At 56.8% G+C, this 70,304-nt stretch overlaps 1 protein-coding gene across 2 annotated transcripts; it reads left to right on the top strand.

Annotated features, from left to right (window-relative positions):
• The first annotated feature begins 32,980 nt into the window (after positions 1-32,980).
• On the top strand, positions 32,981-54,356 carry LOC132814493 (mitochondrial import receptor subunit TOM40B-like). Of its 2 annotated transcripts, XM_060823499.1 has the most exons (10): positions 32,981-33,248; positions 34,062-34,129; positions 37,498-37,587; positions 39,133-39,234; positions 41,305-41,410; positions 41,541-41,663; positions 44,662-44,738; positions 46,919-47,021; positions 48,790-48,965; positions 51,780-54,356. In XM_060823499.1, the coding sequence occupies exons 1-9, from the start codon at positions 33,167-33,169 to the stop codon at positions 48,927-48,929; spliced, it is 891 nt and encodes a 296-aa protein (XP_060679482.1). In that variant the 5' UTR covers positions 32,981-33,166; the 3' UTR covers positions 48,930-48,965; positions 51,780-54,356. The 2 variants fall into 2 exon arrangements, with proteins under 2 accessions (XP_060679482.1, XP_060679483.1); XM_060823500.1 differs by lacking the exons at positions 32,981-33,248; positions 34,062-34,129 and adding an exon at positions 36,310-36,670.
• The last annotated feature ends 15,948 nt before the right edge of the window (positions 54,357-70,304 follow it).

Here is a 70,304-nt window from a genome sequence, read left to right as displayed (position 1 = left end):
GACAAGCAGAGAGAGGGAGGCTGAGAGAAACACAGCGAGAGAGAGAGAGAGAGAGAGGAGGAGACCGAGAGCGCGGGGAGGAGGAATTGACAAGCACAGGGAGAGATGGCTGAGAGAGAGGGACAGAGAGGGAGAGCAGAGAGAGAGAGAGCGAGAGGGGAGAGCAGAGAGAGAGGGAAACAGAGAGAGAGGGGGACAGAGAGGGGAGAGCAGAGAGAGAGAGAGCGAGAGGGGAGAGCAGAGAGAGAGGGAAACAGAGAGAGAGGGGGACAGAGAGGGGAGAGCAGAGAGAGAGAGAGACAGAGAGGGGAGAGCAGAGAGAGAGGGGAGGAAACAGAGAGAGAGAGAGGGGGACAGAGAGGGGAGAGCAGAGAGAGAGGGGAGGAAACAGAGAGAGAGAGAGGGGGACAGAGAGGGGGAAACAGAGAGAGAGGGATAGAGAGGGGAAAGTAGAGAGAGAGACAGACAGACAGAGAGGGGAGTGCAGAGAGAGAGGGGGACAGAGAGGGGAGAGCAGAGAGAGAGAGAGAGGGACAGAGAGGGGAGAGCAGAGAGAGAGGGGAGGAAACAGAGAGAGAGAGAGGGGGACAGAGAGGGGGAAACAGAGAGAGAGGGACAGAGAGGGGAAAGTAGAGAGAGAGACAGACAGACAGAGAGGGGAGAGCAGAGAGAGACAGAGAGGGGAGAGCAGAGAGAGAGGGAAACAGAGAGAGAGGGGGACAGAGAGGGGAGAGCAGAGAGAGAGAGAGGGACAGAGAGGGGAGAGCAGAGAGAGAGGGAAACAGAGAGAGGGGGACAGAGAGGGGAGAGCAGAGAGAGAGAGGGGGACAGAGAGGGGAGAGCAGAGAGAGAGGGGGACAGAGAGGGGAGAGCAGAGAGAGAGAGAGGGACAGAGAGGGGAGAGCAGAGAGAGAGGGGAGGAAACAGAGAGAGAGGGGGGGACAGAGAGGGGGAAACAGAGAGAGAGGGATAGAAATGGGAAAGTAGAGAGAGAGACAGACAGACAGAGAGGGGAGAGCAGAGAGAGAGGGACAGAGAGGGGGAAACAAAGAGAGAGAGAGAGAGAGGGACAGAAAGGGGAAAGCAGAGAGAGAGAGAGAGGGGGAAAACAGAGAGCGCGGTGGAGACAGAGAGGAGGGAGGGAGGGAGAGGGAAAAACAGAGAGAGGGGACAGAGAAGGGGAAACAGAGAGAGAGAGAGACAGAGGGACAGATAGGGGGGAACAGAGAGAGAGGGGAAAACAGAGAGAGGGGAACAGAGAGAGAGAGAGAGGGGGAAGGATAAACAGAGAGAGAGAGGGACATAGAGGGGAAAACAGAGAGAGAGAGGGGTGGAGGAGAAACAGAGAGAGAGGGACAGAGAGAGAAGGGTGAGCAGAGAGGGGAAACGAGAGAGGGACAGAAAGGGGAAAGCAGAGAGAGCAGTGGAGACAGAGAGGGGGAAACAGAGAGAGAGAGAGGGACAGTGAGGGGGAAACAGAGAGAGAGGGGATAGAGAGCGGAAAACATAGAGAGAGAGACAGAGAAGGGAAACAGGGAGAAAGAGACAGAGAGGGGAAAACAGAGAGAGGAAACAGAGAGAGAGGGTGGGAGAGGGGAAAACAGCGAGAGAGAGGGGGGAAGGAGAAACCGAGAGAGAGAGGGACAGAGAGGGGGCAACAGAGAGATAGAGACACACAGGGGGAAACAGAGAGAAAGGGACAGAGAGGGGGAAACAGAGAGAGAGAGAGGGACAGAGAGGGGAGAGCAGAGAGAGAGAGGGGGGCAGAGAGGGGAAACAGAAAGAGAGAGGGGGGAAAACAGAGAGAGTGTGGTGGAGACAGAGAGGGGGAACAGAGAGAGAAAGAGGTACAGAGAGGGGGAACAGAGAGAGAGAGGGACAGAGAGGGGAAAACAGAGAGAGAGAGAGAGAGAGAGAGGGACAGAGAGGGAAAACAGAGAGAGAGAGAGAGAGAGAGAGACAGAGAGGGAAAACAGAGAGAGAGAGGGACAGAGAGGGAAAACAGAGAGAGAGGGGGACAGAGAGGGGAAAACAGAGAGAGAGAGAGAGAGGGACAGAGAGGGAAAACAGAGAGAGAGAGGGAAAACAGAGAGAGAGAGGGACAGAGAGGGAAAACAGAGAGAGAGGGGGACAGAGAGAGAGAGAGAGAGAGGGGGGGACAGAGAGCGGAAAACAGAGAGAGAGACAGAGAAGGGAAAACAGCCAGAGGGACAGATAGGGGGAAACAGAGAGGGGGGGGGACAGAGAGCAGGAAACAGAGAGAGAGAAACAGAGAAGGGAAACAGAGAGAAAGAGAGAGAGAGGGGGACAGAGAGAGGAAACAGATTCAGAGAGCGCGGGAGGGAGAGAGAGGGGAAAACAGAGAGGGGGGGAAGGAGAAACAGAGAGAGAGGGACAGAGAGGGGGAACAGAGAGACAGAGACAGACAGGGGGAAACAGAGAGAGAGAGGGACAAACAAGGGATAACAGAGAGAGGGACAGAGAGGGGGAAAACAGAGAGACACAGAGGGGTGGAAACAGAGAGAGAGAGAGAGATAGGGGAAAACAGAGAGCGAGGGGGACAGAGAGGGGAAACAGAGAGACAGAGACAGACGGGGGGGGGGGAACAGAGAGAGAGGCACAGAGAGGGGGAAACAAAGAGAGAGAGATAGAGGGGACAACAGAGAGAGAGAGACAGAGAGGGGAAAATAGAGAAAGAGACAGAGAGGGGGAAACAGAGAGAGAGGGTGGGAGAGGGGAAAACAGCGAGAGAGAGGGGGGAAGGAGAAACCGAGAGAGAGAGGGACAGAGAGGGGGCAACAGAGAGACAGAGACACACAGGGGGAAACAGAGAGAGAGGGGGGCAGAGAGGGGGAAACAGAGAGAGTGTGGTGGAGACAGAGAGAGGGAACAGAGAGAGAAAGAGGTACAGAGAGGGGGAACAGAGAGAGAGGGACAGAGAGCGGGAAACAGAGAGGGGCAGAGAGAGAAAACAGAGAGAGAGAGGGGGGAAAACAGAGAGAGTGTGGTGGAGACAGAGAGGGGGAACAGAGAGAGAGAGGGACAGAGAGCAGGAAACAGAGTGAGAAAGAGGGACAGAGAGGGGAAAACAGAGAGAGAGAGGGACAGATAGACAGAGAGGGAAAACAGAGGGGGGGGACAGAGAGGGGGAACAGAGAGAGAGAGAGGGACAGAGAGCGGAAAACAGAGAGAGAGACAGAGAAGGGAAACAGAGAGAGAGAGAGAGGGACAGAGAGCGGAAAACAGAGAGAGAGACAGAGAAGGGAAACAGAGAAAGAGACAGAGAGGGGAAACGTGGGGGGGGGGGGACAGAGAGAGGAAACAGAGACAGAGAGAGAGAGAGAGACAGAGGGACAGATAGGGGGAAACAGAGAGAGAGAGGGACAGATGGGGGAACAGAGAGAGAGAGAGAGAGACAGTGAGGGTGAAACAGAGAGAGAGGGATAGAGAAGGGGAAAACAGAGAGACAGATGGGGGGAAACAGAAAGAGAGAGGGACAGAGAGGGGGAAACAAAGAGAGGGAGATAGAGGGGAAAATAGAGAGAGAGAGACAGAGAGGGGAAAATAGAGAGAGAGGGACAAACAGGGAGAGAGAACGAGGGGAAAGCAGAGAGAGAGGGAGGGGAAAACAGAGAGAGAGAGAGAGACAGAGGGGGAGAAACAGAGAGAGAGAGATAGGGGAAACCAGAGAGAGAGAGAGAGGGACAGAGAGGGGGAAACAGAGAGAGAGGGACAGAGTGGGGAGAGCAGAGAGAGAGAGAGGGACAGAGAGGGGAGAGCAGAGAGAGAGAGGGACAGAGAGAGAAAAACAGAGAGAGAGAGGACAGAAAGGTGGAAACAGAGAGAGAGGGGACAACAGAGAGAGAGAGTCAGAGAGGGGAACAAAGGGAGACAGATAGAGAGAGTCAGAGAGGGGGAAACAGAGAGAGAGGGACAGAGAGGGGGAAACAGAGATAGAGACAGAGAGGGGGAAACAGATAGAGACAGAGAGGGGGAAACAGAGAGAGAGGAACAGACAGGGCGAAACAGAGAGGGGACAACAGAGAGAGAGAGAAGGACGGAGAGGGGAAAACAGAGAGGGGGGGACAGAGAGCGGAAAACAGAGAGAGAGAGAGCGCGGGAGGGAGAGAGAGGGGAAAACAGAGAGGGGGGGAAGGAGAAACAGAGAGAGAGGGACAGAGAGGGGAAAACAGAGAGGGGGAACAGAGAGACAGAGACAGACAGGGGGAAACAGAGAGAGAGAGGGACAAACAAGGGATAACAGAGAGAGGGACAGAGAGGGGGAAAACAGAGAGACACAGAGGGGTGGAAACAGAGAGAGAGAGAGAGATAGGGGAAAACAGAGAGCGAGGGGGACAGAGAGGGGGAAACAGAGAGATAGAGACAGATGGGGGGAAAACAGAGAGAGAGGCACAGAGAGGGGGAACAGAGAGAGACAGAGACAGACAGGGGGAAACAGAGAGAGGGAGAAACAGAGAGAGAGAGAGAAAAAGGGGGGGGGAACAGAGAGAGAGAGAGATGGACAGAGCGGGGGAAAACAGAGAGAGAGAGAGAAAAAGGGGGGGGAACAGAGAGAGAGAGAGGGACAGAGCGGGGGAAAACAGAGAGAGAGAGAGAGAGACAGAGATGGGAAACAGAGAGACAGAGAGAGGGACAGAGAGGGGAAAACAGAAAGAGAGAGGGACAGAGAGGGGGAATAGAGAGAGAGAGGGACAGAGAGAGAGAGAGACAGAGGGGGAAAACAGAGAGAGAGAGAGAGACATAGAGGGGAAAATAGAGAGAGAGAGACAGACGGGGGAAACAGAGAGAGAGGGACAAACAGGGGATAACAGAGAGAGGGGAAAACAGAAAGAGAGGGAGAAACAGAGAGAGAGAGAGGGGAACAGAGAGTGAGAGAGATGGACAGAGAGGGGGAAACAGAGAGAGAGGGACAGAATGTGGAGAGCAGAGAGAGAGAGAGGGACAGAGAGGGGAGAGCAGAGAGAGAGAGGGACAGAGAGGGGACAACAGAGAGAGAGAGGACAGAGAGGAGAAAATAGAGAGAGAGAGAGAGACAGAGAGGGGGAAACAGAGAGAGAGGAACAGACAGGGCGAAACAGAGAGGGGACAACAGAGAGAGAGAGAAGGACGGAGAGGGGAAAACAGAGAGGGGGGGGAACAGAGAGAGCAGGACAAAGAGGAGAGAACAGAGAGAGAGAGAGAAAGGGAGTAAGGAGAAACAGAGACAGACATAGAGGGGAAAATAGAGAGAGAGAGACAGAGAGGGGGAACAGAGAGACAGAGACAGACAGGGGGAAACAGAGAGTGAGGGACAAACAAGGGATAACAGAGAGAGGGGAAAACAGAAAGAGAGGGAGAAACAGAGAGAGAGGGACAGAGAGGGGAAAACAGAGAGAGACAGACAGAGAGGGGAAACAGAGAGAGAGAGGGACAGAGAGGGGAGAGCAGAGAGAGAGGGACAGAGAGGGAAAAACAGAGAGAGAGAGGATAGAGAGGGGACAACAGAGAGAGAGATAGAGATGGGAAAACAGAGAGGGGGGAACAGAGCGGGGAAACAGAGAGAGAGAGGGACAGAGAGGGGAGAGCAGAGAGAGAGGGACAGAGAGGGAAAAACAGAGAGAGAGAGGATAGAGAGGGGACAACAGAGAGAGAGATAGAGATGGGAAAACAGAGAGGGGGGGAACAGAGCGGGGAAACAGAGAAAGAGAGGGACAGAGAGGGGAGAACAGAGAGAGAGAGAGGTGGGGGGAAGGAGAAAGAGAGAGAGAGAGACAGAGAGGGAGAAACAGAGAGAGGGACAAACAGGGGATAACAGAGAGAGGGACAGAGAGGGGAAAACAGAGAGAGAGGGAGAAACGGGGATAACAGAGAGAGGGACAGAGAGGGGAAAACAGAGAGAGAGGGAGAAACAGAGGGGGGGGGGAAACAGAGTGAGAGAGAGGGACAGAGAGGGGGAAAACAGAGAGAGAGGGACAGGGAGGGGGAAAACAGAGAGAGAGGGACAGGGAGGGGGAAAACAGAAAGAGACAGATGGGGTGGGGAACAGAGAGAAAGAGAGAGGGACAGAGAGGGGGAAACAGAGAGAGAGAGACAGAGAGTGGAAAATAGAGAGCGAGAGAGAGACAGACAGACAGACAGACAGAGAGGGGGAAACACAGAGAGAGAGGGACAGAGAGTGGAAAATAGAGAGCGAGAGAGAGAGACAGACAGACAGACAGACAGAGAGGGGGAAACAGAGAGAGAGAGGGACAGAGATGGGAAAACAGAGAGAGAGAGAGGGGGAAACAGAGAGAGAGAGGGACAGAGAGGGGAAAACAGAGAGAGAGAGAGAGACAGAAAGGGGAAAGGAGAGGGGGGGAAAGAGAGAGAGAGGTGGAGACAGAGACGGGGAACAGAGGGAGAGAAAGAGACAGAGGCGAAAAGAGAGAGGGGGGGGACAGAGAGGGGAAGGAGAGAGAGGGACGGAGAGGGGAAAACAGAGGGGGGGGGAAGGAGAAACAGAGAGAGACATAGTGAGGAAAACAGAGAGAGACAGAGAGGGGGAAACAGAGAGAGAGGGACAAACAGAGAGGGGGGAACAGAGTGAGAGAGACAAACAGAGAGAGGGGAACAGAGTGAGAGAGAGAGAGAGGGACAGAGAGGGGGAAACAAAGAGAGAGAGATGGAGAGGGGACAACAGAGAGAGAGAGAGACAGACAGACAGAGAGGGGGAACAGAGGAGAGGGACAGAGAGGGGAAAACAAAGAGAGAGAGAGACAGAGAGGGGAAAATAGAGAGAGAGACAGACAGACAGAGAGGGGGAACAGAGGAGAGGGACAGAGAGGGGAAAACAAAGAGAGAGAGAGACAGAGAGGGGGAAACAGAGAGAGAGGGGAAAGCAGGGAGAGAGAGAGGGAGGGGAAAGCAGAGGGAGAGATAGAGAGGGGAAAACAGGGAGAGATAGAGAGGGGAAAACAGGGAGAGATAGAGAGGGGAAAGCAGAGAGAGAGAGAGGGGGGGGAAAGCAGAGAGAGAGATAGAGAGGGGAAAACAGGGAGAGATAGAGAGGGGAAAGCAGAGAGAGAGAGAGGGGGCGGAAAGCAGAGAGAGAGATAGAGAGGGGAAAACAGGGAGAGATAGAGAGGGGAAAGCAGAGAGAGAGAGAGAGGGGGGAAAGCAGAGAGAGAGATAGAGAGGGGAAAGTGGAGAGAGAGAGAGAGAGAGTGAGGGGAGGAAGCAGAGAGAGAGAGAGAGGAAAGCAGGAGAGGGACAGAGAGGGGAAAGCAGAGAGTGAGAGAGAGAGGGAGATAGCAACAGAAATCAAGAAATGGTGAGACTGAAGGAGACAGAGGGAGGAAGAGAGAGAGAGAGTGAGACTGACAGAGACAAAAGGAGACAGAGAGGGAGAGGCATGCAGGAGAGAGACAGAAGCAGTCAGCAAGAGGGAGAGGGAGAGACAGTGCAGAGCAGAGAATGAGTGAGAATTAGAGAGCATGGAAAAAAGGAGGAGGGAGACAGGGAGGATCCGAAAAGAGACTCCGAGAGATAGAGACAAGCAGAATGCAGAAGAGTGAAACAGCCAGGGTGACAAGGAGGGAAGGGTACACACAAGGAGATGGAGAGAGAGAGAGAAACCAAAGGACAACTACAGAGAGAGGCACCGAGAGAGGGAGAGACAGGGAGATGGAGAGAGAGAGAGAGAGAGAGAGAGACAGGGAGATGGAGAGAGAGAGAGAGAGAGAGAGAGAGAGAGACAGGGAGATGGAGAGAGAGAGAGAGAGAGAGAGACAGGGAGATGGAGAGAGACAGGGAGATGGAGAGAGACAGGGAGATGGAGAGAGAGAGAGAGAGAGAGAGACAGGGAGATGGAGAGAGACAGGGAGATGGAGAGAGAGAGAGAGAGAGAGAGACAGGGAGATGGAGAGAGAGAGAGAGAGAGAGAGAGAGAGAGAGACAGGGAGATGGAGAGAGAGAGAGAGAGAGAGAGACAGGGAGATGGAGAGAGACAGGGAGATGGAGAGAGAGAGAGAGAGAGAGAGACAGGGAGATGGAGAGAGAGAGAGAGAGAGAGAGAGAGAGAGACAGGGAGATGGAGAGAGACAGGGAGATGGAGAGAGAGAGAGAGAGAGAGACAGGGAGATGGAGAGAGAGAGAGAGAGAGAGAGAGAGAGACAGGGAGATGGAGAGAGAGAGAGACAGGGAGATGGAGAGAGAGAGAGAGAGAGAGAGAGAGAGAGACAGGGAGATGGAGAGAGAGAGAGAGAGAGAGAGAGAGAGACAGGGAGATGGAGAGAGAGAGAGAGAGAGAGACAGGGAGATGGAGAGAGAGAGAGAGAGAGAGACAGGGAGATGGAGAGAGAGAGAGAGAGAGAGAGAGAGAGACAGGGAGATGGAGAGAGAGAGAGAGAGAGAGAGACAGGGAGATGGAGAGAGAGAGAGAGAGAGAGAGAGAGAGAGAGAGAGAGAGAGAGAGAGACAGGGAGATGGAGAGAGAGAGAGAGAGAGAGAGAGAGAGAGAGAGAGAGACAGGGAGATGGAGAGAGAGAGAGAGAGAGAGAGAGAGAGACAGGGAGATGGAGAGAGAGAGAGAGAGAGAGACAGGGAGATGGAGAGAGAGAGAGAGAGAGAGACAGGGAGATGGAGAGAGAGAGAGAGAGAGAGAGAGAGAGACAGGGAGATGGAGAGAAAAATAGAGGACGACAGACAGAGAGAGGGAGAGAGACAGAGAGATAGAAAGACGGAGAGAGGGAGAGAGGGAGGGAAAGAGATAGGGAGACAGAGAGAGAGAGAGACGGAGCAAGGGACAGAGACAGGGTGATGGAGAGAGGGAGAGAGACAGAGAGAGGGAGAGAGGGAGAGAGAGGGAGAGAGGGAGAGAGGGAGAGAGAGAGAGAGAGAGAGGGAGAGAGAGAGAGGGAGAGAGACAGGAGACAGAGAAAAGGAGAGAGATGGAGAGAGGGAGAGAGACAACGTGACAGAAAGAAGGAGAGAAGGAGAGATACTGGTAGAGGGAGAGAGAGAGACATAGGAAGATGAAGAGAGAGAGAGAGTGAGACAGAGAGACGGAGGGGGGGAAGACAGGGAGAGGGGAGTGACAGAGAGGGAGAGAGATCGGAAGATGGAGAGGGAGAGACTCAGGGAGAGGAAGAGGGATGGAGACTGGGAGATGGAGAGAGGGAGGGAAGGAGAGAGGTGGAGAGGGAGAGAGACATTTGTACAGAATGACAGTGACGACGGGAGGATGCCCCATGGCACACTTTAACAAGTTGTCACAGGAGCAGACGTGCCAAGTACACAGAGCACAGCAAGATCCCAGAAACACCCAGGAGATGGCCGACAGCACTCACCGGTTCACTCACATCTGGGCACTTCCAGCTCAACACGCAGAGTTCAGGATCACAGCCCAATACACACAGCAGGGAAATACTGTACTCCCCTGGGCCAGGTCAGACAGCAGGAACCCCACCGGGAAGGTCAACCACGAGACAGGGTTATACAGCCAAATGGCTAACACCATTCCCACACTGCGGCCCTCCCTCAGTACTGACCCTCCGACAGTGCGGCCCTCCCTCAGTACTGACCCTCCGACAGTGCGGCCCTCCCTCAGTACTGACCCTCCGACAGTGCGGCCCTCCCTCAGTACTGACCCTCCGACAGTGGGGCACTCCCTCAGGACTGACCCCCCGACAGTGCGGCACTCCCTCAGTACTGACCCTCCGACAGTGCGGCCCTCCCTCAGTACTGACCCTCCGACAGTGCGGGGCTCCCTCAGTACTGACCCTCCCACAGTGCAGCACTCCCTCAGCACTGTCCCTCCCACATTGCGGCCCTCCCTCAGTACTGACCCTCCGACAGTGCAGCTCTCCCTCAGTACTGACCCTCCGACAGTGCAGCTCTCCCTCAGTACTGACCCTCCCACACTGCGGCTCTCCCTCAGTACTGACCCTCCGACAGTGCAGCTCTCCCTCAGTACTGACCCTCCCACACTGCGGCTCTCCCTCAGTACTGACCCTCCGACAGTGCGGCCCTCCCTCAGTCCTGACCCTCCCACAGTGTGGCCCTCCCTCAGTACTGACCCTCCGACAGTGTGGCGCTCCCTCAGTACTGACCCCCCGACAGTGCGGCCCTCCCTCAGTACTGACCCTCCGACAGTGCGGAGCTCCCTCAGTACTGACCCTCCGACAGTGCGGCGCTCCCTCAGTACTGACGCTCCGACAGTGCGTCCCTCCCTCAGTACTGACCCTCCGAGAGTGCGGCACTCCCTCAGTACTGACCCCCCGACAGTGCGGCCCTCCCTCAGTACTGACCCTCCGACAGTGCGGCACTCCCTCAGTACTGACCCTCTGACAGTGCGGCACTCCCTCAGTACTGACCCTCCAACAGTGCGGCCCTCCCTCAGTACTGACCCTCCAACAGTGCGGCTCTCCCTCAGTACTGACCCTCCGACAGTGCGGCCCTCCCTCAGTACTGACCCTCCGACAGTGCGGCCCTCCCTCAGTACTGACCCTCCGACAGTGCGGCTCTCCCTCCGTACTGACCCTCCGACAGTGCGGCGCTCCCTCAGTACTGACCCTCAGACAGTGCGGTATTCCCTCAGAACTGACCCTCCGACAGTGCGGCCCTCCCTCAGTACTGACCCTCTGACAGTGCGGTATTCCCTCAGAACTGACCCTCCAACAGTGCGGTATTCCCTCAGTACTGACCCTCCCACACTGCGGCTCTCCCACAGTACTGACCCTCCGACAGTGCGGCGCTCCCTCAGTACTGACCCTCCGACACTGCGGCGCTCCCTCAGTACTGACCCTCCGACAGTGCGGCTCTCCCTCAGTACTGACCCTCCGACAGTGCTGCGCTCCCTCAGCACTGACCCTCCGACAGTGCGGCACTCCCTCAGCACTGACCCTCCGACAGTGCGGCACTCCCTCAGCACTGACCCTCCGACAGTGCGGCCCTCCCTCAGTACTGACCCTCCGACAGTGCGGTGCTCCCTCAGTACTGACCCTCCGACAGTGCGGGGCTCCCTCAGCACTGACCCTCCGACAGTGTGGTACTCCCTCAGTACTGACCCTCCCACAGTGCGGCCCTCCCTCAGTACTGACCCTCCCACAGTGCGGCTCTCCCTCAGTACTGACCCTCCGACAGTGCGGCCCTCCCTCAGTACTGACCCTCCGACAGTGCGGGGCTCCCTCAGTACTGACCCTCCCACACTGCGGCCCTCCCTCAGTACTGACCCTCCGACAGTGCGGCGCTCCCTCAGTACTGACCCTCCGACAGTGCGGCGCTCCCTCAGTACTGACCCTCCGACAGTGCGGGGCTCCCTCAGTACTGACCCTCCGACAGTGCGGCCCTCCCTCAGGACTGACCCCCCGACAGTGCGGCACTCCCTCAGTACTGACCCTCCAACAGTGCGGCTCTCCCTCAGGACTGACCCCCCGACAGTGCGGCACTCCCTCAGTACTGACCCTCCGACAGTGCGGGGCTCCCTCAGTACTGACCCTCCCACAGTGCAGCACTCCCTCAGCACTGTCCCTCCCACATTGCGGCCCTCCCTCAGTACTGACCCTCCGACAGTGCAGCTCTCCCTCAGTACTGACCCTCCCACACTGCGGCTCTCCCTCAGTACTGACCCTCCGACAGTGCGGCCCTCCCTCAGTCCTGACCCTCCCACAGTGTGGCCCTCCCTCAGTACTGACCCTCCGACAGTGTGGCGCTCCCTCAGTACTGACCCCCCGACAGTGCGGCCCTCCCTCAGTACTGACCCTCCGACAGTGCGGAGCTCCCTCAGTACTGACCCTCCGACAGTGCGGCGCTCCCTCAGTACTGACGCTCCGACAGTGCGTCCCTCCCTCAGTACTGACCCTCCGAGAGTGCGGCTCTCCCTCAGTACTGACCCCCCGACAGTGCGGCACTCCCTCAGTGCTGACCCTCCGACAGTTCAGCGCTCCCTCAGTACTGACACTCCCACAGGGCGGCCCTCCCTCAGTACTGACCCTCCGACAGTGCGGCGCTCCCTCAGTACTGACCCTCCGACAGTGCGGCGCTCCCTCAGAATTGACCCACCGACAGTGCGGCATTCCCTCAGTACTGACCCTCCGACAGTGCGGCACTCCCTCAGTACTGACCCTCCGACAGTGCAGGGCTCCCTCAGTACTGACCCTCCGACAGTGCGGCCCTCCCTCAGTACTGACCCTTCCACAGGGCGGCCCTCCCTCAGTACTGACCCTCCGACAGTGCGGCGCTCCCTCAGTACTGACCCTCCGACAGTGCGGCACTCCCTCAGCACATACCCTCCGACAGTGCGGCATTCCCTCAGTACTGACCCTCCGACAGTGCGGCACTCCCTCAGTACTGACCCTCCGACAGTGCGGCGCTCACTCAGTACTGACCCTCCAACAATGCGGCGCTCCCTCAGCACTGACCCTCGACAGTGCTGCGCTCCCTCAGTACTGACCCTCGACAGTGCGGGTCTCCCTCAGTACTGACCCTCCGACAGTGCGGCCCTCCCTCAGCACTGACCCTCCGACAGTGCGGCACTCCCTCTGTACTGACGCACCGACAGTGCGGCCCTCCCTCAGCACTGACCCTCCGACAGTGCGGGGCTCCCTCAGTACTGACCCTCCGACAGTGCTGCGCTCCCTCAGCACTGACCCTCCGACAGTGCGGCACTCCCTCAGTACTGACCCTCCGACACTGCACTCTCCCTCAGCACTGACCCTCGACAGTGCTGCGCTCCCTCAGTACTGACCCTCCACAGTGCGGCCCTCCCTCAGCACTGACCCTCCGACAGTGCGGCACTCCCTCAGTACTGACCCTCCGACAGTGCGGCCCTCCCTCAGTACTGACCCTCCGACAGTGCGGCTCTCCCTCAGTACTGACCCTCTGACAGTGCTGCGCTCCCTCAGCACTGACCCTCCGACAGTGCGGCACTCCCTCAGTACTGACCCTCCGACACTGCGGCTCTCCCTCAGCACTGACCCTCCCACACTGCGGTCCTCCCTCAGCACTGACCCTCCGACAGTGCGGCCCTCCCTCAGTACTGACCCTCCGACAGTGCGGGTCTCCCTCAGTACTGACCCTTCCACAGGGCAGCCCTCCCTCAGTACTGACCCTCCGACAGTGCGGCCCTCCCTCAGTACTGACCCTCCGACAGTGCGGCCCTCCCTCAGTACTGACCCTCCGACAGTGTGGGGCTCCCTCAGTGCCGACCCTCTGACAGTGCGGCGCTCCCTCAGTACTGACCCTCCGACAGTGCGGCCATCCCTCAGCACATACCCTCCGACAGTGCGGCATTCCCTCAGTACTGACCCTCCGACAGTGCGGCACTCCCTCAGTACTGACCCTCCGACAGTGCGGCGCTCACTCAGTACTGACCCTCCGACAGTGCGGCCCTCCCTCAGTACTGACCCTCCGACAGTGCGGCTCTCCCTCAGCACTGACCCTCGACAGTGCTGCGCTCCCTCAGTACTGACCCTCAACAGTGCGGCGCTCCCTCAGTACTGACCCTCCGACAGTGCGGCCCTCCCTCAGCACTGACCCTCCGACAGTGCGGCACTCCCTCTGTACTGACGCACCGACAGTGCGGCCCTCCCTCAGTACTGACCCTCCGACAGTGCGGGGCTCCCTCAGTACTGATCCTCCGACAGTGCTGCGCTCCCTCAGCACTGACCCTCCGACAGTGCGGCACTCCCTCAGTACTGACCCTCCGACACTGCGGCTCTCCCTCAGCACTGACCCTCGACAGTGCTGCGCTCCCTCAGTACTGACCCTCCACAGTGTGGCCCTCCCTCAGCACTGACCCTCCGACAGTGCGGCACTCCCTCAGTACTGACCCTCCGACAGTGCGGCCCTCCCTCAGTACTGACCCTCCGACAGTGCGGCTCTCCCTCAGTACTGACCCTCTGACAGTGCTGCGCTCCCTCAACACTGACCCTCCGACAGTGCGGCGCTCCCTCAGTACTGACCATCCGACAGTGCGGCCCTCCCTCAGTACTGACCCTCCGACAGTGCGGCTCTCCCTCAGCACTGACCCTCGACAGTGCTGCGCTCCCTCAGTACTGACCCTCGACAGTGCGGCGCTCCCTCAGTACTGACCCTCCGACAGTGCGGGGCTCCCTCAGCACTGACCCTCCGACAGTGCGGCACTCCCTCTGTACTGACGCACCGACAGTGCGGCCCTCCCTCAGTACTGACCCTCCGACAGTGTGGGGCTCCCTCAGTACTGATCCTCCGACAGTGCGGCCCTCCCTCAGTACTGACCCTCCGACAGTGCGGCCCTCCCTCAGTACTGACCCTCCGACAGTGCTGCGCTCCCTCAGCACTGACCCTCCGACAGTGCGGCACTCCCTCAGTACTGACCCTCCGACACTGCGGCTCTCCCTCAGCACTGACCCTCCGACAGTGCGGCACTCCCTCAGTACTGACCCTCCGACAGTGCGGCCCTCCCTCAGTACTGACCCTCCGACAGTGCGGCTCTCCCTCAGTACTGACCCTCTGACAGTGCTGCGCTCCCTCAGCACTGACCCTCCGACAGTGCGGCACTCCCTCAGTACTGACCCTCCGACACTGCGGCTCTCCCTCAGCACTGACCCTCCCACACTGCGGTCCTCCCTCAGCACTGACCCTCCGACAGTGCGGCCCTCCCTCAGTACTGACCCTCCGACAGTGCGGTGCTCCCTCAGTACTGACCCTCCGACAGTGCGGGGCTCCCTCAGCACTGACCCTCCGACAGTGCGGCCCTCCCTCAGTACTGACCCTCCGACAGTGCGATGCTCCCTCAGTACTGACCCTCCGACAGTGCGGGACTCCCTCAGCACTGACCCTCCGACAGTGTGGTACTCCCTCAGTACTGACCCTCCCACAGTGCGGCCCTCCCTCAGTACTGACCCTCCCACAGTGCGGCTCTCCCTCAGTACTGACCCTCCGACAGTGCGGCGCTCCCTCAGTACTGACCCTCCGACAGTGCGGGGCTCCCTCAGTACTGACCCTCCCACACTGCGGCCCTCCCTCAGTACTGACCCTCCGACAGCGCGGCACTCCCTCAGTACTGACCCTCCGACAGTGCGGCACTCCCTCAGCACTGACCCTCCGACAGTGCGGCACTCCCTCAGCACTGACCCTCCGACACTGCGGCTCTCCCTCAGCACTGACCCTCGACAGTGCTGCGCTCCCTCAGTACTGACCCTCCACAGTGTGGCCCTCCCTCAGCACTGACCCTCCGACAGTGCGGCACTCCCTCAGTACTGACCCTCCGACAGTGCGGCCCTCCCTCAGTACTGACCCTCCGACAGTGCGGCTCTCCCTCAGTACTGACCCTCTGACAGTGCTGCGCTCCCTCAACACTGACCCTCCGACAGTGCGGCGCTCCCTCAGTACTGACCATCCCACAGTGCGGCCCTCCCTCAGTACTGACCCTCCGACAGTGCGGCTCTCCCTCAGCACTGACCCTCGACAGTGCTGCGCTCCCTCAGTACTGACCCTCGACAGTGCGGCGCTCCCTCAGTACTGACCCTCCGACAGTGCGGGGCTCCCTCAGCACTGACCCTCCGACAGTGCGGCACTCCCTCTGTACTGACGCACCGACAGTGCGGCCCTCCCTCAGTACTGACCCTCCGACAGTGTGGGGCTCCCTCAGTACTGATCCTCCGACAGTGCGGCCCTCCCTCAGTACTGACCCTCCGACAGTGCGGCCCTCCCTCAGTACTGACCCTCCGACAGTGCTGCGCTCCCTCAGCACTGACCCTCCGACAGTGCGGCATCCCTCAGTACTGACCCTCCGACACTGCGGCTCTCCCTCAGCACTGACCCTCCGACAGTGCGGCACTCCCTCAGTACTGACCCTCCGACAGTGCGGCCCTCCCTCAGTACTGACCCTCCGACAGTGCGGCTCTCCCTCAGTACTGACCCTCTGACAGTGCTGCGCTCCCTCAGCACTGACCCTCCGACAGTGCGGCACTCCCTCAGTACTGACCCTCCGACACTGCGGCTCTCCCTCAGCACTGACCCTCCCACACTGCGGTCCTCCCTCAGCACTGACCCTCCGACAGTGCGGCCCTCCCTCAGTACTGACCCTCCGACAGTGCGGTGCTCCCTCAGTACTGACCCTCCGACAGTGCGGGGCTCCCTCAGCACTGACCCTCCGACAGTGCGGCCCTCCCTCAGTACTGACCCTCCGACAGTGCGATGCTCCCTCAGTACTGACCCTCCGACAGTGCGGGGCTCCCTCAGCACTGACCCTCCGACAGTGTGGTACTCCCTCAGTACTGACCCTCCCACAGTGCGGCCCTCCCTCAGTACTGACCCTCCCACAGTGCGGCTCTCCCTCAGTACTGACCCTCCGACAGTGCGGCGCTCCCTCAGTACTGACCCTCCGACAGTGCGGGGCTCCCTCAGTACTGACCCTCCCACACTGCGGCCCTCCCTCAGTACTGACCCTCCGACAGCGCGGCACTCCCTCAGTACTGACCCTCCGAAAGTGCGGCGCTCCCTCAGTACTGACCCTCCGACAGTGCGGGGCTCCCTCAGTACTGACCCTCCGACAGTGCGGCCCTCCCTCAGTACTGACCCCCCGACAGTGCGGCACTCCCTCAGTACTGACCCTCCCACAGTGCGGCACTCCCTCAGTACTGACCCTCCGACAGTGCGGCGCTCCCTCAGGACTGACCCCCCGACAGTGCGGCACTCCCTCAGTACTGACCCTCCGACAGTGCGGGGCTCCCTCAGTACTGACCCTCCCACAGTGCAGCACTCCCTCAGCACTGTCCATCCCACACTGCGGCCCTCCCTCAGTACTGACCCTCCGACAGTGCGGCGCTCCCTCAGTACTGACCCTCCGACAGTGCAGCTCTCCCTCAGTACTGACCCTCCCACACTGCGGCTCTCCCTCAGTACTGACCCTCCGACAGTGCGGCCCTCCCTCAGTCCTGACCCTCCCACAGTGTGGCCCTCCCTCAGTACTGACCCTCCGACAGTGTGGCGCTCCCTCAGTACTGACCCCCCGACAGTGCGGCCCTCCCTCAGGACTGACCCTCCGACAGTGCGGAGCTCCCTCAGTACTGACCCTCCGACAGTGCGGCGCTCCCTCAGTACTGACGCTCCGACAGTGCGTCCCTCCCTGAGTACTGAGCCTCCGACAGTGCGGCACTCCCTCAGTACTGACCCTCCGACAGTGCAGCGCTCCCTCAGTACTGACACTCCCACAGTGCGGCCCTCCCTCAGTACTGACCCTCCGACAGTGCGGCACTCCCTCAGCACTGACCCTCCGACAGTGCGGCACTCCCTCAGCACTGACCCTCCGACAGTGCGGCTCTCCCTCAGTACTGACCCTCCGACAGTGCGGCGCTCCCTCAGTACTGACCCTCTGACAGTGCGGTATTCCCTCAGTACTGACCCTCCCACAGTGCGGCTCTCCCACAGTACTGACCCTCCGACAGTGCGGCGCTCCCTCAGTACTGACCCTCCGACAGTGCGGCGCTCCCTCAGTACTGACCCTCCGACAGTGCGGCTCTCCCTCAGTACTGACCCTCCGACAGTGCTGCGCTCCCTCAGCACTGACCCTCCGACAGTGCGGCCCTCCCTCAGCACTGACCCTACCACACTGCGGTCCTCCCTCAGCACTGACCCTCCGACAGTGCGGCCCTCCCTCAGTACTGACCCTCCGACAGTGCGGCACTCCCTCAGCACTGACCCTCCGACAGTGCGGCCCTCCCTCAGCACTGACCCTACCACACTGCGGTCCTCCCTCAGTACTGACCCTCCGACAGTGCGGCCCTCCCTCAGTACTGACCCTCCGACAGTGCGGTGCTCCCTCAGCACTGACCCTCCGACAGTGCGGGGCTCCCTCAGCACTGACCCTCCGACAGTGCGGCCCTCCCTCAGCACTGACCCTCCGACAGTGCGGCCCACCCTCAGTACTGACCCTCCGACAGTGCGGTGCTCCCTCAGTACTGACCCTCCGACAGTGCGGGGCTCCCTCAGCACTGACCCTCCGACAGTGTGGTACTCCCTCAGTACTGACCCTCCCACAGTGCGGCCCTCCCTCAGTACTGACCCTCCCACAGTGCGGCTCTCCCTCAGTACTGACCCTCCGACAGTGCGGCGCTCCCTCAGTACTGACCCTCCGACAGTGCGGGGCTCCCTCAGTACTGACCCTCCCACACTGCGGCCCTCCCTCAGTACTGACCCTCCGACAGTGCGGCACTCCCTCAGTACTGACCCTCCGACAGTGCGGCGCTCCCTCAGTACTGACCCTCCGACAGTGCGGGGCTCCCTCAGTACTGACCCTCCGACAGTGCGGCCCTCCCTCAGGACTGACCCCCCGACAGTGCGGCACTCCCTCAGTACTGACCCTCCAACAGTGCGGCTCTCCCTCAGGACTGACCCCCCGACAGTGCGGCACTCCCTCAGTACTGACCCTCCGACAGTGCGGGGCTCCCTCAGTACTGACCCTCCCACAGTGCAGCACTCCCTCAGCACTGTCCCTCCCACATTGCGGCCCTCCCTCAGTACTGACCCTCCGACAGTGCGGCGCTCCCTCAGTACTGACCCTCCCACACTGCGACGCTCCCTCAGTACTGACCCTCCGACAGTGCAGCTCTCCCTCAGTACTGACCCTCCCACACTGCGGCTCTCCCTCAGTACTGACCCTCCGACAGTGCGGCCCTCCCTCAGTCCTGACCCTCCCACAGTGTGGCCCTCCCTCAGTACTGACCCTCCGACAGTGTGGCGCTCCCTCAGTACTGACCCCCCGACAGTGCGGCCCTCCCTCAGTACTGACCCTCCGACAGTGCGGAGCTCCCTCAGTACTGACCCTCCGACAGTGCGGCGCTCCCTCAGTACTGACGCTCCGACAGTGCGTCCCTCCCTCAGTACTGACATTCCGAGAGTACGGCATTCCCTCAGTACTGACCCCCCGACAGTGCGGCACTCCCTCAGTGCTGACCCTCCGACAGTTCAGCGCTCCCTCAGTACTGACACTCCCACAGGGCGGCCCTCCCTCAGTACTGACCCTCCGACAGTGCGGCGCTCCCTCAGTACTGACCCTCCGACAGTGCGGCGCTCCCTCAGAATTGACCCACCGACAGTGCGGCATTCCCTCCGACAGTGCGGCATTCCCTCAGTACTGACCCTCCGACAGTGCGGCACTCCCTCAGTACTGACCCTCCGATAGTGCGGGTCTCCCTCAGTACTGACCCTCCGACAGTGCGGCGCTCCCTCAGTACTGACCCTCCAACAGTGCGGCCCTCCCTCAGTACTGACCCTCCGACAGTGCGGCTCTCCCTCAGTACTGACCCTCTGACAGTGCGGCACTCCCTCAGTACTGACCCTCCGACAGTGCGGCACTCCCTCAGTACTGACCCTCCGACAGTGCAGGGCTCCCTCAGTACTGACCCTCCGACAGTGCGGCCCTCCCTCAGTACTGACCCTTCCACAGGGCGGCCCTCCCTCAGTACTGACCCTCCGACAGTGCGGCGCTCCCTCAGTACTGACCCTCCGACAGTGCGGCACTCCCTCAGCACATACCCTCCGACAGTGCGGCATTCCCTCAGTACTGACCCTCCGACAGTGCGGCACTCCCTCAGTACTGACCCTCCGACAGTGCGGCGCTCACTCAGTACTGACCCTCCAACAGTGCGGCGCTCCCTCAGCACTGACCCTCGACAGTGCTGCGCTCCCTCAGTACTGACCCTCGACAGTGCGGGTCTCCCTCAGTACTGACCCTCCGACAGTGCGGCCCTCCCTCAGCACTGACCCTCCGACACTGCGGCTCTCCCTCAGCACTGACCCTCGACAGTGCTGCGCTCCCTCAGTACTGACCCTCCACAGTGCGGCCCTCCCTCAGCACTGACCCTCCGACAGTGCGGCACTCCCTCAGTACTGACCCTCCGACAGTGCGGCCCTCCCTCAGTACTGACCCTCCGACAGTGCGGCTCTCCCTCAGTACTGACCCTCTGACAGTGCTGCGCTCCCTCAGCACTGACCCTCCGACAGTGCGGCACTCCCTCAGTACTGACCCTCCGACACTGCGGCTCTCCCTCAGCACTGACCCTCCCACACTGCGGTCCTCCCTCAGCACTGACCCTCCGACAGTGCGGCCCTCCCTCAGTACTGACCCTCCGACAGTGCGGGTCTCCCTCAGTACTGACCCTTCCACAGGGCGGCCCTCCCTCAGTACTGACCCTCCGACAGTGCGGCCCTCCCTCAGTACTGACCCTCCGACAGTGCGGCCCTCCCTCAGTACTGACCCTCCGACAGTCTGGGGCTCCCTCAGTGCCGACCCTCTGACAGTGCGGCCCTCCCTCAGCACATACCCTCCGACAGTGCGGCATTCCCTCAGTACTGACCCTCCGACAGTGCGGCACTCCCTCAGTACTGACCCTCCGACAGTGCGGCACTCCCTCAGTACTGACCCTCCAACAGTGCGGCCCTCCCTCAGTACTGACCCTCCCACAGTGCGGCTCTCCCTCAGTACTGACCCTCCGACAGTGCGGCCCTCCCTCAGTACTGACCCTCCGACAGTGCGGCCCTCCCTCAGTACTGACCCTCCGACAGTGCGGCTCTCCCTCAGTACTGACCCTCCGACAGTGCGGCGCTCCCTCAGTACTGACCCTCAGACAGTGCGGTATTCCCTCAGAACTGACCCTCCGACAGTGCGGCCCTCCCTCAGTACTGACCCTCTGACAGTGCGGTATTCCCTCAGAACTGACCCTCCAACAGTGCGGTATTCCCTCAGTACTGACCCTCCACAGTGCGGCCCTCCTTCAGCACTGACCCTCCGACAGTGCGGCACTCCCTCAGTACTGACCCTCCGACAGTGCGGCCCTCCCTCAGTACTGACCCTCCGACAGTGCGGCTCTCCCTCAGTACTGACCCTCTGACAGTGCTGCGCTCCCTCAGCACTGACCCTCCGACAGTGCGGCACTCCCTCAGTACTGACCCTCCGACACTGCGGCTCTCCCTCAGCACTGACCCTCCCACACTGCGGTCCTCCCTCAGCACTGACCCTCCGACAGTGCGGCCCTCCCTCAGTACTGACCCTCCGACAGTGCGGGTCTCCCTCAGTACTGACCCTTCCACAGGGCGGCCCTCCCTCAGTACTGACCCTCCGACAGTGCGGCCCTCCCTCAGTACTGACCCTCCGACAGTGCGGCCCTCCCTCAGTACTGACCCTCCGACAGTGTGGGGCTCCCTCAGTGCCGACCCTCTGACAGTGCGGCGCTCCCTCAGTACTGACCCTCCGACAGTGCGGCCATCCCTCAGCACATACCCTCCGACAGTGCGGCATTCCCTCAGTACTGACCCTCCGACAGTGCGGCACTCCCTCAGTACTGACCCTCCGACAGTGCGGCACTCCCTCAGTACTGACCCTCCAACAGTGCGGCCCTCCCTCAGTACTGACCCTCCCACAGTGCGGCTCTCCCTCAGTACTGACCCTCCGACAGTGCGGCCCTCCCTCAGTACAGACCCTCCGACAGTGCGGCCCTCCCTCAGTACTGACCCTCCGACAGTGCGGCTCTCCCTCAGTACTGACCCTCCGACAGTGCGGCGCTCCCTCAGTACTGACCCTCAGACATTGCGGTATTCCCTCAGAACTGACCCTCCGACAGTGCGGCCCTCCCTCAGTACTGACCTTCTGACAGTGCGGTATTCCCTCAGAACTGACCCTCCAACAGTGCGGTATTCCCTCAGTACTGACCCTCCCACACTGCGGCTCTCCCACAGTACTGACCCTCCGACAGTGCGGCGCTCCCTCAGTACTGACCCTCCGACACTGCGGCGCTCCCTCAGTACTGACCCTCCGACAGTGCGGCTCTCCCTCAGTACTGACCCTCCGACAGTGCTGCGCTCCCTCAGCACTGACCCTCCGACAGTGCGGCACTCCCTCAGCACTGACCCTCCGACAGTGCGGCACTCCCTCAGCACTGACCCTCCGACAGTGCGGCCCTCCCTCAGTACTGACCCTCCGACAGTGCGGTGCTCCCTCAGTACTGACCCTCCGACAGTGCGGGGCTCCCTCAGCACTGACCCTCCGACAGTGTGGTACTCCCTCAGTACTGACCCTCCCACAGTGCGGCCCTCCCTCAGTACTGACCCTCCCACAGTGCGGCTCTCCCTCAGTACTGACCCTCCGACAGTGCGGCCCTCCCTCAGTACTGACCCTCCGACAGTGCGGGGCTCCCTCAGTACTGACCCTCCCACACTGCGGCCCTCCCTCAGTACTGACCCTCCGACAGTGCGGCACTCCCTCAGTACTGACCCTCCGACAGTGCGGCGCTCCCTCAGTACTGACCCTCCGACAGTGCGGGGCTCCCTCAGTACTGACCCTCCGACAGTGCGGGGCTCCCTCAGTATTGACCCTCCGACAGTGTGGGGCTCCCTCAGTGCCGACCCTCTGACAGTGCGGCGCTCCCTCAGTACTGACCCTCCGACAGTGCGGCCATCCCTCAGCACATACCCTCCGACAGTGCGGCATTCCCTCAGTACTGACCCTCCGACAGTGCGGCACTCCCTCAGTACTGACCCTCCGACAGTGCGGCGCTCACTCAGTACTGACCCTCCGACAGTGCGGCCCTCCCTCAGTACTGACCCTCCGACAGTGCGGCTCTCCCTCAGCACTGACCCTCGACAGTGCTGCGCTCCCTCAGTACTGACCCTCGACAGTGCGGCGCTCCCTCAGTACTGACCCTCCGACAGTGCGGCCCTCCCTCAGCACTGACCCTCCGACAGTGCTGCGCTCCCTCAGCACTGACCCTCCGACAGTGCGGCACTCCCTCAGTACTGACCCTCCACAGTGTGGCCCTCCCTCAGCACTGACCCTCCGACAGTGCGGCACTCCCTCAGTACTGACCCTCTGACAGTGCGGCCCTCCCTCAGTACTGACCCTCCGACAGTGCGGCTCTCCCTCAGTACTGACCCTCTGACAGTGCTGCGCTCCCTCAACACTGACCCTCCGACAGTGCGGCGCTCCCTCAGTACTGACCATCCGACAGTGCGGCCCTCCCTCAGTACTGACCCTCCGACAGTGCGGCTCTCCCTCAGCACTGACCCTCGACAGTGCTGCGCTCCCTCAGTACTGACCCTCGACAGTGCGGCGCTCCCTCAGTACTGACCCTCCGACAGTGCGGGGCTCCCTCAGCACTGACCCTCCGACAGTGCGGCACTCCCTCTGTACTGACGCACCGACAGTGCGGCCCTCCCTCAGTACTGACCCTCCGACAGTGTGGGGTTCCCTCAGTACTGATCCTCCGACAGTGCGGCCCTCCCTCAGTACTGACCCTCCGACAGTGCGGCCCTCCCTCAGTACTGACCCTCCGACAGTGCTGCGCTCCCTCAGCACTGACCCTCCGACAGTGCGGCACTCCCTCAGTACTGACCCTCCGACACTGCGGCTCTCCCTCAGCACTGACCCTCCGACAGTGCGGCACTCCCTCAGTACTGACCCTCCGACAGTGCGGCCCTCCCTCAGTACTGACCCTCCCACACTGCGGCTCTCCCTCAGCACTGACCCTCCCACACTGCGGTCCTCCCTCAGCACTGACCCTCCGACAGTGCGGCCCTCCCTCAGTACTGACCCTCCGACAGTGCGGTGCTCCCTCAGTACTGACCCTCCGACAGTGCGGGGCTCCCTCAGCACTGACCCTCCGACAGTGCGGCCCTCCCTCAGTACTGACCCTCCGACAGTGCGATGCTCCCTCAGTACTGACCCTCCGACAGTGCGGGACTCCCTCAGCACTGACCCTCCGACAGTGTGGTACTCCCTCAGTACTGACCCTCCCACAGTGCGGCCCTCCCTCAGTACTGACCCTCCCACAGTGCGGCTCTCCCTCAGTACTGACCCTCCGACAGTGCGGCGCTCCCTCAGTACTGACCCTCCGACAGTGCGGGGCTCCCTCAGTACTGACCCTCCCACACTGCGGCCCTCCCTCAGTACTGACCCTCCGACAGCGCGGCACTCCCTCAGTACTGACCCTCCGAAAGTGCGGCGCTCCCTCAGTACTGACCCTCCGACAGTGCGGGGCTCCCTCAGTACTGACCCTCCGACAGTGCGGCCCTCCCTCAGTACTGACCCCCCGACAGTGCGGCACTCCCTCAGTACTGACCCTCCCACAGTGCGGCACTCCCTCAGTACTGACCCTCCGACAGTGCGGCGCTCCCTCAGGACTGACCCCCCGACAGTGCGGCACTCCCTCAGTACTGACCCTCCGACAGTGCGGCCCTCCCTCAGTACTGACCCTCCCACAGTGCAGCACTCCCTCAGCACTGACCATCCCACACTGCGGCCCTCCCTCAGTACTGACCCTCCGACAGTGCGGCGCTCCCTCAGTACTGACCCTCCGACAGTGCAGCTCTCCCTCAGTACTGACCCTCCCACACTGCGGCTCTCCCTCAGTACTGACCCTCCGACAGTGCGGCCCTCCCTCAGTCCTGACCCTCCCACAGTGTGGCCCTCCCTCAGTACTGACCCTCCGACAGTGTGGCGCTCCCTCAGTACTGACCCCCCGACAGTGCGGCCCTCCCTCAGTACTGACCCTCCGACAGTGCGGAGCTCCCTCAGTACTGACCCTCCGACAGTGCGGCGCTCCCTCAGTACTGACGCTCCGACAGTGCGTCCCTCCCTGAGTACTGAGCCTCCGACAGTGCGGCACTCCCTCAGTACTGACCCTCCGACAGTGCAGCGCTCCCTCAGTACTGACACTCCCACAGTGCGGCCCTCCCTCAGTACTGACCCTCCGACAGTGCGGCACTCCCTCAGCACTGACCCTCCGACAGTGCGGCACTCCCTCAGCACTGACCCTCCCACAGTGCGGCGCTCCCTCAGTACTGACCCTCCGACAGTGCGGCCCTCCCTCAGTACTGACCCTCCCACAGTGCGCCCTCCCTCAGCACTGACCCTCCCACAGTGCGGCACTCCCTCAGTACTGACCCTCCCACAGTGCGCCCTCCCTCAGTACTGACCCTCCCACAGTGCGCCCTCCCTCAGTACTGACCCTCCCACAGTGCGGCGCTCCCTCAGCACTGACCCTCCCACAGTGCGGCCCTCCCTCAGTACTGACCCTCCCACAGTGCGGCGCTCCCTCAGCACTGACCCTCCGACAGTGCGGCGCTCCCTCAGTACTGACCCTCCGACAGTGCGGCACTCCCTCAGCACTGACCCTCCCACAGTGCGGCCCTCCCTCAGTACTGACCCTCCCACAGTGCGGCACTCCCTCAGCACTGACCCTCCCACAGTGCGGCGCTCCCTCAGTACTGACCCTCCGACAGTGCGGCCCTACCTCAGTACTGACCCTCCCACAGTGCGCCCTCCCTCAGCACTGACCCTCCCACAGTGCGGCACTCCCTCAGTACTGACCCTCCCACAGTGCGGCCCTCCCTCAGTACTGACCCTCCGACAGTGCGGCCCTCCCTCAGTACTGACCCTCCCACAGTGCGCCCTCCCTCAGCACTGACCCTCCGACAGTGCGGCACTCCCTCAGTACTGACCCTCCCACAGTGCGCCCTCCCTCAGTACTGACCCTCCCACAGTGCGCCCTCCCTCAGTACTGACCCTCCGACAGTGCGGCCCTCCCTCAGTACTGACCCTCCGACAGTGCGGCACTCCCTCAGTACTGACCCTCCGACAGTGCGACAATCCCTCAGCACTGACCCTCCCACAGTGCGCCCTCCCTCAGTACTGACCCTCCGACAGTGCGGCCCTCCCTCAGTACTGACCCTCCGACAGTGCGGCACTCCCTCAGTACTGACCCTCCGACAGTGCGACAATCCCTCAGCACTGACCCTCCCACAGTGCGGCGCTCCCTCAGTACTGACCCTCCGACAGTGCGGCCCTCCCTCAGTACTGACCCTCCGACAGTGCGGCCCTCCCTCAGTACTGACCCTCCGACAGTGCGGCCCTCCCTCAGTACTGACCCTCCGACAGTGCGGCGCTCCCTCAGCACTGACCCTCCGACAGTGCGGCCCTCCCTCAGTACTGACCTTCCGACAGTGCGGCCCTCCCTCAGTACTGACCCTCCGACAGTGCGGGGCTCCCTCAGCACTGACCCTCCGACAGTGCGGCGCTCCCTCAGTACTGACCCTCCGACAGTGCGGCACTCCCTCAGCACTGACCCTCCCACAGTGCGGCCCTCCCTCAGTACTGACCCTCCCACAGTGCGGCGCTCCCTCAGCACTGACCCTCCGACAGTGCGGCACTCCCTCAGCACTGACCCTCCCACAGTGCGGCGCTCCCTCAGTACTGACCCTCCGACAGTGCGGCCCTCCCTCAGTACTGACCCTCCCACAGTGCGCCCTCCCTCAGCACTGACCCTCCCACAGTGCGGCACTCCCTCAGTACTGACCCTCCCACAGTGCGCCCTCCCTCAGTACTGACCCTCCGACAGTGCGGCACTCCCTCAGTACTGACCCTCCCACAGTGCGCCCTCCCTCAGTACTGACCCTCCCACAGTGCGCCCTCCCTCAGTACTGACCCTCCGACAGTGCGGCACTCCCTCAGTACTGACCCTCCCACAGTGCGCCCTCCCTCAGTACTGACCCTCCGACAGTGCGGCCCTCCCTCAGTACTGACCCTCCCACAGTGCGGCGCTCCCTCAGTACTGACCCTCCGACAGTGCGGCCCTCCCTCAGTACTGACCCTCCCACAGTGCGGCCCTCCCTCAGTACTGACCCTCCCACAGTGCGGCCCTCCCTCAGCACTGACCCTCCGACAGTGCGGCGCTCCCTCAGTACTGACCCTCCGACAGTGCGGCACTCCCTCAGCACTGACCCTCCCACAGTGCGGCCCTCCCTCAGTACTGACCCTCCCACAGTGCGGCGCTCCCTCAGCACTGACCCTCCGACAGTGCGGCACTCCCTTAGCACTGACCCTCCCACAGTGCGGCGCTCCCTCAGTACTGACCCTCCGACAGTGCGGCCCTCCCTCAGTACTGACCCTCCCACAGTGCGCCCTCCCTCAGCACTGACCCTCCGACAGTGCGGCACTCCCTCAGTACTGACCCTCCCACAGTGCGGCCCTCCCTCAGTACTGACCCTCCGACAGTGCGGCCCTCCCTCAGTACTGACCCTCCCACAGTGCGCCCTCCCTCAGCACTGACCCTCCGACAGTGCGGCACTCCCTCAGTACTGACCCTCCCACAGTGCGCCCTCCCTCAGTACTGACCCTCCCACAGTGCGCCCTCCCTCAGTACTGACCCTCCGACAGTGCGGCCCTCCCTCAGTACTGACCCTCCGACAGTGCGGCACTCCCTCAGTACTGACCCTCCGACAGTGCGACAATCCCTCAGCACTGACCCTCCCACAGTGCGCCCTCCCTCAGTACTGACCCTCCGACAGTGCGGCCCTCCCTCAGTACTGACCCTCCGACAGTGCGGCCCTCCCTCAGTACTGACCCTCGACAGTGCGGCCCTCCCTCAGTACTGACCCTCCGACAGTGCGGCCCTCCCTCAGTACTGACCCTCCGACAGTGCGGCACTCCCTCAGGACTGACCCTCCCACAGTGCGGCCCTCCCTCAGTACTGACCCTCCGACAGTGCGCCCTCCCTCAGTACTGACCCTCCGACAGTGCGGCCCTCCCTCAGTACTGACCCTCCGACAGTGCGGCCTCCCTCAGTACTGACCCTCCGACAGTGCGGCCCTCCCTCAGTACTGACCCTCCGACAGTGCGGCACTCCCTCAGTACTGACCCTTCGACAGTGCGGCCCTCCGTCAGTACTGACCCTCCGACAGTGCGCCCTCCCTCTGTACTGACCCTCGACAGTGCGGCCCTCCCTCAGTACTGACCCTCCGACAGTGCGGAGCTCCCTCAGTACTGACCCTCCGACAGTGCGGCCCTCCCTCAGTACTGACCCTCCGACAGTGCGGCCCTCCCTCAGTACTGACCCTCCGACAGTGCGGCCCTCCGTCAGTACTGACCCTCCGACAGTGCGCCCTCCCTCAGTACTGACCCTCGACAGTGCGGCCCTCCCTCAGTACTGACCCTCCGACAGTGCGGAGCTCCCTCAGTACTGACACTCCGACAGTGCGGCCCTCCCTCAGTACTGACCCTCCGACAGTGCGGCCCTCCCTCAGTACTGACCCTCCGACAGTGCGGCGCTCCCTCAGTACTGACCCTCCGACAGTGCGGCCCTCCCTCAGTACTGACCCTCCGACAGTGCGGCACTCCCTCAGTACTGACCCTCCGACAGTGCGGCCCTCCGTCAGTACTGACCCTCCGACAGTGCGCCCTCCCTCAGTACTGACCCTCGACAGTGCGGCCCTCCCTCAGTACTGACCCTCCGACAGTGCGGAGCTCCCTCAGTACTGACCCTCCGACAGTGCGGCCCTCCCTCAGTACTGACCCTCCGACAGTGCGGCCCTCCCTCAGTACTGACCCTCCGACAGTGCGGCCCTCCGTCAGTACTGACCCTCCGACAGTGCGCCCTCCCTCAGTACTGACCCTCGACAGTGCGGCCCTCCCTCAGTACTGACCCTCCGACAGTGCGGAGCTCCCTCAGCACTGACCCTCCCACAGTGCGGCGCTCCCTCAGTACTGACCCTCCGACAGTGCGGCCCTCCCTCAGTACTGACCCTCCCACAGTGCGGCGCTCCCTCAGTACTGACCCTCCGACAGTGCGGCCCTCCCTCAGTACTGACCCTCCCACAGTGCGGCGCTCCCTCAGTACTGACCCTCCGACAGTGCGGCCCTCCCTCAGTACTGACCCTCCCACAGTGCGGCCCTCCCTCAGTACTGACCCTCCCACAGTGCGGCGCTCCCTCAGCACTGACCCTCCCACAGTGCGGCCCTCCCTCAGTACTGACCCTCCCACAGTGCGGCCCTCCCTCAGCACTGACCCTCCGACAGTGCGGCCCTCCCTCAGTACTGACCCTCCGACAGTGCGGCGCTCCCTCAGCACTGACCCTCCGACAGTGCGGGGCTCCCTCAGTACTGACCCTCCGACAGTGCGGGGCTCCCTCAGTACTGACCCTCCGACAGTGCGGCCCTCCCTCAGTACTGACCCTCCGACAGTGCGGGGCTCCCTCAGTACTGACCCTCCGACAGTGCGGCCCTCCCTCAGTACTGACCCTCCGACAGTGCGGCGCTCCCTCAGTACTGACCCTCCGACAGTGCGGCCCTCCCTCAGTACTGACCCTCCGACAGTGCGGCACTCCCTCAGTACTGACCCTCCGACAGTGCGGCCCTCCGTCAGTACTGACCCTCCGACAGTGCGCCCTCCCTCAGTACTGACCCTCGACAGTGCGGCCCTCCCTCAGTACTGACCCTCCGACAGTGCGGAGCTCCCTCAGTACTGACCCTCCGACAGTGCGGCCCTCCCTCAGTACTGACCCTCCGACAGTGCGGCCCTCCCTCAGTACTGACCCTCCGACAGTGCGGCCCTCCGTCAGTACTGACCCTCCGACAGTGCGCCCTCCCTCAGTACTGACCCTCGACAGTGCGGCCCTCCCTCAGTACTGACCCTCCGACAGTGCGGAGCTCCCTCAGCACTGACCCTCCCACAGTGCGGCGCTCCCTCAGTACTGACCCTCCGACAGTGCGGCCCTCCCTCAGTACTGCCCCTCCCACAGTGCGGCGCTCCCTCAGTACTGACCCTCCGACAGTGCGGCCCTCCCTCAGTACTGACCCTCCCACAGTGCGGCGCTCCCTCAGTACTGACCCTCCGACAGTGCGGCCCTCCCTCAGTACTGACCCTCCCACAGTGCGGCCCTCCCTCAGTACTGACCCTCCCACAGTGCGGCGCTCCCTCAGCACTGACCCTCCCACAGTGCGGCCCTCCCTCAGTACTGACCCTCCCACAGTGCGGCCCTCCCTCAGCACTGACCCTCCGACAGTGCGGCCCTCCCTCAGTACTGACCCTCCGACAGTGCGGCGCTCCCTCAGCACTGACCCTCCGACAGTGCGGGGCTCCCTCAGTACTGACCCTCCGACAGTGCGGCCCTCCCTCAGTACTGACCCTCCGACAGTGCGGCCCTCCCTCAGTACTGACCCTCCGACAGTGCGGCCCTCCCTCAGTACTGACCCTCCGACAGTGCGGCCCTCCCTCAGTACTGACCCTCCGACAGTGCGGCACTCCCTCAGTAACTGTCGTAATGCTGTGAAAGGAAAACAATCAGTGTCCCTGAAACTTGTTAAATTGAGACATTTGAAATAAAAGATCCTGCATGCACCTTTTTCAACTTCTGGAATCGTTAATTTTTATTTTACTGAAGACCATAACTCTCACAAAACACCAGACAACCGACAAGGCATCCTGTTCTCTAATCCCCGTCATGTGTGATTGTGAGTCTCTCCTCCCACAATCATTCAGATTAGCATTCGAGCAACCGCTCAGTGACAAATTACAAAGGAACGTTGAGGAATTGTCATTTGCTAGTTTTGATGGAACCCTTGCATTTATTGATTTGTTGAAAGTCCTGAGAAAAGGACCATCCACCTGTGAGAACGATTCCATGCTCCATTTCTGTCGAAAATTGGAGACGCCGTTGTTGGACTGGGGTGTACAGCATTAAAAAGCACGCACCCCCAGGTTATAGTCCAAAAGGTTTATTTAGAAGCAGTAGCTTTCGGATCACCGCTCCTTCATAAACCCTTTTGATGGCTGCCTTGGAAGTACTGAGGATGATGCTTCGATTCCCAAGTCACTGTTTGCCAGAAACAATGTTAAAATTCACACATCCCCAGGTTACAGTCCAACAGATTTATTTGGAAGCAGTTCCTTTCCGTGCACTGCTCCTTTATCCGACAACCACTCGAAATTTGCCTCCAAATCAACCCATCGGGCTATAACCTGGCATTGTGTCTTTTTTAACTTTCCCGGCCCCAGTCCAACACCAGCAACGAGAGTCATTGAGATGTACAGCACGGAAACAGACCCTTCGGCCCAACCCGTCCATGCCGACCAGATATCCCAACCCAATCTAGTCCCACCTGCCAGCACCCGGCCCATATCCCCCCAAACCCTTCCTATTCATATACCCATCCAGATGCCTCTTAAATGCTGTAATTGTACCAGCCTCCACCACTTCCTCTGGCAGCTCATTCCATACACGTACCACCCTCTGGGGGAAAACATTGCCCCTTAGGTCTCTTTTATATCTTTCCCCTCTCACCCTAAACCTATGCCCCTCTAGTTCTGGACTCCCCCACCCCAGGGAAAAGACTTTGTCTATTTACCCTATCCATGCCCCTCATGATTTTATAAACCTCTATAAGGTCACCCCTCAGCCTCCGACGCTCCAGGGAAAACAGCCCCAGCCTGTTCAGCCTCTCCCTGTAGCTCAGACCCTCCAACCCTGGCAACATCCTTGTAAATCTTTTCTGAACCCTTTCAAGTTTCACAACATCTTTCCAATAGGAAGGAGACCAGAATTGCACCCAATATTCCAACAGTGGCCTAACCAATGTCCTGTACAGCCGCAACTTGACCTCCCAACTCCTGTACTCAATACTCTGACCAATAAAGGAAAGCATACCAAACGCTGCCTTCACTCTCCTATCTACCTGCGACTCCACTTTCAAGGAGCTATGAACCTGCACTCCGAATAACCTTCGAAACTCTGAATAACAAAGAGTAATACATAAAAACAGACCCCCTTCCAGAAATGTCACCAACAAAACGATGTGGAGTTTGCACATTCTCCCCGGGTCTGTGTGGATTTCCCCCGGGTGCTCCGGTTTCCTCCCACAGTCCAAAGATGTGCAGGTCAGGGTGGATTAGAGGGCTGCAGATGTAGGAGATCAGAGTCGAGAGCGTGTTGCTGGTTCAGCCGGTCAGGCAGCCTCTGAGGGAGCAGGAGAGTTGAATGAGGGATGAGGTTTGTGGGCCAGGGTGCTGAGCGATAAATTGTTGGGGGGGGAGGGTGAGATGTGGTGGGGTTGGGGGGAAGGAGCTAAGAAATGACGGCGAGAGAGAGAAGGTGGTAGATTGGGAGGGTGGAGCAGGTATTTGGGAAAGGTGACGGACAGGTCAGGAGGGTGGTGCTGAGTTGGAGGGTTGGGACTGGGATAAGGTTGGGGGGGGGGGGAAGGGGAAAATGAGGAAATCCACATTGTCCAGGCGTGGTTGCAGGGGTTCCGAGGCGGAAGATGAGGCGTTCCTCCTCCAGGCTTTTGGGTGGGTAGGGTTCGGCGCTGGATGAGGCCCAGGACCTGCATATCCATGATGGAGTTGCGGGGGGGTGGGGGGGAAGTGGGTGAAGAGTTGGAAGTGTTCAGCCACGGGGCAATGGTGCGGGTGTCCCAGAGATGTTGTCTGAAAACAGTCCGCACGAAGGCGTCCTGTCTCCCTCCCCCCGATGTAGAGGGCGCCACACCGGGGCGCAACCGGCGAGGAGGTCGATCTGCCATAGTTGAAAAGAGTGGGCGCTGGAAAAGCGCAGCCTGGGTCAAAGGCAGCATCCGAGGAGCAGGAGAGTGGGCGGCTTCGGGCATAAATGAACTCTTCCCGCCCGTGCAGGCGAGGTGGGTCAGCCATGATTCCCTCAGGACATTCAACAAGTCAATAACGTGATGACAAGGTGACAGGGTTACCAGGATGGGCCAAATGGCCTCCTTTGAATGGGCCAAATGGCCTCCATCCCCAATGTTAATGTGGGGGCCTTTTTCCTCTCCCTTGGGGAGAGCCACCTTCCCGGTGGGACGGGGCCGGGATTTGAACCCGGGTCTCATCGCTGCTGGGGCGGGGACATCACCGCCGCACCACCCTCTTCACCAAGCCCCGCCCCCTTCCAGCGGCCCCTATAAAGATGAGGCAATGACGTCACAGAGGCCCAGCCGACGCCGGGGGCGTGGAGGGCGGGCTGACGTCAGGTAGACACGGCGGCCCATGCCGACGTCAGCGCGTCGACGGCAGGCTAACGTCGGGCGGCACAGACGTCAGCGCGTCGAGGGCGGACTGACGTCAGGGAGACACGGTGGCCCATGCCGACGTCAGCGCGTCGACGGCAGGCCAAAGTCGGGGTGAGGCGGCGGCGGCCGGGCAGACGTCAGCGCGTCGACGGCGGACTGACGTCGGGAGGGTGGAGTCCCACCGGCGGACGGTGGGCAGCGCGCCTGCGCGGAGGAACTCCAAGATGGCGGCGCCCGTAGGCGGCGGTTGGTGTTGTTCAAAGAGCTGGAAATAGAGAGAGACGGGATTTCCCCCCCGACCCCCTCACCCCCCAATGACCGGGGGATCCCCACCGGCCCCTCTCCACCTCGGGCCCCATGGGGAATCGGGCGGCGGCCGAGCGCCGGCGGCGCCTCCACAATCCCGGCGGCTTCGAGCGGCTCCACCGGCGGTGCAAAGGTCAGGGGTCACCGGTGCGTGGGGGGTGGGGTGGGTCAAGTGTCAGAGAGGGGGGTCAAGGGTCACGCGGGGGTGGGCAGGGTCAAGGGGGTGGGGTGGTGTCCAGCGTGTGAATGGGGATGGGGTGCCAGGGGTCACAGGGGCAAAGGTCACGGGGTGAGCTCAGGGTCGTGAGGTGAGGGACACGGGTCAGGGGGTCACCGAGATGCGGGGGTTGGCGCGGGTCATGCGGGGTCGGGGGTCATGCGAAGAGTAGAGGGTCATGCGGAAAAGGGCAGGGGTCACGGTGGGAAGGAGGGCAGGGGTCACGGGAAGGAGGGCAGGGGTCATTTGATGAACTAAAGGTCCTTGGGAGGAGGGGGGGGTCATGAGTCATTTGGGATGAGGGGTCAAGGGTTACAGTGCGATGGGGGAAGGGCGCAGTCCACGGGGAGAGTGGGCAAAGGTCACCAGCAGGAGGGTATTTACCGTGGGAATAGGGGACAGTCATGGGGATGGTCAAGGGTTAGGGGGCAGTAGGAGCTATCACAGTGAGTGGCGTGGGTTGGGAAAGGCATGGGAGGAGCAGAGGGGTTTGACATTGGAGGGGGTGGGGGGAACACTGGAGTCGGGGCCTTGGACACCCTAGACAGCAGTGCCCACTGTTTTGGTCGTGGGGGTAGACAGTCGCTGGTTAGAGGTCATTTGCTGTCCATGGGAAGAAGAGGAGAGGTCATTGGCAGAGGGGTTCCCTGTCTAGGGTGGGGCTCCCTCTCTGTAGCCCGTTCCTTCTCTTACGTTAATCTTCAAATTTCCTTTTACCGAACCGGACAGATGTTTTCCCACAACAGATTGAAGGTGTCAAGCTGGTCATCAACAAAGACCTCAGCCAACACTTTCAGGTCAGTATTCAGCAAGCATCTCATTCATCAAACACTCCCAGGGCAGGGACAGCACGGGGTTAGATACAGAGTAAAGCTCCCTCTACACTGTCCCCATCAACCACTCCCAGAACAGGGACAGCACGGTGTTAGATACAGAGTAAAGCTCCCTCTACACTGTCCCCCATCAAACACTCCCAGGACAGGGACAGCACGGGGTTAGATACAGAGTAAAGCTCTCTCTACACTGTCCCCCATCAAACATTCCCAGGACAGGGACAGCACGGGGTTAGATACAGTGTAAAGCTCCCTCTACACTGTCCCCCATCAAACACTCCCAGGACAGGGACAGCACGGGGTTAGATACAGTGTAAAGCTCCCTCTACACTGTCCCCCATCAAACCCTCCCAGGACAGGGACGGCACATGGTTAGATACAGAGTAAAGCTCCCTCTACACTGTCCCCCATCAAACCCTCCCAGGACAGGATCATCCCCCTGTGTGCCAGGTATGACTCTAGCCAGCGGAGTGTTTGCCTGGGATACCCATTGGTTCCGGTTTTGCCAGGGCTCCTTGATGCCACACTCGGTCATATACCGCCTTGATGTCAAGGGCTGTCCCTCTCCCCTCCCCTCTGGAATTCAGCTCTTCTGTCTATGTTTGAACCAGAGCTGGAATGAGATCAGGAGCTGAGTGGCCCTGGCGAAACCTAAACTGGGTGTCTCTGAGCACGTGCTGCTTGATGGAGCACTGTTGATGACCCCTTCCGTCGAGATTGGACTGAAGGGATGGAAATTGGCCAGGTCGGTTTTGTCCTGCTTTTTGTGTTCAGGATATACTCGGACAATATTGGCGCGTTGATGCCAGTGTTGCAGCTGGGATTAGAGTCTAGATTAGAGCGGTGCTGGAAAAGCACAGTGTCCGAGGAGCAGGAAAATCAACGTTTTCAGACAAAAGCCCTTCATCAGGATGTGTTTCGATTCTCCTGCCCCTCGGAGGCTGCCTGAGCTGCTGTGCTTTTCCAGCACCGCTCTCATCGTGACTGTACTTGAACAGCTTGGCCCGGGGAGCGGCACGTTCTGGAGCACACGTCTTCAGTACTATTGCGGGAATGTGATCGGGGCCCGTAGCCTTTGTAGTGTCCAGCGCCTCCAGCCCGTTCCTTGACATCACACGGAGTGAATCGAATGGGCTGGAGGCTGCTTTCTGCAACGCCGGGGACCACTGGAGGAGGCTGAGGTGCATCATCCACTCGGCACTTCTGCGCTGATGTGCTGGGCTCCTCCATCATTGAGGAGGGGGATATTTGTGGAGGATCTTCTCCACTGAGTTGTTTCATCGTCCACCATGACTAGATGTGGCAGGACTGCGGACCTGGGATCCGATCCGTTAGTTGTGGGATCGCTTCGCTCTGTCCGTCACTTGGTGCAGATGCTGTTTGGTGGCATCATCAGGTTGACATCTCATCCTCCGGCCTGCCCGGTGCTGCTCCCAGCATGCCCTCCTGCACTCTCCATTGAACCAGGGTTGACCCCCTGGCTTGACGGTAATGGGTGAGTGAGGGGGATATACAGGGCCATGAGGTCCCAGATTGTGCTGGAGGGCCGTTCTGCTGCTGTTGATGGCCCACAGCACCTCATGGATGCCCCAGTCTTGAGCTGCTGGGTCTGTTTGAAGTCTGTCCCATTGGGGATAGAGCCATCCCAACCCGATGGAGGGGATTCTCAATGGGAAGGTGGGACTTTGTCTCCATAAGGACAGGGCGGTGGTCACTCTCACCGACGCTGTCATGGACAGATACATCTGCAGCCGGCTGGCTGGTGAGGATGAGGGTCGGGCGTTTCTCCCTCCTGTTGGTTCCCCCTCCCCCACACCCCCCACCCCAACCTGCCTCAGACCCCAGTCCAGCAGCGATGTCCTTTCGGACCTGACCGGCTTGATCCGGAATGCTGCTGTCCCTGAGCCACTGTTGGTGGTGGGCACTGATATCCACCCGCCCCACCCCCTGAGCACCCTCTGTGCCCTTACCACCCTCTAAGGGTGATTCTACACGGAGAGGGAGGGGTATTGATCCATCAGCCGAGGGAGGGTGGTACGGGGGAACCAGTGGGAGGGTTCCTTGCCTGTGTTTAACCTGAAGGCCTCGTGGGGACCAGAGTCAATATGGAGGACTCCCAGAGCATCCCCCTCCCCTCTGTATCCCACTGTGTGACAGGACACATCCAGGGGTGGTGACGGTGGGGTCCGGGACATTGTCCATAAGGTCGGACTCCATGAGTATGATTCTGTCAGGCTGTGGTTGGCCCAGTCTGTGAGAGAGCTCACCCAGCGTTGGCACTAGCCCAGCCCCCCCACCCCGATGGTAGTGAGGAGGGTCTTCACAGGGTAGGCAGGGCTGTTTCTGCCAGTGTCTGACCTGATGCCGGCTGACCCGTCCGGTTTCATTTCTCTGAGGCTTTGGAGCAGTTGGTACAACTGGGCGGCTTGCTGGGCCATGTCAGAGGGCAACTGAGAGGTCAACCCCATTACTGAGGGCCTGGAGTCACGTGTAGGCCCAGACCAGGTAAGGACGGCAGTATCCTTCCCTGAATAACATTGAGGATCCAAAATCTGGATTGAGGCTGTTATCAGGAGCAACCAGGAGCATGATTTACTGACTACAAAATGGCTCCTCAGTGCAACCAACATAACAAAATGGCTCCTCAATGCGACCAACATAACAAAATGGCTCCTCAATGCGACCAACATAACAAAATGGCATCTAACGCTGCTGCAAACTGCATTCCTGAACTAATTGAAAGAGATTAGCAAACAATGCCCTGTTTATTGTATGAATTAACTAATATGACATTATCAAAGTATCCCAATTGACCTTGGAAACCAGGTGTCCCGGAGCTAAAGACACGCAAAACATGTCAGTTCCCAGGAAAAATCATTGGTTTAATTGTATGTCTATCTGTCATTTTATTGGCTATTGTGTTTGTTAAGAAACCTATAAAAGTTGTCTGTGTTTTAAGATTGTGCACAGATTTTCCAAAGTACAGTGAGGTGATAGACCCCTGCGTTGCTGGATAAACTAAATCCTGTGTCATGATAAATTGTTAAAACTTGCTAAAAGAGACCGAGCTGCTAGTGTTTATTTGACCGATCGTGGAACCGAGAGGCCCCTCCCGGGGGGTTTCAGATCTTCAACACAAATGAGCCAGACGGGATTTTCAGCAATGGACTCGTGCTCTGCCATCTGCCGTGGCGGGGACCGAACCCGGGTTCGCCAGAGCGTTACCCGGGTTTCTGGCTGCACAGTCCGCCGGCAGTACCACTCGGCCTCCCGTCGGGAGAGCGGAGCTCCCTCTGCCCCTCGCTGTAACCTCTTGCCTCGTGCTCCCACAGGCTGCCCACACCATCCACATGAGCTCGACATCGCCGCATTACCACTTCAACGCAACGTACTCGGGAACGCAACAGGCTGGTCCTGGCGAAGTAAGTCCGTGTTTGCGCTGCTGACCTGTTTGGGTTGGGGGTTGGGGGTTGGCGGGGGTGCATTCCCTTGGGTAACTCGCTTCCCGGTCTGCAGGGGGCAGGTTTTCCACATCCTCGGCCTCTCTCGCTCTCTCCACCCATCCCTATTGTTCCCTCCTTCCTTTTCATGATTCCCTACTCCTCATCAATACCTATTTTCTTCTCACTGAATGTGAAGAGATTTGGTCAGTTTGTGTATTGTGGGAGTTTCTTTTTTATTAATACCCCTGTCAGATGTTGGCACGGTAGCCAACATTGATTGCCCCGTCCCTAGTTGCCCCCCCCTTGAGAAGGTGGGGGTGAGCTGCCTCCTTGACCCGCTGCAGCCCGTGTGCTGTGGGTAGGCCCACAATGCCCTGAGGGAGGGGATTCCAGGATTCTGACCCAGCCACACTGAGGGGAACGGCGATATATTCCCGAGGCGAGATGGGGAGGGGCTCGGAGGGGACCTTGCAGGGAGGGGCTGGTGTTCCCATGTACCTGCTGCCCCTTGTCCTTCTGGATGGAAGTGGCCGTGGGGTTTGGAAGGTGCTGCCTGAGGGTCTTTGGGGAATTTCTGCAGGGCATCTTGTAGATGGTCCACACCGCTGCTACTGAGCGTCGGGGGGGGGGGGGGGGGGATGTGAAAAAAAAGGGTTTGTGAACATAGGATTGACTACAGTGCGAGTAAATAGGACAGAGGTTGTTTCCATTGACATTGTATATGGTCAGAGTGAATGGGAAGGGTTTGGGACCATTGGGACTGTGTGCGGTGGGAGTGAATGGGAAGGGGTTTGGGTCCATTGGGATTGTGTAGATTGGGAAGGAATGGGAAGGGGTTTGGGTCCATTGGGATTGTGTGCAGTGGGGGTGAATGGGAAGGGGTTTGGGTCCATTGGGACTCTGTGCGGTGGGAGTGAATGGGAAGGGGTTTGGGACCATTGGGATTGTGTGCGGTGGGAGTGAATGGGAAGGGGTTTGGGTCCATTGGGATTGTGTGCGGTGGGAGTGAATGGGAAGGGGTTTGGGTCCATTGGGATTGTGTGCAGTGTGAGTGAATGGGAAGGGGTTTGGGACCGTTGGGATTGTGTGCAGTGGGAGTGAATGGGAAGGGGTTTGGGTCCATTGGGATTGTGTGCGGTGGGAGTGAATGGGAAGGGGTTTGGGTCCATTGGGATTGTGTGCAGTGGGAGTGAATGGGAAGGGGTTTGGGTCCATTGGGATTGTGTGCAGTGGGAGTGAATGGGAAGGGGTTTGGGACCGTTGGGATTGTGTGCAGTGGGAGTGAATGGGAAGGGGTTTGGGTCCATTGGGATTGTGTGCAGTGGGAGTGAACGGGAAGGGGTTTGGGTCCATTGGGATTGTGTGCAGTGGGAGTGAATGGGAAGGGGTTTGGGACCATTGGGATTGTGTGCGGTGGGAGTGAATGGGAAGGGGTTTGGGTCCATTGGGATTGCGTGGGGTGGGGGTGAACGGGAAGGGGATTTTGGTCCTGAACCTCAGTTTTCCGTTCCTCTTCCATTGTAGAGCTTCCCGCTGCTGGTGGGTGAAATGGATAGTTCCGGAAGCTTAAATGCGCAGTGCGTCCTCCTGCTGGCCGAGAGGATCCGCGCGAAAGCGGCGTTTCAGGTCTGGCAGCCTCCTGTCGGGCGGTCTCTCACAGAGCGTCATGTCCCTTCCAGTAACCAGCGTTCGCCAACCCCGTACACCCTACCCACCCCATTCAATCCCTGACCTGCCCTCCGTCTTTAGAATGGCAACACATTGGTAGAATCCAAAACAGAGCCACTCAGTTCAGTTCGGATGCAACCGTCTCTTTGCTCCCCAATCCCGTTCTCGTTCCTCGTGGTTGGAAAGCTCACCTGTCTGTTTTATGGGGGCCGCAGAACCAGCAACTGTGCCCGTGGGGCTCTTCGATGTAGCTGACAGGTTAACCCTCCCTCTGCCTCCACAGCCCTGTCGGTGTTCCCCCTCCTCCTGGTATTCCTCCAGCATCCCTGTTCAGTTTGCTCCCTCTGCCTGTTCAGACAGCGCGCGTTTCAGTCACAAGGCCTCAGACGGCTTTCCCCTCTTGTCGCCATGGAAACGGGGCCTTCGCCCCAACTGGTCCATGTAAATCCCAAACTAACCTGGTCCCAGCTGCCTGCACTGACCCTTCAAACCTGTCCTGCACACGTGCTGATCTTCAGTCACAGTACCCACACCCACCACGTCTTCGAGAGATTCATTCCACGCACAAACCACTGTCTGTGTAAAAGCATTTGTCCCTTGTCTTCTTTTTTTTTTAAATCTTTCTCCTCTCGTTTCAAAAGTGCGCACCACCCGAATCTTGAAAATCCCCACCCTCAGGAAAAGAAAGCTGCCTTCATTTTATTTATGCCTCGCATGATTTTGTACATCTCCTGTGAGATTACTCCTTGATCTCCATGAAAGAAAGATACTTATACCTCAAACCCCTCCCGGTAAATCCGTTCTGAACCCTCTCCGGGTTAATAATTTCCTTCCTGTAACAGGGCGACCAGAACTGGACACAGTGCTCCAGACGAGACCTCATCAATGTCCTGTACAACCCCAACATGGCACCCCAATTTTTTTTATATAAACCAATTGCCCGAACCCTTGTGCCGTTCTGTTTGTGATTCTCCCGCTTGCAGGAATGGTTTTCCCTGATAAATTCAATCCCTTCAAGTCTCCGAAAACAAACAATACTCAACATCGCTCCATCTTTAGCCTCATCGAATCCACAAAGTCCAGAAAGAGACCATTCTGCCCAGCGAGTCTGCACTGAAGAGCATCCCACCCCATCCCAGTAATCCTGCATTCCCCATGGCTAACCCACCTCGCCTGCACATCCCTGGGCACTATGGGTAATTTAGCATGGCCAATCCACCCTAACCTGCACATCCCTGAGCACTATGGGTAATTTAGCATGGCCAATCCACCCTAACCTGCACATCCCTGGGCACTATGGGTAATTTAGCATGGCCAATCCACCCTAACCTACACATCCCTGAGCACTATGGGTAATTTAGCATGGCCAATCCACCCTAACCTGCACATCCCTGGGCACTATGGGTAATTTAGCATGGCCAATCCACCCTAACCTACACATCCCTGGGCACTATGGGTAATTTAGCATGGCCAATCCACCCTAACCTGCACATCCCTGAGCACTATGGGTAATTTAGCACGGCCAATCCACCCTAACCTACACATCCCTGAGCACTATGGGGTAATTTAGCATGGCCAATCCACCCTAACCTGCACATCCCTGAGCACTATGGGGTAATTTAGCATGGCCAACCCACCCTAACCTACACATCTCTGAATACTATGGGTAATTTAGCATGGCCAATCCACCCTAACCTACACATCTTTGGACTGTGAGAGGAAACCAGAGCACCCGGAGGAAACCCATGCAGACATGGGGAGTATGTGCAAACCCCACGCAGTCGCATGAGAGTGGAATTGAACCCAGGGTCCCTGTCACCATGAGGCAGCGGTGCTAACCACTGAGAGCCTCTGGCTGTGAATTGTAAGCTCTGGTCCTTGACCACCCAGTGGTAGCTGATCCACACAATCTCATTGGAGGGTGCGTTGGAGAGGGTAGAGGGAGCTGGCCGGGGGAATCCGGGGTGAAGGGAGTGGGTGCTGGGATTAGGGGGATTACCAATTGCCTTGATCTCGCCCATTTCCCAGACGCAGCAGGACAAGTTTCTGACCTGGCAGTTTGACTCGGAGTATCGAGGGGACAACTTCACAGCGAGCGTCACCCTCGGCAACCCAGACATCATCAACGAATCAGGTTAGGATGCTCCGACACTCAGCGCGGAGTGTGCCAGCGGCAGGGTGTGCAGTGGGAGGGTGCGGATCAGGCGTTGGCTAGGCCTCAGGCCTGACTCTCTGTGTGTGTGTGTCTTCCCCTCTCACTCCAGCCATTGTGGTCGGGCACTTTCTACAGAGCGTCACCCAGAACCTGGTCCTGGGAGGTGAGATCGTCTACCATCGGAGGCCCAACGAGGAAGGGGCCATCCTTACGTTGGCAGGAAAATACGCCAGTAAGTCTCACCGTGAGGGGTTTGTCAGAGAGTGTCCCAGTGAAGGGGTGTGGGGTACATCAGAGTGTGTTACAGTGAGGGGGTGTGGGGTATATCAGAGAGTGTTACAGTGAGGGGGTGTGGGGTATATCAGAGAGTGTTACAGTGAGGGGTGTGGGGTATATCAGAGAGTGTTACAGTGAGGGGTGTGGGGTATATCAGAGAGTGTTACAGTGAGGGGGGGTGTGGGGTATATCAGAGAGTGTTACAGTGAGGGGTGTGGGGTATATCAGAGAGTGTTACAGTGAGGGGGGTGGGGTATATCAGAGAGTGTTACAGTGAGGGGGTGTGGGGTATATCAGAGAGTGTTACAGTGAGGGGGTGTGGGGTATATCAGAGAGTGTTACAGTGAGGGGGTGTGGGGTATATCAGAGAGTGTTACAGTGAGGGGGTGTGGGGTATATCAGAGAGTGTTACAGTGAGGGGGGTGTGAGGTATATCAGAGTGTGTTACAGTGAGGGGGGTGTGAGGTATATCAGAGAGTGTTACAGTGAGGGGGTGTGGGGTATATCAGAGAGTGTTACAGTGAGGGGGGTGTGAGGTATATCAGAGAGTGTTACAGTGAGGGGGTGTGGGGTATATCAGAGAGTGTTACAGTGAGGGGGTGTGGGGTATATCAGAGAGTGTTACAGTGAGGGGGTGTGGGGTATCTCAGAGAGTGTTACAGTGAGGGGGTGTGGGGTATCTCAGAGAGTGTTACAGTGAGGGGGTGTGGGGTATCTCAGAGAGTGTTACAGTGAGGGGGTGTGGGGTATATCACAGAGTGTTACAGTGAGGGGGTGTGGGGTATATCACAGAGTGTTACAGTGAGGGGGTGTGGGGTATAGGGTGTATCAGAGAGTGTTACAGTGAGGGGGTGTGGGGTCTATCAGAGAGTGTTACAGTGAGGGGGTGTGGGGTATCTCAGAGAGTGTTACAGTGAGGGGTGTGGGGTATATCAGAGAGTGTTACAGTGAGGAGGGTGTGGGGTATATCGGAGTGTTACAGTGAGGGGGGTGTGGGGTATATCAGAGAGTGTTACAGTGAGGGGGTGTGGGGTATATCAGAGAGTGTCACAGTGAGGGGGGTGTGGGGTATATCAGAGAGTGTCACAGTGAGGCGGTGTGGGGTATATCAGTGTGTTACAGTGAGGGGGGTGGGGTATATCACAGTGAGGGGGTGTGGGGGTATATCAGAGAGTGTTACAGTGAGGGGGTGTGGGGTATATCAGAGAGTGTTACAGTGAGGGGGGTGTGGGGTATATCAGAGAGTGTTACAGTGAGGGGGGTGTGGGGTATATCAGAGAGTGTTACAGTGAGGGGTGTGTGGGGTATATAAGAGAGTGTTACAGTGAGGGGGTGTGGGGTATATCAGAGAGTGTTACAGTGAGGGGGGTGTGGGTATATCACAGTGAGGGGGTGTGGGGTATATCAGAGAGTGTTACAGTGAGGGGGTGTGGGGTATATCAGAGAGTGTTACAGTGAGGGGGTGTGGGGTATATCAGAGAGTGTCACAGTGATGGGGGTGTGGGGTATATCAGAGAGTGTCACAGTGAGGCGGTGTGGGGTATATCAGTGTGTTACAGTGAGGGGGGTGGGGTATATCACAGTGAGGGGGTGTGGGGGTATATCAGAGAGTGTTACAGTGAGGGGGTGTGGGGTATATCAGAGAGTGTTACAGTGAGGGGGGTGTGGGGTATATCAGAGAGTGTTACAGTGAGGGGTGTGTGGGGTATATAAGAGAGTGTTACAGTGAGGGGGTGTGGGGTATATCAGAGAGTGTTACAGTGAGGGGGGTGTGGGGTACATCAGAGAGTGTTACAGTGAGAAGGTGTGGGGTATATCAGAGAGTGTTACAGTGAGGGGGTGTGGGGTATATCAGAGAGTGTTACAGTGAGGGGGTGTGGGGTATATCAGAGAGTGTTACAGTGAGGGGGTGTGGGGTATATCAGAGAGCGTTACAGTGAGGGGGTGTGGGGTATATCAGTGTGTTACAGTGAGGGGGGTGTGGGGTATATCAGAGAGTGTTACAGTGAGGGGGGCTGTGGGGTATATCAGAGAGTGTTACAGTGAGGGGGTGTGGGGTATATCAGTGTGTTACAGTGAGGGGTGTGTGGGGTATATAAGAGAGTGTTACAGTGAGGGGGTGTGGGGTATATCAGAGAGTGTTACAGTGAGGGGGGTGTGGGTATATCACAGTGAGGGGGTGTGGGGTATATCAGAGAGTGTTACAGTGAGGGGGTGTGGGGTATATCAGAGAGTGTCACAGTGATGGGGGTGTGGGGTATATCAGAGAGTGTCACAGTGAGGCGGTGTGGGGTATATCAGTGTGTTACAGTGAGGGGGGTGGGGTATTTCACAGTGAGGGGGTGTGGGGGTATATCAGAGAGTGTTACAGTGAGGGGGTGTGGGGTATATCAGAGAGTGTTACAGTGAGGGGGGTGTGGGGTATATCAGAGAGTGTTACAGTGAGGGGTGTGTGGGGTATATAAGAGAGTGTTACAGTGAGGGGGTGTGGGGTATATCAGAGAGTGTTACAGTGAGGGGGGTGTGGGGTACATCAGAGAGTGTTACAGTGAGAAGGTGTGGGGTATATCAGAGAGTGTTACAGTGAGGGGGTGTGGGGTATATCAGAGAGTGTTACAGTGAGGGGGTGTGGGGTATATCAGAGAGCGTTACAGTGAGGGGGTGTGGGGTATATCAGAGAGCGTTACAGTGAGGGGGGTGTGGGGTATATCAGAGAGTGTTACAGTGAGGGGGGCTGTGGGGTATATCAGAGAGTGTTACAGTGAGGGGGTGTGGGGTATATCAGTGTGTTACAGTGAGGGGGTGTGGGGTATATCAGAGAGTGTTACAGTGAGGGGGTGTGGGGTATATCAGAGAGTGTTACAGTGAGGGGGGTGTTGGGGGGGCGGGGAGGTCTATGAGAGAGTGTCCCAGCGCGGGCTCCATCTCAGACTGTCCTTGTTCCTGTTCCCCAGCCCCTCAGTGGATCGCCACCCTGAACATCGGTCGCGGTGGGGCTCACGTCAGCTACTACCACAGGGCCAATGATCAGGTGAGTGTCGTGTGAGACCTGTGCTCAGTGCAGGGTTGGCTGGCAGAGTCTGTCCCCTTCCACCCTGGGTCAGTCAACCCAGACGGTGAAGCAGAGCACTGTGGGAATAGTGAAACAGGGCTTCCTGCTGTGAGGCAGAGCAAGGTGTCACTGGGGGTGTGCAGGAGGAGGAGGCAGAGATGCATGTACACTGATCCTTCCAACCTCACTGCGCTGGACAGCAGATGACAGCAAACTAATCAAACACAGGGAACAGGGGCGGTGACCCTGGGAGGGGCTTTACGCAGCACGGAGGGTAAATATCGGGGTGGCGCGGCGACCGTAGAACGCACGTCAAACTTGCATCGTCGTTCCCCAGGTTTTCGGCTGTCCCGCAGGGCGCTTTGATGGATGTTTTAGCAGAGGGGTGATGGTGGTGGTGGGCGGGAGTGGAAAGATCCCAGGGCTCGGCGGCAGTGTGATCAGCTCAGAGCCGTCCCTGTTCCCGAGAGAGAGTGGCAGAACGGGTCGCCGCCGAGACTTGGGAATTCTGTCCCCTCCGACCCGGTCAATCCCATTGCTTGGAGGCCGCTCTGTTGAGCAGAGGAGCCGCGGTGAGGTTAGTGGGGTGTGCTCACACATCCGATCCGATCCGAGCCTGGTGAGGTGCTGCACTGACCCCTCTCCCGACCCTTCGCGTGCCCTTTTTCCATCGCCAAAGGGTTGCTTTTCCAACTGGAGGTCTCTCACCAGCAGTGTTCCACAGGGCTGCGTCCCCTTCTGTTTGTCAGTTGTATAAATGTTTGACTTGAGAATATAGAAGGCACGGTTCGGAAGTTTGTGGGTGATGCCAGGATTGGTCGGTCGAGTGGACAGCTCATATTCAATTGGGTCAACATTTTGAGGAGTGGCAGACGAAGATTACTCTGGGTAAATACGAGGCGCTGCAGTTTGGTTAAACCCACACCAGCAGGATTTATCCATTTAATGGTAGGGCCCTGGGTAGTGCTGGAGAACAGAGGGAGTTAGGGGTTCAGGGACCTCATTCTGTGGAGTTTGTCTCACATATAGACAGGGCAGGGGGTTAAGAAGGCGTTGAGCATGCTTGCCTTCATTGCTCAGTCCTTGGAGTACAGGAGTTGGGGATGCCATGTTGGGGTTGTACAGGACATTGGTGAGGTCTCGTCTGGAGCACTGTGTCCAGTTCCGGTCGCCCTGTTACAGGAAGGAGATTGTTAAGCTGGAGAGGGTTCAGAAGGGATTTACCGGGAGGTTACCGGGTTTGGTGGGGGGGGGGCTTGGGCTGGACGGGGGCTTTTATTAGTGGAACACAGGAGGTGACCTTAGAGAGGTTTATAAAACCCTGAGGGGTATAGATAAAGTGAATGGCAGGTGTATTTTCCATAGGGTGGGGGAATTTCAAGACAAAAGGAGGGGCATATTTTGAGGGTGGGAGGAGAGAGGTTCAAAAATAACATGAGGGGCAATGACTTTACACAGAGGGTGGTTCACGTGTGGGGGAAGTGGTGGGTGCGGGTACAGTGACAGTGTTTAAAAGACATTTGGTAAACGATATGGGCCAGGAGCAGGCAGATGGGACGAGAGTCATACAGATTTACAGGACCCTTCGGTCCCTCTTGTCCATGCTGACCCAGATATCCCAACCCAATCTAGTCCCACCTGCCAGCACCCGGCCCATATCCCCCCAAACCCTTCCTGTTCATATACCCATCCAGATGCCTCTTAAATGCTGTAATTGTACCAACCTCCACCACTTCCTCTGGCAGCTCATTCCATACACGTCCCACCCTCTGGGGGAAAAAGTTGCCCCTTAAGTCCCTTTTATATCTTTCCCCTCTCACCCTAAACCTATGCCCCTCTAGTTCTGGACTCCCCCACCCCAGGGAAAACACTTTGTCTATTTATCCTATCCATGCCCCTCATGATTTTATAAACCTCTATAAGGTCACCCCTCAGCCTCCGACGCTCCAGGGAAAACAGCCCCAGCCTGTTCAGCCTCTCCCTGTAGCTCAGACCCTCCAACCCTGGCAACATCCTTGTAAATCTTTTCTGAACCCTTTCACGTTTCACAACATCTTTCCGCTAGGAAGGAGACCAGTTGAGTTTGGGATGCTGCTTGAACGGTGGGTCTGTCTCTGTGCTGGACGCTGCTGATGGAGAGCTCCCTTCTTTCCCTGCAGGTTCAGGTGGGCGTGGAGTTTGAGGCGAGCTCCCAGACCCGGGAGACAGCCTTCTCGTTCGGGTACCAGCTCGACCTCCCACAGGCAAAGATGGTGTTCCGAGGTGAGGCCGCAGCTCCTGGCACGGTCAGCGCCGCAGGGGGCTCTGAGCTGAACGTACACGGAGGGAACCCTCCCCGCCACGCGCGAGCAGCTGTCCAGCAAACGTACAAGAGACTGACCCAAGCATGAGGGAGCGCTGATTCGGCCAGAGTTTATCACAGGATACAATCCCCCACAATATGGGAACAGGTCCACACCCACCCTCTGAGAAAGAACCCGCCCAGACCCATTCCCCGACTCGAAAACTCTACATTTACCCCTGACCAGTGCACCTAGCCTGCACATCCCTGAACACTATGGGTAATTTAGCATGGCCTATCCACTCTAACCTACACATCCCTGAGCACTATGGGGTAATTTAGCATGGCCAATCCACCCTAACCTACACATCCCTGAGCACTATGGGGTAATTTAGCATGGCCAATCCACCCTAACCTACACATCCCTGAGCACTATGGGGTAATTTAGCATGGCCAATCCACCCTAACCTGCACATCCCTGAGCACTATGGGTAATTTAGCATGGCCAATCCACCCTAACCTGCACATCCCTGAACACTATGGGGTAATTTAGCATGGCCAATCCACCCTAAACCTGCACATCCCTGAGCACTATGGGTAATTTAGCATGGCCAATCCACCCTAACCTGCACATCCCTGAGCACTATGGGTAATTTAGCATGGCCAATCCACCCTAACCTGCACATCCCTGAGCACTATGGGTAATTTAGCATGGCCAATCCACCCTAACCTACACATCCCTGAGCACTATGGGTAATTTAGCATGGCCAACCCACCCTAACCTACACATCCCTGAGCACTATGGGGTAATTTAGCATGGCCTATCCACCCTAAACTGCACATCCCTGAGCACTGTGGGGTAATTTAGCATGGCCAATCCACCCTAACCTGCACATCCCTGAACACTATGGGTAATTTAGCATGGCCAATCCACCCTAACCTGCACATCCCTGAGCACTATGGGGTAATTTAGCATGGTCAATCCACCCTAACCTGCACATCCCTGAGCAGTATGGGTAATTTAGCATGGCCAATCCACCCTAACCTACACATCCCTGAGCACTATGGGTAATTTAGCATGGCCAATCCACCCTAACCTACACATCCCTGAGCACTATGGGGTAATTTAGCATGGCCAACCCACCCTAACCTACACATCCCTGAGCACTATGGGGTAATTTAGCATGGCCTATCCACCCTAACCTGCACATCCCTGAGCACTGTGGGGTAATTTAGCATGTCCTATCCACCCTAACCTGCACATCCCTGAGCACTGTGGGTAATTTAGCATGGCCAATCCACCCTAACCTGCACATCCCTGAGCACTGTGGGTAATTTAGCATGGCCAATCCACCCTAACCTGCACATCCCTGAGCACTGTGGGTAATTTAGCATGGCCAATCCACCCTAACCTGCATATCTTTGGACTGTGGGAGGAACCTGGAGGAAACTCACACAGACATGGGGAGAATGTGCAAACTCCACACAGAGAGTCACCCGAGGCTGGGATCGAACCCGGGTCCCTGGCACAATGAGGCATTAGCGCTAACCACTGAGCTGCCATGTCGCCGCCGTTTAACGACAGAGTCCCACAGCGTTTGGGAAGGTGAGGGGGAGGGTTGAGGAACGAGGTGGGGGGGTGGTGTCTTCAGTTGAGTGCAGTGATGTTCCCTTGTTACCAGGAGGGAAGCAGGCAAGAGGGGAGGAGGGGTGAACCGCAGGAGCTGACCTCTCCCCTCTGACCCGCAGGCTCCCTGGACAGCAACTGGGTCGTGGGGGGCGTCCTGGAGAAGAAGCTCGCCCCTTTACCTCTGACCTTTGCCCTGGGCGCCTTCATGGACCACATGAAGGGCAAGTTCCAGTATGGCTTCAGTGTCACAGTCTGTTGAGTGGACCCACAGAATTCCGACATCGCGGCGTTCCGGGTGAGGCGACACTCCAGGGATTGGGGTTGGGGGGAGGAAGGGGTCACTGGAAAAGGGGGTGGGGGGGCGGGTTGGGGTACGCCACAACGTGTTCGGTTCCACGCCCAGCCCACTTGTTCGACTTTCCACGCCATCTGGGATTGGCACTCGCCCCTGCGGGCAGGCAGGGGGTCGCGCACTGGAAATCCCGGAGGAGTGCAGATGGAGCCGGCGCCGGCGGAATCTCCCGGAGCAGCGGGAATCATGCAGCACGCAACATATCGGAAACAGACAGGATCAGAGAGGGAGGGAGGGAGGCGTGGTCCCCAGTGACAGAGATGGAGGGTCACGGGAGGTTACAGAGTGACTGAGGGAGGCCAAGGTCACTGCAGGGCAACCTGCAGAGGTGTCCCGGTGATATTCATTGCGGCGTTCCCTCAGTAGTGACCCTCCGACAGTGCGGCATTCCCTCAGTACTGACCCTCCGACAGTGCGGCGCTCCCTCAGGACTGACCCTCCGACAGTGCGGCGCTCCCTCAGGACTGACCCTCCGACAGTGCGGCGCTCCCTCAGGACTGACCCTCCGACAGTGCGGCGCTCCCTCAGGACTGACCCTCCGACAGTGCGGCCCTCCCTCAGCACTGACCCTCCGACAGTGCGGCACTCCCTCAGTACTGACCCTCCGACAGTGCGGCGCTCCCTCAGTACTGACCCTCCGACAGTGCGGCGCTCCCTCAGTACTGACCCTCCGACAGTGCGGGGCTCCCTCAGTACTGACCCTCCGACAGTGCGGCGCTCCCTCAGCACTGACCCTCCGACAGTGCGGGGCTCCCTCAGTACTGACCCTCCGACAGTGCGGGGCTCCCTCAGTACTGACCCTCCGACAGTGCGGCGTTCCCTCAGTACTGACCCTCCGACAGTGCGGGGCTCCCTCAGTACTGACCCTCTGACAGTGCGGCTCTCCCTCAGCTCTGACCCTCTGACAGTGCGGCTCTCCCTCAGTAGTGATCCTCCGACAGTGCGGCCCTCCCTCAGCACTGACCCTCCGACAGTGCGGCCCTCCCTCAGCACTGACCCTCCGACAGTGCGGCCCTCCCTCAGCACTGACCCTCCGACAGTGCGGCCCTCCCTCAGCACTGACCCTCCGACAGTGCGGCCCTCCCTCAGCACTGACCCTCCGACAGTGCGGCCCTCCCTCAGTACTGACCCTCTGACAGTGCGGCTCTCCCTCAGCGCTGACCCTCTGACAGTGCGGCTCTCCCTCAGTAGTGATCCTCTGACAGTGCGGCTCTCCCTCAGTAGTGATCCTCCGACAGTGCGGCGCTCCCTCAGCACTGACCCTCCGACAGTGCGGCGCTCCCTCAGCACTGACCCTCCGACAGTGCGGCCCTCCCTCAGCACTGACCCTCCGACAGTGCGGGGCTCCCTCAGTACTGACCCTCCGACAGTGCGGGGCTCCCTCAGTACTGACCCTCAGACAGTGCGGCTCTCCCTCAGTACTGACCCTCAGACAGTGCGGCCCTCCCTCAGTACTGACCCTCCGACAGTGCGGCGCTCCCTCAGTACTGATCCTCCCGACAGTGCGTCCCTCCCTCGGCACTGACCCTCCGACAGTGCGGCACTCCCTCAGCACTGACCCTCCGACAGTGCGGCTCTCCCTCAGTACTGACCCTCAGACAGTGCGGCTCTCCCTCAGTACTGACCCTCAGACAGTGCGGGGCTCCCTCAGTACTGACCCTCCGACAGTGCGGGGCTCCCTCAGTACTGACCCTCCGACAGTGCGGCCCTCCCTCAGTACTGACCCTCCGACAGTGCGGCCCTCCCGCAGTACTGACCCTCCGACAGTGCGGCCCTCCCTCAGCACTGACCCTCCGACTGTGCGGCCCTCCCTCAGCACTGACCCTCAGACAGTGCGGCTCTCCCTCAGTACTGACCCTCAGACAGTGCGGCCCTCCCTCAGTACTGACCCTCCGACAGTGCGGCGCTCCCTCAGTACTGACCCTCCGACAGTGAGGGGCTCCCTCCGCACTGACCCTCCGACAGTGCGGCGCTCCCTCAGTACTGACCCTCCGACAGTGAGGGGCTCCCTCAGCACTGACCCTCCGACAGTGCGGCCCTCCCTCAGTACTGACCCTCCGACAGTGCGGCCCTCCCTCAGTACTGACCCTCCGACAGTGCGGCCCTCCCTCAGCACTGACCCTCCGACAGTGCGGGGCTCCCTCAGTACTGACCCTCTGACAGTGCGGCTCTCCCTCAGCACTGACCCTCTGACAGTGCGGCTCTCCCTCAGTAGTGATCCTCTGACAGTGCGGCTCTCCCTCAGTAGTGATCCTCCGACAGTGCGGCGCTCCCTCAGCACTGACCCTCCGACAGTGCGGCGCTCCCTCAGCACTGACCCTCCGACAGTGCGGCCCTCCCTCAGCACTGACCCTCCGACAGTGCGGCCCTCCCTCAGCACTGACCCTCCGACAGTGCGGCGTTCCCTCAGTACTGACCCTCCGACAGTGCGGGGTTCCCTCAGTACTGACCCTCCGACAGTGCGGCCCTCCCTCAGCACTGCCCCTCCGACAGTGCGGCCCTCCCTCAGCACTGACCCTCCGACAGTGCGGCCCTCCCTCAGTACTGATCCTCCGACAGTGCGGCACTCCCTCAGTACTGACCCTCCGACATTGCGGCCCTCCCTCAGTGCTGTGTGATCAGGATTATGCACCGCTTTGGAGCAAGACTTCTGTTCTGAGCTCGATTTCCCCCTCCATCCCCGTCTGAGCTTGGCCGTTTTTCTCTGTCTCTCCTGTCCTGCAACGGGATGAAACATTCCCCCTCTGCCGTTTAAAGGGGGTAAACTATTGGGGTTCGATGATGTCGGCCTATTTTGAAATGTTGACAAGTCACGTCGTGGTCTGATCAAGCTGGTTGAAGGATCGAATTGTCTCATTGGACGGACACAATTCTTTCTAAACCAAAAAAAAACCGAAAAGAACTGGGGACGATGTCAATCCGAAACCGAAGTTGCTGGAAAAGCTCATCAGGTCTGGTCGCATCTGTGGGGCGAAATCTAAGTGAACCCTTCGGGGGCAGTGGACCTTCCTCTCGGTTCCTTCAGGGATGATGATGTCAACGAGAAGCGGCTGGTGCAGGTTGGTCAGGGGCGGTCACGGGCAGCGGCTCTCCACCTGAATGACGGTGGTTGTGGTTGTTGGAGGGTCAGCCCAGCTCCAGGACATCTCTGCTGGAGTCCCTCAGGGTCGTGTCCCAGGCCCCAACCATCTTCAACTGCTTCATCAATGTCCTTCCCTCTGTCATAAGGTCCGAAGGGGGGATGATTGCACAGTGTCCAGCACCAATTGCGACTGCTCAGATACTGAAGCAGTCCGCGCTCAACTGCAACAAGATCTGGACAATATCCAGGCTTCGGCTGACCAGTGGCAAGTTACACAAACGCCAGACAATGACCATCGCCAATAAGAGACACTCTAACCACTTCCCCTTGACATTCAACGGTATTATCATCCCAGAATCCCCCACTGTCATCATCCTGGGGGTTACCGTTGACCAGAAACCCAACTGGACTCCCCCACATAAACCCAGCGGCTACAGGAGCAGGTCAGAGGCTGGGAATCCTGTAACTCCCCTCCTGACTCTCCCCCCAAACCCTGTCCCACCATCTACAAGGCCCAGGTCAGGAGGGTGTGAGGGAATACTGCCCACTTGCCCCTGGATGGGGGCAGCTCCAACAACACTCAAAGAAGCTCTACCCCCTCCAGGGACAAAGCAGCCCCCCACTTGATTCGCCCCCCCCCACCCACAAACACCCCCTCCCTCCCTCCCTCCCCCCACCGACACTCAGTAGCCGCAGTGTGGACCATCTACAAGGTGCCCTGCAGAAATCCCCCAAAGCCCCTCAGGCAGCACCTTCCAAACCCCACGGCCACTTCCATCCTGAAGGACAAGGGGCAGCAGGTACATGGGAACACCAGCCCCCTGCAAGTTCCCCTCCGAGCCCCTCCCCATCCCGCCTCGGGAATATATCGCCATTCCCCTCAGTGTGGCTGGGTCCGAATCCTGGAATTCCGTCAACAAGGAAGAAGAATAGGGAGCATCAGAAGCTCACCACTCTACAAAAGGCGAGGACGTTATCACAACAAAGACCGGGCCATTTGGTCAATCCACTCTGTTCCCTTTCCCAACTCCACGGGAACCTCCTTGACCCCTCGATCTTTCCCTCAACTCCAGCAGTGTCTCCTCGCCACCATTTCTTCCCTCTGTGATTATCCGTTGACCACTCCATGTCGGAATGCATTCCATATTCTCCCGCTCTCTGGGGGAATTTTCTGCTGAATTTCCAATTGGATTGGTCAGTGATTGCCTTATCGCCCCCTGGGTTCTGGTCATTGCATCAAAGTACGTGGGGACCAGAACTGTGCACGGTGCTCCAAGTGTGGTCTAACTGAGGGATACAGAGACCAGAACTGTGCACGGTGCTCCAAGTGTGGTCTAACTGAGGGATACAGAGACCAGAACTGTGCACGGTGCTCCGAGTGTGATGTAGCGAATGTTGTATGTCACTTTGTCGTGGCCCTTTGTGAAATGCATCCTGTAGTTGACCTTTGCAGCATTTAGTACAATGTTGATGTCCAGTCCCTGGCTCCACGTCTCTGAGAGTCACGCTTGGATTCCCAAGCTATCATGTTCTGTAATGACCCACCCCTGACAGTCTGAGCTATGTCAGTATTGTGTAGGGGTGTCCAGTCCATTAAAGTCACGGCCTCCAGTCCACTTCTCATTAAAACGATCACCAGTTCGTTTGGATGGGCGCATGAGAGGGATGGAGGGAGGGAGGCAGAGGGAACATCATTTTCTTTTTGGCTGTGAAGGTCCCTCTATAAACAGGGTCCCTAACTGGGAGGGGCAGAGAGAGAGAGAGAGAGTCCCTCTATAAACAGGGTCCCTAACTGGGAGGGGCAGAGAGAGAGAGAGAGAGTCCCTCTATAAACAGGGTCCCTAACTGGGAGGGGCAGAGAGAGAGAGTCCCTCTATAAACAGGGTCCCTAACTGGGAGGGGCAGAGAGAGAGAGAGTCCCTCTATAAACAGGGTCCCTAACTGGGAGGGGCAGAGAGAGAGAGAGTCCCTCTATAAACAGGGTCCCTAACTGGGAGGGGCAGAGAGAGAGACAGACAGACAGGGACTGAGTCCCACTTTAAACAGGGTCCCTGACAGAGAGAGAGAGAGACGATGAGCCCTGGTTAAATAGTATCCCTGACAGAAAGACTCCCTTTTCGGGTCCCTGACAGAGAGAGTGATTCGCTGAAATGATAAGGAGGGTGACCAGATCTGATTTTCTCCAATAGCTTGTGTTAATCAATTGGATATCTGTATATGAGGAAATGAATAAAATATTGAAATCCACCGAACGTATCGATGAGCGTGTGTGGGTCTGATTCTGTGATGATCTCTGTTGACCTCAGTCTAACTGTGCACAGTCTGTGTTTATATCAGCTTTCGTCTGTCAGGCAACATTTCCTTTTCAATAGTCTGACCCTATTTACAAACCCCTTTGTTGCCCTCAGTGCTTCCTCCTGCAGACACACCTCACTCATCTCTCAAACCATCCCCAGCACACACACCTCTGCTCAGCTCTGTCACCTAACCCCAGCACTGATAACCCTCGACATCTCAGTAATGTCTCTCAGCAGGTACACTCCTCCCACTCTCTGCAATCTAATGTTACAGGGCGGGGTGTAGGGGCTGGAGGGGATTACAGAGATAGGGAGGGGGTGGAGGGGTTTACAGAGACAGGGAGGGGCGTGTCGGGGCTGGAGGGGTGACAGACGGTGGGGGTGTCGGGGCTGGAGGGGTGACAGATAGGGAGGGGTGGAGGGGTGTTACAGATGCAGGGAGGGTGTCTAGGGGCTGGAGGGGGTGACAGAGATAGGGAGGGGGTGTAGGGGCTGGAGGGTGTTACAGATACAGGGAGGGGGTGTAGGGGCTGGAGGGGGTTACACAGATAGGGAGGGATGTAGGGGTTGAGAGGGGGGTGACAGAGACCGGGCAGGATGAAGGAACTGGAGGGGGTGACAGAGTTAGGGAGGGAGTGTGTAGTGGCCGGAGGTAGGTGGTGACAAAGATCGGGAAGGGTGTAGGGGACAGAGGCTGAAAATCTGGCGAAATGGGTGAACAACAAAACTGCATTCTGGAGCTACACTACATCCCCATAACTGCAAAGATGTTCACACAAGGAATCAGTGTGTGGGAATGAGATTTTCTTTTATCCAATGCAAGAACAATGGAGCTAAGGTTTTGTACTCAGAGGATCACAAACAGGATGACCTCTCGTTGCCCGAGTTTTCTGTTGACAAGATCGAAATGCTGACCACGGAAAAATGAGGGAAAATCTTCAGACCTCAGTGGTCAGTCAGTTGGACCTAGGTCTTTGAGTATCATTGCCAGGTTTAATGAGGTAATACAGATTATTTGGTATCCTCTTTCCTCAGGTTCCTGTACGCACTTCCATGGGAGACGGAGGTGGGCACTTCCCACTGGACCTGCTTTTTAAGAATCCTGACTTTTTCAGGAGAGAGAGAGAATTGCCCGCTGTGGAAGTCCTCTCCGACACACCCAGGGCTTCCTGGCAATACCAACCACAGAATGTTGGACTCTTGAGCCCATCTCCAAGTCTGGCCGCCAATTAAAACCATAAACCTCGTCACGTACCTCTCTTAAAAGCTTTGACGAGCCACAAGCTTTGTTACTGTTGAACCATTCTGTATAAATTGTTTGTCACGACTCACCGGGCTCAGTCATACGTGAAAGTTTGGTTAAGCTACTGAGTAGAACTAGCTTAATTCCGGTTATAAGAATATACATAGCAAGCCATGAACAAAGAAAGCCTATTTATTGCAGTCAACGTGCTCGTAAATCATAGCAAAAAGGTGACAGCTTATAGTCGTAGAGATGCACAGCATGGAAACAGACCCTTCAGTCCATCTCGTCCATGCCGACCAGATATCCCAACCCAATCTAGTCCCACCTACCGGCACTTGGCCCATATCCCTCTGAAACTTTCCAATGCATATACCCATCTGGAAGCTTTTTAAATGTTGTACCAACCTCCACCACGGTGGCCCAGTGGGTTAGCACTGCTGCCTCACAGCGCTAGGGACCCGGGTTCGATTCCAGTCTCAGGCATATTCTCCCTGTGTCTGTGTGGGTTTCCTCCAGGTGCCTCGGTTTCCTCCCATAGTCCAAAGAGGTGCAGGTTAGGGTGGATTGGCCATGCTAAATTACCCCATAGTGTTCAGGGATGTGCAGGTTAGGCTGGATTGGCCATGCTAAATTAGATACATTAGGGGTAAATGTAATGGATTATGTCTGAGTGGATTACTCTTTGGAGGGTTGGTGTTGACTTGTTGGGCCAAAGGGCATGTTTTGACACTGCAGGGATCCTCAACACAACACTCCACCCCCGTGTGAAAAAGTTGCCCCTTAGGTCCCTTTTATATCTTTCCCCTCTCACCCTAAACCTATGCCCCTCTAGTTCTGGACTCCCCCACCCCAGGGAAAAGACTTTGTCTATTTATCCTATCCATGTCCCTCATGATTTTATAAACCTCTATAAGGTCACCCCTCAGCCTCTGACGCTCCAGGGAAAACAGCCCCAGCCTGTTCAGCCTCTCCCTGTAGCTCAGACCCTGGACACATCCTTGTAAATCTTTTCTGAGCCCTTTCAAGTTTCACAACATCTTTCCGATAGGAAGGAAGACCAGAAAGTTGAATTCCTCATCTCAAACCATCTTCAGCTTAACCCATTTTAAAGCCTTCCGTTGATCCAGTCAGTAACATGAAGACAGACAATGACACAAATGTTACGTGGGGCGGATGAAACAGAGGAACGCAGCGCCTGTTTGGGCCGCCGGTTTCAATGAGTTGTTTTATTTTCGTTTCCTTTTGGTTTCTTGCAGCGGCGTGTGGATGGCATACATTGTGGGCATGCCCATCCCCAGCCCTTCGCGTCGCTGCTTTGAGAATTCGTACTTCCAACATCGGGGGAAGGGGGTTTGTCCTCCCACCAGGGAATTCTGTGAAGCCGCGCCGTTCTTTCTGTTAATTGCGGACTGAATTCCAACAGAGGACCGAGGAAGACTTTGCTTGCATGTTTTTTTCATCAAAAGAGCAAGTTAATCAAACCCATTGTAAGCTACTCTGTTGAGAGGGGTGGGGAGCTGACTGCTCGGTAGGTGATCGTCCAGAGGCCTGGCGGATTGATGAGGGAATTGTGACCAATTGCTGTGGGCTGTTTCACTAGCCAGTGGCAAGCAGACGCTGTGGTAGCAGTGCCAGTCCCCCCGTGCCTCCTACAATGGGGATAGAGAAGGGAGATTGGAAAAGAGAAAATCCGAGGAAGCAAAATGAGAATGTCAAGCAATTCTGGAAGCTGAGGCCATTAAACCTCCGCAAACGTCAGCGATTTGATTGACTATTGGTGTCCGTCTGTAAGTTTATGCGAGAAGGTTAGAACTTTGATGGGTAGAGTTAAGATGTGAACAATTGTGAAGTTGAAGTCATGTCCTGTACCTTTAAGAGAGAGTGAATGCTGTTCTGTACTGAGAGCTTACACGTACCTGTCATGTGACTAGATAACCGTCAACTGGAAAATTGAAAATGTCTAACATTCAGCTGTAAAATAAATTGACAATAATTCGAGTTTAACCAATCAGTTTAAATTATGCCCCAGGATACTAAGACCCAATCGCGCTTGAGTTTATTGTTTCGCCAACATCAAACCACTGGTTGGGGGTATGAAAAAGGCAGGCATTTTGAAAATCAGACAGAGCAACTGCCATTTTGAGAGAGAGAGAGAGAGAGAGAAACCCCAACGATTGAAACACTCCCTATCAAAGGTACCTTTTTCATATGAAACATATTCACAGTAAAAAGAAAGAAGATGACCCAGAGAGATCTTTAGCCGAAAGAAGACAGACACCGAAGACAACAGGTGTTGTGTGGTTTTGAGATGAAGTTGATGTAATTTTAGTAAGTGTTTTATCGGAACAGCATATTGTTAGAGAGTTGAAGGCAGGTAATATGCAGTTAAGAGAAAGGGGTGCTGAGAGTTGTGAATAGTTGTTGTTTATTGTTCAATTTGAGAGTTAAAAATTAAATTGGTATTATTTTCTTTAAATAGTGGAATTTGGGAGTTCTCTCTCACTCTTGTTTTAACAGATTACGAGGCGAGGCAAGCTTTTCTGGGTTTTCGGTTTAGTTAACAGTGCTGTTGTAGTGGTTCTGTTCGCCGAGCTGGAAGTTTTTGTTGCAAACGTTTCGTCCCCTGGCTAGGAGACATCATCAGTTTTTGCAACAAAAACTTCCAGCTCGGCGAACAGAACCACTACAACAAGCACCCGAGCTACAAATCTTCGCACAAACTTTTAACAGTGCTGTGTTGTAACACAGTTCATGGACTTGTTGTTTACCTCTGGCTCAAAATATTTGCTTCGAACGAGGATAGTTCAGAGGAGGTGCTGGGCTTGAATTGAAGCTCAGGAAGCAAGATCCACGGGTTAAGGAAGTTGGCACACAGACACCTCACTTTGAGGGGCAGAAGGGATTCCAGAGTTAATGTATCAGAAGTGGCTGAGGAAGTGGAAACCTACCTATGAGGAATGGATGGTGTGTCATGTGTGTTAGTTGGTATGAAAGCCACGGCGTGTCATTAGGACCAGAGCAGCACCTTTGAGCCCTAAAGCAGTTGCTGAAGGATTATTCAGTTGAATATTAATGGATTGAGTCAAATAGTGGTGTGGATTTTCGGAACAAGAAACTGAGAGTAGCACACGACGTCAGGGCCTTCAGGAATACTGTACCTTCAAGGCAGCTGAAATTTCTGACTAGCACAAAGTGCGCTCAACATTTATAGATGTAACATTTGGATTGAATCTGGTGATGTGTTGCCAGGATACAAAAATAAATTCAAAATTCGGCCACTCAGTTCAAATGATGCCCCAGATCCAAATGGCCAGTGGAATTAGCCTCTTATTAATTTGGATGACATCAAGCCAATGAAACATTCCGATTTTTTGGGGGGGGGAGGGATAAACATCAGACATTTGGAATAGTTAGCCTGAGCAGCAAAGAGCAGCTAGCACCATCAGGGCTATTTGCAAAAGGATCTGTTCTCTGAAAGGTACCTTTATCCTGGCAAACAGAATCCCCAAGAATACAGAGAAGAACCGAAAGCTGACTGGTTTTGAAATACTGTTTTGTTTTACATCTTAACTGATATCTTTTAATCAGAGTAGTCTTGTAGAGGGAGAGGTAAAAGGTAGCTTTAAGAGAAAGGAGTTGTTCATTAGTATTTGCTGTTAATTTGAGATTAAGTTGACGTAATTTTAATAAGTGTTTTATCGGAACAGCATATTGTTACACAGTTGAAGGCAGGTAATATGCAGTTAAGAGAAAGGTGCTGAGAGTTGTGAATAGTTGTTGTTTAATGTTCAATTTGAGAGTTAAAAATTAAATTGATATTACTTTTGTTAAATAGTGGAATTTGGGAGTTATCTGTCACTCTTGTTTGAACAGATTACGAGGCGAGGCAAGCTTTTCTGGGTTTTCGGTTCAGTTAACAGTGCTGTGTTGTAACACAGTCCATGCACTTGTTGCTTACCCCCGGCTCAAAATATTTGCTTCGACCGAGGAGAAAGTTAATTTTTACTTGAAATCGTGACTTCTGGGATAGTTCTTTGCCTCTGAAGGGATTACAGCACGGGGCAAATCTTTTCTGTGTGATCGGATTAAATGAGCAGCGGGATTTACCCTATGTCGTTAATGTTATACATGGCGAGGACTTCATTAAAGTGAACGAATTCTGTGAAACGTGTCGTGTGTGTTAGTCGGTATGAAAACCAAGGCGTGTCATCAGACCAGAGCAGCACCCTTGAGTCCGAAAGGAGTCGCTGAAGAATTCTTTTAGTCGAGTATTAATGGATTGAATCAGACTGTTCCCAACAACAAAAGCAGGGCATCAGTAAATCGTCAAAACATCCGGAAAAAAAGAATTCCTAGAAGCGTGGCATTCCAACTGGAACTCTATCAACAAACACATTGACTTGGACCCCATTTACTGCCCCCTGGAGAAAAAGAGCAGGAAGTGGCATCACCACAGGAAATGACATCACCAACCCGAATAGAAAAGCAGCAAACACCAGCAGTGCTCTGTCCGGAGGCTCACTGAAGATGTTACCTAGCATGGTGACGAAACGTCTGAAAAACGAACCTTCCAGCTCAGCGAGCAAACCACACATCGTCATAACTGCGGGTGTGATAACTCAATAACCAGAGGCTTTATTTTAAAAAAGGATGATTAGATCCAGGGCAATAGTGGAGAGATTCACACGGTCTTTTACCTCGTTACACCAATCGAGGTTAAAAACAATGCTGGAAACCAGAGTCTAGCTTTCTCCCCACCCCCCACCCTCCTCTCATTTATCTCTCCACCCTGTATTCCCGATGAGGGGCGTTTGCCCGAAACGTCGATTTTCCTGCTCCCCGGATGCTGCCTGAACCGCTGTGCGCTTCCAGCATCGCTCTAATCTCGACCCGAGGGGCTTAACTCCACATCAGCAGTTTTCGTCAGCTCACCCACAAACACAGGGAGCTTTGGAAAGCCACCATCACTGTTCTCAGCAGACTCTCACAAACACAAACAGGGTTGGCTCGAACGTTTCGTGTCTATTATTTGCGACGAGAGGTTTTTCCCGAATGACTTCGCTCATTTGAATAGCTTTATGGTCGGGAGGTTAGAGCTCAGTTAGAATAAATTAGGAAGACGTTGTTGAAGGAGGGAGATGATTCCTCAATGTTGGAGGACATTTCCATGGCTTTGGAAAAGACTGACAGGAACATGTAGGGGAGGGTGGAAGGTTGTAAGCGTTTATTGAGATTGTGAACAAGCTGCAGTTGGATATGACGCATTAGAGAAAGAAAATAAACCATAGAACATAGGGAAGTACAGCACAGAACAGGCCCTGTGGTCCACAATGTTGTGCTGAGATTTAATCTTAATGTAAAATCTAATAACCTCCGCACCCCTCAACTCACTTCTATCCATGAGCACGTTCAGCAGTCGCTTAAATGTCCCTAATGTCTCTGCTTCCACCACCCACCACTGGCAACGCATTCCATACATTCACAACTCTCTGCGTAAAGAACCTTCCTCTAACGTCTCCTCTACACCTTTCTCCCAATATCTTAAAACTAAGATCCCTCATATCAGTCAGCCCTGCCCTGGGGATTGACTCTATCCAGGCCTCTCATTATCTTGTACGCCTCGATCAGGTCTCCTCTCTTCCCCCTCCTCTCCAGAGAGAAAAGTCCGAGCTTAGTCAACCTTCCTTCATAAGGCAAGCCCTCCCGTCCTGGTAAACCTTCTGTGCACCCTCTCCAAAGCCCCTGTATCTTTCCTATAGTAGGGCGACCAGAACTGGACACAATATTCCAAGCTCCCTCAGCGCCAGACGCCTGGAGGAAGAACGCCTCATCTTCCGCCTCGGAACACTCCAACCCCAGGGCATCAATGTGGACTTCAACAGTTCATCATTTCCCCTTCCCCCACCTCACCCTCGTTCCAAACTTCCAGCTCCGCACTGTCCCCATCACTTGTCTGGACATGTCCTAGCTCCTTTCCCACCTATCCACCCCACCCTCTCCTCCCTGACCTATCACCTCCATCCCCTCCGCCACCCACCCAATGTACTCTATGCTACTTTCTCCCCACCCCCACCCTCCTCTCACTTATCTCTCCACCCTTCAGGCTCTCTGCCTTTATTCCTGATGAAGGGCTTTTGCCCGAAATGCGATTTCGCTGCACCTCGGATGCTGCCTGACCTGCTGTGCTCTTCCAGCACCACTGATCCAGAATCTGGTTTCCAGCGTCTGCAGTCATTGGTTTTGACCTTACCAACTTGCTATACCAGGCCGTTATACACCCAGACAGTATCTTCTCTATGTTGCAACTGGAAAGGTCGGGGAGGGTCCTTGTGGACATACCGAATTTCCTGAGGCAACCTACACTTTTTCAGTCCTCAGCAGAGGCCTCACCTTCATTCCCCTACGCCCTCGGGTCAATGAGTTCAACACGCGGCGAGATATTGATCAATTCTTCCGCCGCCTTCGCCTCCGTGCCTACTTTCACAACCAAGACTCCCGCCCACCCTCTGACCACCCCTTCTCCCGCCCTCCAACACACCCCACCCACCTGGACATCCCGTGCTGGCCTCTTACCCGCCCTCGATCTATTTATAGCCAACTGCCGCCGCGACGTTAACCGACTCGACCTGTCCACCCCTCTCACCCACTCCGACCTCTCACCCTCGGAACGTGCAGCCCTCCACTCCCTCCGCACCAATCCCAACCTCACCATAATAAAAAAAGATTCCTGATGAAGGGCTCTGGCCCGAGACGTCGAATTTCCTGTTCCTTGGATGCTGCCTAACCTGCTGTGCTTTAACCAGCAACACATTTTCTACACTTATTGAAAGACTAGTGTCGGGCGCTGCCTTCCAGATGTTGGTCAAACTTCAAGTAAAATGCCCTTTATCCTTAGACCACAGCTAAAGTACGAAACAGGTAAAAATTGGCATAACCCAAACTCTTATCGAAATACTTACCAAAACAACCTGCCGTCGAAACTGTTCCAACACAGCAGCATTTCACAAACACAACCTCCCTCTGGCGAAGGCAAATTCAGCGGATCGGATTTCCCTCACTCGCTCTCTCACCTCCAGTCCAGGAGAAAGGGACATCACCAGAACGCATCGCGAGAGGACCCCAATTGAAAGAACGAAAAACAAAAACTAAAGTTGCTGGATCTGTGTGAGTCTGACCGCGCCCCACTCTGACGCTGCCTTCGTCGATTTAAAACAAAAAAAAATGACCCAAAGGTCTGCTTTCCGTGGATAGACATCTCGTCACCAGGTTGAGGAATGTATCAGAGCAAGTCCCTCTTGTAGGTACATCTTGCCACAGACTCAACTCGCTAACAGGGAAATCCTGGGGCAGTTAGACACTGTTCTTGTGTTCAGAGGATGGATAGATATGGTGTGATAACTGAGGAAGGACGAGATGTTTTGTCGAGATACGCGACATTAGCGAGACATGGTGTGGACATAGGAGGGTCAGGACTCATGATCCAACATCAGTAGAGTCATAGAGATGTACAGCATGGAAACAGACCTTTCGGCCCAACCTGTCCATGCTGACCAGATATTCCAACCCAATCCAGTCCCACCTGCCAGCACCCGGCCCATATCCCTCCAAACCCTTCCTATTCATATACCCATCCAAATGCCTCTTAAATGTTGTAATTGTACCAGCCTCCACCACTTCCTCTGGCAGCTCATTCCATACACGTACCACCCTCTGGGGGAAAAAATTGCCCCTTAGGTCCCTTTTATACCTTTCCCCTCTCACCCTAAACCTATGCCCCTCTAGTTCTGGACTCCCCGACCCCAGGGAAATGACTTTGTCTATCCATGCCCCTCATAATTTTATAAACCTCTATAAGGTCACCCCTCAGCCTCCGACGCTCCAGGGAAAACAGCCCCAGCCTGTTCAGCCTCTCCCTGTAGCTCAGACCCTCCAACCCTGGCAACATCCTTGTAAATCTTTTCTGAACCCCTTTCAAGTTTCACAACATCTTTCCGATAGGAAGGAGACCAGAATTGCACGCAACATTCCAACAGTGGCCTAACCAATGTCCTGTACAGCCGCAACATGACCTCCCAACCCCTGTACTCAATACTCTGACCAATAAAGGAAAGCATACCCAGAGCTTATGCCCAGAGAAATTCAGAGTTGACCGAACCTAGTCTGAAGATCACCAATAGTGTTGGCTCCAAAACCAGATGGATCCCGGGAATTTGGTTAGAAGGTGAATGCTGTGACAATACTATGAATTTAAGAGGTTTTTTTTTGTCCTGTTCCTGTTTGAGGAGAGGGTTTAAGGCAGAGGTGACGAGCTACCTTTCAAAATCCCATAAACAGTTGGTGAGGCTTTGCTTTTTCTTTTAAGAGTTGGAACAATAGGAGCAGCCTGGCTGGGTGGGGTCAAGCTCCCATAGAACCAGGGTTTTTAGTTATTCAGCAGCAGTTGCTGGGCTCTCAGCAGAATTTGGAAGCTGCAGTACATCTCGCCCTACTACTTTCTCTCTCTCTCAGAGTTTTGTCTTAATGTTTTCCTCTTGAACCACTAGAATTGAGACAATCTATTTTACTGAATTTTTCTTTGCCTGGGATGTTACTACATTGGAAAAGTTAATTAGTAATAGTCACTGTATCTGATATTTTGTTAAGCGTTTTGATGGAGTTATAGCGAAGCCAATCCATTTGTATTGTGTTTTAACTATGCTGTATAATAAAGTGTTATGAAGGTGTAGGTGTGTACTGTGCCTTTAAGAGAGTCAAAAAGCGAGCAACGACTGACAAAGCACAGAGAGTCCCGAACAAGGTAACACTTGGTCAAAATGAATAGCTGCAGCTGGTTGCCATGAAACAAAAACACATTCAAATTTGGCCAATCGGTTTCAATTATGCTCCAAGATACCAACATCCAGTCAAACTTGAATTTAGCATTTTGGTAATATTAAAACCAGTGAAACGATCCAATGTTTTGAGGTATAAACCTGCACATCTTGAACAGTTAGAGCGAGAACTGCCAAAGACCAACAGATGGTGGCACTGTGGCTCAGTGGTTAGCACTGCTGCCTCACAGCACCAATCTCCCAGATTTGATTCCAGCCTCGGGGCGACTGTACGGAATTTGCACATTCTCCCCGTGTCTGTGGGGGTGTCCTCCGGGTGCTGCGGTTTCCTCCCACAGTCCAAAGATGTGCAGGTTAGTGTGGGTTAGCCAGGCTAAATTACCCATAGTGCCCAGGGATATGCAGGTTAGGGTGGATTGGCCATGCTAAATTACCCATCATGTTCAGGGATGTGCAGGTTAGGGTGGATTGGCCATGCTAAATTACCCCATAGTGTTCAGGGATGTGCAGGTTAGGGTGGATTGGCCATGCTAAATTACCCATAGTGCCCAGGGATGTGCAGGTTAGGGTGGATTGGCCATGCTAAATTACCCATAGTACCCAGGGATGTGCAGGTTAGGGTGGATTGGCCATGCTAAATTACCCATAGTGCCCAGGGATGTGCAGGTTAGGGTGGATTGGCCTTGCTAAATTACCCATAGTGCTCAGGGATGTGCAGGTTAGGGTGGATTGGCCATGCTAAACTACCCATAGTGCCCAGGGCTGTGCAGGTTAGGGTGGATTGGCCATGCTAAATTACCCACAGTGCTCAGGGATGTGCAGGTTAGGGTGGATTGGCCATGCTAAATTACCCATAGTGCCCAGGGATGTGCAGGTTCGGCCGGATTGGCCTTGCTAAATTACCCATAGTGCTCAGGGATGTGCAGGTTAGGGTTGATTGGCCATGCTAAATTACCCATAGTGCTCAGGGATGTGCAGGTTAGGGTGGATTGGCCATGCTAAATTACCCATAGTGCCCAGGGCTGTGCAGGTTAGGGTGGATTGGCCATGCTAAATTACCCATAGTGCCCAGGGATGTGCAGGTTCGGCCGGATTGGCCTTGCTAAATTACCCATAGTGCCCAGGGATGTGCAGGTTAGGGTGGATTGGCCATGCTAAATTACCCATAGTGCCCAGGGCTGTGCAGGTTAGGGTGGGTTACTCTTTGGAGGGTCGGTGTGGACCTGTTGGGCCTGTTTCCACACTGTACATAGCCTCATCTAATTTAATCGGTTGATTCGGCTGACCTGAGTCAAGTTTCAGAGTTTGTGAGTGAGGAGGAGGTTGTGGGAAACGGTGCATGGTAAAACAGGGCTCAGTCAGCGCAGCTTCATCGGGGGAGGGACATCACGTCTGGCAAACCTGTTTGAGTTCTTTGAGGAGGTCATGAGCAAAGTGTAGACAAAGGGGAGCCAGTGGATGTGACCTATTTGGAAGGCCTTTGACAAAGGGGTCTTTCTCAGGAAGGCAGCTGGTGACTAGTGATGGGGCTGGCAATGGGACCCCCAACTATTCCCAGTCTCTTGGCACTACCGCCTCAGGCCAGGGAAGGCTGAAATATTATGGCCAGCGCGTGGGTGAGGTTTTTAAGAGGGATCCCGGGAAGGAAGGGCTTCCTGTGAGGAGGGGGTTGCGAACTCTGGGTCTGCACCTGATGGGGTTTAGAAGGATGCGGGGGTGGGGATCGGATTGTAACTTCCCCGAGAATACCGATCGGGGGACAGGGGGAAGATGTTCCCACCAGTCGGAGGGAGTAGGCACCTTTAGGACTGAGATGGGGAGGAATCCCTTCAGGTGGAGGGGGTGGGGAATCTGTGGGGGTCAGAGGGCAAGGCCCTGAGGGTGTTGAAGGCAGAGTTCTTGGTAAAGGGGGCCAAGGGGAGAAGGCAGGAGAACGGTGGATGAGAAACCGTCAGCCACAATCGAATGGCGCAGCAGTATTGATGGGCTGAATGGCCCGATCTTGCTCTGATACATGATGGCCTTGTGTTCTCTCTCTCTGTCTCCCACCTTCAATGATCAGCGCGCAGTTACACGTCGCTCCCTCATCTCCTTTTGGTCTATACCCTTGAGTTAACGTTGCCTTTCCATCCATTAGCTCACACACTGCAGCGTTTTGCCTCACCACCCCCCCCCCCCCCCCCCAGCCCTCCTCCTGTCTGCCCACTGCACTAACATCCTTTCGCGGTCCCACGTTCGCCACCTCCCGCAGTTTAACGGTTCTCCCTCGTTTACAGTCACCCGAAAGCTCCGAAACCATCCCCGACACTTCTTGAAGCTAACCCCCCCGCCCCCCCCCCCCCCGCCTTGAACGATAACCCAACTGGGCCTATCGTCGCTGGGACCAGCTTCTCTTCGACAGGGCCGTATGGTTGGCTGGGGAGAAAAGCGAGGACTGCAGCTGCTGGAGATCAGAGCGTGGCGGTGCTGGAGAAAGGCAGCAGGTCAGGCGGCGTCCCGAGGAGCAGGAGAATCGACGTTCCGGGCAAAAGCCCTCCATCAGGAATGTCTCTTGGCACTACCGCCTCAGTCCAGGGAGGGCTGAAGCGTTGTTGGTTCGGCGCCTCTGCAACTTCTCCCCTCATTTCCTTCCAACTCTTTGGGATGAATCCCGTCCAGTCCCTGCGCGTTGTTACCCGTCTCTGTCAACAATCAATCCGAAACGTCCTTCCTCATTTCCCTCGCGCCGAAAATCTTTCTCCTCTGGCTTGGGAAGCGTTCCTCTCTTCGCGAAAGACAGAAACCGACCGTCTGTTTGACCGTCTCTCAGCGAGATCGTCTCGGGGGGGGTGCTGTGTGCAGAACGGGTCACGGAACTGTGTGCAGGACTTACGGAACTACGTTAGCACGCTGGGAGGAATTCGGGGAAGGTTTGCCCGGCTGATCCCTGGAGTGAGCAGGCCTCGATTCGGAGGCCTGTATCCTCAGGAATTCGGAAGGGTCAGGGGTGACCTGAGAGAAAGATAGACCATCCTGAGGGGACTTGGCAGGGTGGGCTGTGACCAGGATGTTACCTTGGGAGGATTTAGGACTTAAGGGTCACCTTTGGTAAATCAGGGGCGCCCCAGAGACGAGGGAAACATGTTTTTCTCTCTCTCTCGGAGGGTTGAGAATCTTCGGAATTCCCTTCCTCGGAAAGCCAGTGGGTGCAGAACCCTTGGAAGGCAGCGGTGGATAGATTCTGGATGACTTGGGGGGGGGGTCAGAGGTCACCAGGGGATACGCAGGTCAAGGTTAGAATTATTGAATGGGCCAGCAGGCTCGAAAGGCCTACTCCTGTTCCTTGCTCACACTTGTGCAATACCGCCCCCTGGCTCTGAGTAGAGGTTGTACTCTGCCTCTCTCTCTCTCTCTCTGTGTTCACTGCCGGGCTCTGCCCATAGCAGCTCTTTGCTTCTCTTTCTCAGCCTCGCGCCGAACGCTCTGTATTCCGCTTGGTTCCCGGTTGGATTATCGAGCCGAAACTCCCACCCCCACCCCAGCACACGTTTTCTCTTCAATACGTCACCTGGATTGGTTTGTCCCCCCCGCCTTTCCTGTTTGCGGGAAGGTCCCTCCACTGTTCCCCGACCATCTGCGTTGCTCAGTGACCTTTCAGCCTCCCCGCCCTCAGCTTCCAGGTCAATCCTTCCTGGTTCCAACCCTGGCCCCACCGCGGCCTGCTCTCCGCCAATCGGCCGTTCCTCACTCCAGAGTGCCCCATTGGCACTCTCCACCACCCTGCTGAAGCTGACCGTACGATGGCCGCGGTCTCCCAGGCGTTTCCCAGGCTCCAGGTCCGGCCGGGCCTGTTCCTTGTTGGACCGGGCACTTCCTGCTGGAGGTAACGCTCCTGAATGTAGTCAGGGAGCATTCGCCCTTTGATACCCACTTCGTTATAAATACCCCAGGCTGGATCTAAGGGGGAGAGGGGGGAAAGTACAGAGCTCCCCCAAAATGGCAGCGCAAGGGCAGAAGTTGGGAAGCAGGCGTGGGGCATTGAGTAGAAACACTGGCATGTTGCAGCTGTAGAGAACTTCACTTGGGCCACATAAGGGGTACTGTGGACTGTTCAGGTCACCACCTCATTTGGAGAGGGGGCTTACCAGGCTGTTCCCTGCACTGGAGGGCATGAGTTGGAAGAAGAGGCTGGAAAAAACTTGGAACGTTTTCACCAGAACGACAGAGGCTGAGGGGGCGAAAAAATTTCGAGAGGTGGAGTGAGATTACAACAGGACCTGGACCAGATGGGGCCAATGGGCTGAGAAGTGGCAGATGGAGTTTAATTCAGAGAAATGCGAGGTGCTGCATTTTGGGAAAGCAAATCTTAGCAGGACTTATCCACTTAATGGTAAGGTCCAAGGGAGTGTTACTGAACAAAGAGACCTTGGAGTGCAGGTTCATAGCTCCTTGAAAGTGGAGTCACAGGTAGATAGGATAGTGAAGGCAGCGTTTGGTATGCTTTCCTTTATTGGTCAGAGTATTGAGTACAGGAGTTGGGAGGTCATGTTGCGGCTGGACAGGACATTGGTTAGGCCACTGTTGGAATATTGCGTGCAATTCTGGTCTCCTTCCTATCGGAAAGATGTTGTGAAACTTGCAAGATTTACAAGGATGTTGCCAGGGTGGGAGGGTTTGAGCTACAGGGAGAGGCTGAACAGGCTGGGGCTGTTTTCCCTGGAGCGTCAGAGGCTGAGGGGTGACCTTATAGAGGTTTATAAAATCATGAGGGGCATGGATAGGGTAAATAGACACAGTCTTTTCCCCTGGGGTGGGGGAGTCCAGAACTAGAGGGGCATAGGTTTAGGGTGAGAGGGGAAAGATATAAAAGGGACCTAAGGGGCAACGTTTTCCCCCAGAGGGTGGTACGTGTATGGAATGAGCTGCCAGAGGAAGTGGTGGGGGCTGGTACAATTACAGCATTTAAGAGGCATCTGGATGAGTATATGAATAGGAAGGGTTTGGGGGGATATGGGCCGGGTGCTGGCAGGTGGGACTAGATTGGGTTGGGATATCTGGTCGGCATGGACGGGTTGGAAGGGGTGTTTCCGCGCTGTCCATCTCAATGACTCTGGGAGAGGGTGGGTTCATTTACAAAAACGCGGGGGGTGGGAGGGGGACACAAGTTTCAGGTGAGAGGGGGAGAATTTAAAGGAGATAGGTTTTTCACCCAGAGGATGGTGGGTGCCTGGAACACGCTGGAGGTGGGGTGGGGTTAGGAACAGATACAATAGCAACATATACGGGACATTTAGACAAACGTGTGAACAGGTCAGGAATAGAGGGATTGGGGCCATGTGCAGGTAGATGGGATTAGTTTACAACGGTCAGCACAGACTCAGAGGGCCGAAGGGCCTGTTTCCATACACAGAGAGGCACAGCACAGACTTATATTTGGGTAGTTGAAGCCCCTACCCCATTATAACTGCCGAAGAACATTGACATCCTGGTAGATTTGCTCTCCACCCCACCCCCCCACATCCTCCCCCCCAATTAGTGGTCCATTAGCCACACCGAGTAACATCGTTGGACCCTCTTTATTCCTTCGCTGTTTCCAAATGGATTCTGTCCTTAATCCCTCCTGGAGACATTCCCTTTCCCCATCCCTACAACGTTCTCCATGACCAACGCGGGCAATCCCCCCTTTCTGCCTCTCCTTCATGGAACACGCCCTTCTTGGAAATATGCGACGGTCCGTCTTGGGCCCTGGCTTTCCCACACCGTCGTGTTTCCAGGTGGAAATCTGCACCCGGAACTCCCCCCCCCCCCCACTCTCATTTCCTTCACCCCGTGAATCCATGTCGATGC

The sequence above is a fragment of the Hemiscyllium ocellatum genome, unplaced genomic scaffold (assembly GCF_020745735.1).
Source record: "Hemiscyllium ocellatum isolate sHemOce1 unplaced genomic scaffold, sHemOce1.pat.X.cur. scaffold_847_pat_ctg1, whole genome shotgun sequence".
Classification (NCBI taxonomy): Eukaryota; Metazoa; Chordata; class Chondrichthyes; order Orectolobiformes; family Hemiscylliidae; genus Hemiscyllium; species Hemiscyllium ocellatum.
This window is presented reverse-complemented; position numbering and strand designations above follow the sequence as displayed.

Excerpts from the sequence above, each read along its gene's own strand:
- LOC132814493 (XM_060823499.1), top strand. The coding sequence starts at position 33,167 with ATGGGGAATCGGGCGGCGGCCGAGCGCCGGCGGCGCCTCCACAATCCC. Across the intron at positions 34,130-37,497 it reads ACCTCAGCCAACACTTTCAG|GCTGCCCACACCATCCACAT; the intron begins GTCAGTATTCAG and ends GTGCTCCCACAG. Across the intron at positions 47,022-48,789 it reads GGCAAAGATGGTGTTCCGAG|GCTCCCTGGACAGCAACTGG; the intron begins GTGAGGCCGCAG and ends TCTGACCCGCAG.